General features: G+C 44.1%; 2 protein-coding genes across 2 annotated transcripts; one reads left to right on the forward strand and one right to left on the reverse strand.

Moving 5' to 3' along the window:
• Positions 1–5,249: 5,249 nt before the first annotated feature.
• RPS6 (ribosomal protein S6) lies at positions 5,250–10,260 on the reverse strand. Its single transcript, XM_059833313.1, has 6 exons — positions 10,220–10,260; positions 9,252–9,383; positions 8,032–8,242; positions 7,495–7,641; positions 6,193–6,350; positions 5,250–5,392 (listed from the first exon to the last, which is right to left on the reverse strand). Exons 1-6 carry the CDS (start codon positions 10,223–10,225, stop codon positions 5,297–5,299), a joined length of 750 nt encoding a protein of 249 aa, XP_059689296.1. The 5' UTR covers positions 10,226–10,260; the 3' UTR covers positions 5,250–5,296.
• A 1,304-nt stretch (positions 10,261–11,564) lies between these two features.
• On the forward strand, positions 11,565–29,668 carry ACER2 (alkaline ceramidase 2). The gene is made up of 6 exons (XM_059833670.1): positions 11,565–11,672; positions 18,021–18,135; positions 19,043–19,184; positions 21,623–21,760; positions 27,867–28,004; positions 28,681–29,668. Exons 1-6 carry the CDS (start codon positions 11,565–11,567, stop codon positions 28,865–28,867), a joined length of 828 nt encoding a protein of 275 aa, XP_059689653.1. The 3' UTR covers positions 28,868–29,668.
• The last annotated feature ends 27,208 nt before the right edge of the window (positions 29,669–56,876 follow it).

Raw genomic sequence — 56,876 nt, forward strand, 5'->3', positions numbered from 1 at the left:
GGCCAGGATGCTGTTGGCCTTCTTGGCCACCTGAGCACACTGCTGGCTCATCTTCAGCCGGCTGTCAACCAACACCCCCAGGTCCTTTTCTGCAGGGCAGCTTTCCAGCCACTCGTCCCCGAGCCTGTAGCGTTACATGGAGTTGTTGTGACCAAAGTGCAGGACCCGGCACTTGGCCTTGTTGAACCTGCAGTTTTGTGTGTGGTTTCCAGATTATTTTTATTTTTTTTCAAATGGGGCAGGGGTAGGGAGGAGAGGAGTGAGGCTGGGATGAAATTTAAGCAGTAGAAACTGCCAGTTACTCTGAAGTGCTTCAGGCCTTCACAACTATGTCTTTCAAACACCCTCACATACGGCAGTCAGTTCATTAATCTGTTAGTAAAAATAGGAATACCAGACCTTTCTTTCTGAAGAAATTGATACACATAGCACAAACTGGTAGCTTGTGGAGAAGATTCATAATAAACTCATCTTTTCTGGCCTGTTTTTAGGTAGGGAGCTCAGGAACAGTCTTTTGGACTTTGCTTTTATAATCTTGTCAGCATCACAATGACTTTGCTTGTTTTGCTCTGACTGCTTTTGTCACTGCTGTCTGTTTAATAATGCTGCCTGCTAAAAATACTACACTGGCTTCCTAGTGTGCTGCCTTGAATGTGGCCTATTGAGAGACGAGGCTGAAGGAGGAAGGCAGGAACAGGAAAAAAAAATGTGTTTGAGGAATCCCCAAACAAGCATGAACACAGCATTTGAGTTTGAAGCTGTAGGGAGGAGGGAACTGCTGTCTCCTGTGCCAAAATCATGTGGGAAACTTGAGCCAATGTGATAGCAGAAGGAGCTGGCATAACGAAGCTCTGATCCTTCAAGTGTTCAGAGCTACCATCAGAATACTCATTAGTGGTGGTGCTCCCCAGCTCTGTAGAGACAAACTTCTACTGTCTACAAAGAGGAGTAAAGGAAGAGTCACTAACATGCCAAGCTGGAGAAAATGTGATGGGGTCCGGAAGAAAACGCGAAGGTCCTGCCTCTGAGTAGGAATGCAAGCTTGGGGCAGACCAGCTGGAGAGCAGGGTTCCTGGTGGACACCAGCCTGACCATCAGCCAGCAGAGAGCCCTCACAGCAAAGCAAGCCAACAGTGTCCTGGGGTGAAATAGGCAGAGCGTTGCCAGTAGGTGGAGGGAGGTGATCTTTTCCCTCTACGCAGTGCTGGTGAGACATGTCTGGGTGCTGTATCCATGTCTGTGCTGACCAGTACATCCTGGAACGACTCCAGAGAAGGGCCACAAAGGTGATGAAGGGCTTGGAGCATCTGTCACACAAAGGGAGGCTGACAGAGCTGGCACTGTTCAGCCTGGAGAAAGCTTGGGGCAGGGGGGAGGGAGAATCTCATCCACTTGTCTAAATACCTGATGGGGTGGGTGGGGAGTAGAGAAGACAAAGCCAGACTTTTCTCAGTGGTGCCCTGTTGCTGGAAGAGGCAATGGGCACAAACTTGAACTACAAGAAAATCCACTTAAATGTTTTAACTGTGAAGGTGGTGAAACACTGGAGCAGGTTGCCTGGGAGGTTGTGGAGTCTCCATCCTTTAAAAAAATGCTCACACCTGACTGGACACTGCCCTACTTCAGCAGGGGTTTGCACTACAGACTTCCAGGGTTGCCTGCAAATCTCAGTGGCTCTGTGGGGAGTGGCAGCTGGAAACTGCTGGGAGGAGCAGAGGCTGGCTTTGCCTTGTTACCAGAGTAGTTCAGAGGGGTGTTCGACCATTTTTGTTTAGGTTTCCTCAAGATGTTTACGTTTGGCATTTTTTTCCCCCATTTTTTTTCTGTAGTATCATACTCTGTGAATTCAGACCTTGTCAGTTAAAATTGATTACATGTCAATGTTATGTGTGTTCTGTTCCCTTGGGTTGTGGAGAGATGAAACAGCAACCTATCAGGTTGTGATCAGAGTCCCTGTTATTTGCTATGAACTTAAGGTGTCTCTGAATTTACAGCTGAGCTTCAGGCTTGCTGAAAAACTTTGCCCTGGGAAGAGCAGAAATTCTGCTGAAACTGCTGTTAAATTCAAGGAGAAGCTGCTGCTCCTGGACAGCACTTCTTGTTTGTCATCACCTTTTTTTATCACACATTTTGAACTGCTGTTAAGGTTTTAAGAGACTTCTGTGGCTGCTGGCCTTGCAGAGTTTTATTGCAGATCCTACTGTAGTAAAGTCGGGAAGTGCACCAGGGCAGAGATAAAGCATTAACCTCTTCCAAGTTGGGGATTTGATTCACCCATGACCTTAAGCCATGGTGAAAGCAGGTGACTGGGAAAATCCAGCACGGATTTACCAAAGGCAAATCATACCAGACTAACCTGATCACCTACTACAACAAAATAACATCTGTCGAGCTGGAATTCAGCGAAGCATTTGACACAATTTCCCACAGCCTCCTCCTGGACAAACTGTGAAGATAGATAGACTGGATGGGTGGTCTGCAAGATGGGCAGGAAATTGTCTCACAGACTGCACTCAAGAGAGTGGTGATCAACATTTTTTACTCAGGCTGAGAGCCTGTCAAAAGTGGGGTCCCCCAAGGATCAGTACTGTGCCCCATGTTGTTCAACATCTCCATAAATGATCTGGATGATGGGACTGAAAGCGCCCTCATGAAGTTTGCTGATGACACTAAACCAGGTGGCAAGGTGGACACATCAGTAGGGAGAGCCATCTTACAGAGAGACCTGGACAGGCTGGAAGAGTGTGCTAGCAAGAACTGTATGAACTTCAGGAAAGACAAATGCAAAGTCTGCATCTGGAACAATAGAACCAGAGCCCAGCAGAGGCTATGATGTGCATGGCTGGGGAGCTGCCTTGCTGGGAGGGATCTGGGGGCGTCCTGGTGTACAGCAAGCTGAACATGAGTCAGAGGGGTGCTGCTGCAGCAACCAAGGCAAATTGGATCCTGAGCTGCATCTGCAGGGGCATTACTAGCAGAGATAAAGACATCATCCCACTTAACTCAGTGCTCATCACCCCAAGTACTGGGTCCAGTTCTGGGTGCCACAGTTCAGGGAAGATGCAGACTGGAGAGGGTCCAAAGGAAGGCCACAAAGGTTATCAAAGGGCTGGACAAACTGCCCCATGAGGAGAGACTGAAGAAGTTAGGTCTTCTCACCCTGGAGAAGGCTCAGGGAAGACCTTGTCACATACTTGAAGGTCAGATACAAAGAGGACACAGGCTTTCTCTTCACATGGAGAGGAAAAGGGGCAACAGGTACACGTTGTTAACCAGGAGAGGTTTCATTTCAGTATAAGACATATTTTTACAGTGAAAACAATCAATCACCAGAACAACCTCCTCATGGACAGGGTAGATTCCCCATCACTGAAGCTTTTCAAGACATGACTGGACAGACTGCTAGACGATCTCATCTAGGCTCTCTTTCTCATGAAAGGTTGGACCAGATCTTATGAGGTCCCTTCAACCTGGGCTGTCCTGTGATTCTATGATTCTAAGTCATGGTATGCCTGATTTGCACTTACAAACCCACAATTGGAGAAGGAAGCAGCAGAGGAACCACAAAGGAAGAATTCAAGGAAACAAGTGATGGAAAACAGTGCAGGGAGTTTTTTGTTATTAGGGACAAGGCCATTCTCATTGACAGCTTGACAAAAATAACCAGCACCCCACCTTTTCCACTCATTAATACAAGTGGGTATTCATTGCACTGCTTCAGAGACAGACTTATTAAGCAACCTATACAGTAGGACATCCTTCTAAGAACATAGGTCTCCTCAGGATACACTCATCTCGATGCTCGGTGATCTTGACCACAGCAAGCGCCTCTTAATCGCATGCAAGTACCTGCTACTAGGGTCCAAAAGAGAAGGCTAGACAGTGTTACAAAATTAGTCATGTATTTCTCTTCTGCAGATTATTGTAAAATTCTCAGCATTGTGAATGTCTTAAGTGCTAATCTCACACTTAGAAGATGAGACCCCCTTTTGCTTGACAGTGCCTGTTGATACTTCTTTACAGTAAACATTTGGTAAGCAGGTTAAGGATGCCCTATGAAGCATATTTGACTGTCGGACGATACACAGATTCATCTGTATTATTTTCTCCGTATCAATTTTTCCAGCTGACAGACTAACATTAAATTGTAAGTGGATTTGTGAAAGGTACACTTTATTTTAGTGAAGCTGAGGCTTAACAGGGCCTATATGGCTATCGTCAGTACTAAGAGAAAACAACTGCTTGTTTAAAGTGAAACTAAATCTTGAACATGGTCTCCATAAAAAAAATAATACACCAATGTATCTAGTTCATCTTACATAAAATGGTAACGTCTTAAAATTTTATGAAACTAGCCAGCATTCTTACGTAACTCATGCTTAACTACCATTGCTATTTGCCTTTCCTCATTATCTAGTTGATTTGTCATTCAAAAATAGTCTATCATTCTTCTACCTGAACAGTTATGCTGTGAAAGACAGCTTAAATGGAAGCCTGCAGAAATTGCTTTGGCCAATTCTCTAGGTCTGAGGCTTCTGCACACACATGCTTCATAGCAAATTCTGCCCTTGTTGGAAATCACTATCCCTCCACCCTAATACAAACCAAAAGTTCAAGAATCGCAATTTCATCCTTCTGTGCCCACAATCTACTGCCACCAAGCCATGTGTTCTACAACTGTAATTTTCTGGAGTCCAGATTCCACATTCTGTGTATTAAAAAAATGCTTCTAGACAGTCAGGTGGGGCCATGACTTAAAGAGCCTTCCCATGCACACAGGAAGGAAAAAAGTTTTGTAACTTCTTAGGTTGTGATAAAGCTTAATGTAGTGAAGTTTTTATACTGGAAATAGAAGCACCGATCTCAACAAAAACTGAGGTGGATCCTGATACACTATCCTGTACTTAAGATTAGAAAAACCAAACTAACCACTGAAGAGTACCAAGTAAGTTCTACCCACAGCTCCTAAAGATTAGCTTAAGTTTAGTTCCTGTGGACACTGCTGAACGATCACACAGGATTTTGCCGTTACAGCTAAATCCTGCTTGTAGACAGATCAACATGCATGCACAAGGTTATTATAAATTGGAACTTCTCACTAAAGACATTAATATGTATAAGTTCTCAAAAGAGAACTGAATCAAGACCAAGGTTTGTGGTTCCCATTTGACCTGCATGATGCAGTTAGTCTAGACTACTATTTATTTTAAGAGATGGCCAGTAACAATATGCACTGGAAAGTCTCATACTGAAAGTTAACCACAAAAAGGGTTTATTTTTAGTATCATGTACATCTTTACTTCTGACTTGATTCAGACTTAGATGTAGAAGCTCTCAATGAAGAAAGCCGGCGCCTCTTCGCAATCTGCTCCTGGCGTTTCTCCTTGGCTTCCTGGAAAGTAAAGCAGCATGAATGAGTACTGAGGTGTTACATATCATCAAGCACTTCAAAACATCTACAAAGAACAAACTAGGGAAAATGCAACTTGAAGGAAACTACTAGAAAGAATGAATTTGTTAAGTCAATAAAACAAAATAGAGTTTTCCTTCTTCACAGATCAGAAGAATTCTACAAGTATCCAAACCTGTATGGACCCATGTCTTTGAACAATATGGACTAGTGTTGAAAATTACAGTAAAAATACTAATGCAGAGTTCACAACATACTGGAGGTCTACCTATTCTCAGTTTCAGTCTGGGAGTCACGAAACACTCAAGTATTGTGCCAAATATTCTAACAGTATTGCTTCGGCAGTCACTGCTGTTTTAGGTGCAACAGCAAACTTACCCAAACAAATAGCTTTTTGCCAAGTTATGTTCCATTCAGGTCAACTGCTAGACCCTGTTTCTCCATGCACTCATTCAAATGCATTGAGTTAAACTAGAATTCACTTGAACTAAAATTGCTACTTCAAAACTTATCTTCACAGGCTATAACTGTTCATTGTTTCCTTCAAAATCAGCTCTCAGTTAAACTGGTCTGGTTAATTTCTACTGTTCTAGGACTGGCAAAAATGGACAGAAATGCTCACAAAAACATCTGACCAGCAATGTTTATACCCACATTCAGACATTCCTATTCAAAATGAGCTAGGCACAGAGCACCTCTAAGTGTACAGTCAAGTTTACCAAATCCCTTGATTCTGGGCTATGAGGTATTCCATTATAGCTGAGTTGTAAGGGCAAACGCACCTTCATTCTCTTGGCCAAGAGCTTCGCATATTCTGCTGCTTCCTCCTTATTCTTTTGAGTGCGCTGCTTCTTCAGAGCAATACGTCTGCGCTTATGTTGCAGAACTCGAGGAGTCACTAATCGCTGGATCTTAGGAGCCTTGGTTCTGGGTTTCTTGCCTAAAAAAGCATTATGAATCAGTAGAAGTGGCAGATTCTCTTCCAAAGAGGCCTGAGGCCTCATCTAGCAAACTTATTCGTAAGTTCCATTTACCATTATGGTAACATTAGTGTACTACATATTTTAGCAATACGGAGTTCAACCTTTTGACAGCTTTTGCAGGAAAAATGATCAATTACTGTCAGATGTAGCGTTAACAACATAGTCTTAACACGCATGATTTGTTACCAGCAATGAAGTATAAGAAATGCATCTCTAACTCCCTGCACTTCTGTGAAAATTCCTAGCTTTTCCACAGGACTGTCTTAATTCCCCTTAGACTTAAAATGTTTACAGGCACTCACCTTTCAGAACAAGTGATTATGTTTTCAGCATTAAAAAAAACCAGACCTACATATCCCGTAATGAGCAAAAAAACCACACCACCACCCACATCTGTAAAATTTCACTACTCAATCCTGCCTGACTTCAGCAGTCAGAAGCCACAGTCTGATGTCCACCAGAATCACATTCTTTAATGGACAGAACAGTTCCTATGATATAGAAAATAGCAGTCTTTTACCCAACAAACTTTCACGGTGCCCAAGCTTTATTGTGTCTTTTTTGCTAAAAATCATCACCCTTTCTGTTCCCTGATCAAATGCAAAAGAACCCGAAGTTAAAATCTTACACTGAAGAGACGGGTGATAAGCAAAAACAGAGCCCTCCCAATAAAAGCTCATTTTGGAGACTGCCATAAGCCATGGGGAAAAAAAAAATATTATTATCTTCTCTAGATGCTGCTTTTTCCCTCCACCTCTTAAAAATGTTTCAAAAACATTTCACCTCATATTTAACCTTCTTTTATTAACAATTATTTTTGGATTGTTCTTAGAACCACTAGTAAATATCACTCCAGATTCTATCAAAAATTTAAAAATAAATTGTGCCGAAGTAGATGTAAAAGGAAGAGGGGCAAAAGAAATGGGGCAACGAAGAAACTCCACTTCTTACCTATAAGTTTCAGCTGACAAAGCTTAAATACCATGACACTCAAGTCGTGGATCTGCCTCTATATAGTGTGCTTCATTCACTACAGTAGGCTGGACACCTCTTTGGTTTCATGTAATTATTAGCAAAGAGTTGTAAAATCTGATTTCTTACCCTCCTTGTTCAGAGGCTTCCTCACAACATACTGGCGAACATCATCCTCCTTAGACAGGTTAAACAGCTTGCGGATTCTGCTAGCCCTCTTGGGACCAAGACGACGGGGCACAGTTGTGTCTGTCAGCCCAGGAATATCCTTTTCACCTTTAAGAATGTAAGTTTAAACATGCCAATTAATCCTGCATCTACTGAACACCTGCTGCATTAGTGAATTTCAAATGCAAGTTTAAAATGCATAAAGTTTCCAAGTAATACTAGATAATCCTTGGGATCCACCTGCCAATAGTGCCACCCCTAGCGACACTTTGTTGATTTAATGTGATCAGATTGCTGTCAGCAATAAAAGCATTTCAGTGACCAGTTTTAAAATGACAAGAATGTAATGCTCAGAGGGAACTCCAAGAAACATTCACGCTCTAAAGTTGGGACTGCATTTGCATTCTACAGAACTTCTCAGCCACTAGCAAGCAGGCTCCTTTCTGGTACCTACTTCCACCTATTTCTACCTATTGCTTGCTTCATCCAGACTCTTACCCTTTTTCACTATGACCAAGTTCAGAACACTCAAGTTAGCATCAACGATGCAACCGCGAACGGATTTGCGTTTTCTCTCTCCAGTTCTTCTGGGGCGATAGCAGGAGTGGCCCTTGCTGAGCAGAAGGCGGACACGTCCATGAGTCAGGACACCTTGCTTCATGGGGAAGCCTTGTTTGTCATTGCCACCACTGATCCGGACGACATAGCCCTATGAAAACAAGAAACACACTTCTTAGTTGCTCAGGCGTGTCTATTACTTCAAGGAGAAGTGGTGGGTATCACAACATACTGTTCAAAACAATGGAGCACTGTGGCAATGATTCAGGGAAAGTCACTGTTACTGCTGATGCAAACAAATTCCTGAACCAACACCACTCCCAACGGTTCAGGAATTTTCCTTAACAGGTGCGAAAAATACATCCGCATTCAAGAATTTACATTGATTCTCCTCATCTTCAACTATATATTCAAGAATTAAATTCCTATCCATTCAAAGTTTTGTTTAAGCTACACCAGACTAAATTTTGTCCATTATTTGTCTAGCTTTTCTTTTAATCCTAAACCCAACCAGAGGCCGTTATCATCATAAACTGGAAATCTGCATCCAACACAAGAACATCTGGAGTAGCGATACATGGGTAAAAAGGAAAAGAAAAGTAAAGCTTTTATTGCTTTCCTTGTGGAGGTGGCAGCAGAAAAGATCTGGTTACCCAAATTCTGCTGGACTGTCCATATTAACACCTAACTATTCCAAGCCCACCCACCAAGCCCAAATTGCTTGTTCCCATGCACTTGCAGCAGTTTTAAACACAATGAAGGATTTTGAAGTTGTTCAGTAAAGAAGGTATCAGCAGTTTGACGGTACAGATTTCATTTGTCCTGAATACCAAGATGACATTCCATTAAAGGAAGGAAAAAAAACCCTACCGCAAAGAGCAGCAAGAAACTCTAAACGCAAGGCTTAAAAAAAAAGGCACGCAGATCAATCAAAGTAGCAGAACAGGCTAGCCTAATCACCAAATTCAGTATATACAGTATATTCAGTGTGTATATATATATATATATTTTTTTTTTCTTCTTTTCAGAAGAAAAACCTTCAACATACCTGCCAAATGCTACACCATACAAGCACTCTAGCCTGACAATTACATACCAGAGAAATTTTGTCATTTAAGCTCCTCGAATACAGTTCTGACACGTCTTTCTACACTTCTTACCTTCCACTCCTCACCAAGAGAATCAGCTGCGACCTCCGTGGCCATCCGCTTCTCGTAGAACGTTCTCAGCTTGCGCTCATCATCCACTTCAATGAGTTTCTGGCAGCCAGTGGCTGGGAAAGAGATGTTCAGCTAACAGAAAAAAACCCACCACATTAGATACGGATGAAACTTCTCATAAGACATTTTAAGAGAAAATTAGCATTTATCTGCTGGTTTCACTTTAGCATTTCAAAGCTAAATTCCTCATCTGCTTACATAAATGCTTACTAGCCATTACTCGTCACTACCATGGTCAGAGAGCCAGGCAGGTCTGTCCTTAGCCACACTGGGCTGTATTACTCGTTCAGTTACACAGAAAACTGGCTTTAGCACAACTAGAGCTTGATCACCTTCAAACAGACTGCAAACAAACACGTCAAGGTGAGGGCAACAGAAACCTGTTCCCTCTTCTTTTGCAAGCCCATCACAGCACACGTTGTATTACAAAAATCGCATAAGCAACCAAAGCGGAGTGACACTTACTGTTGCTGATTACCTGTGTTTCTTGGGGGCCAGTGCAAAGACCAGAGGCTCGGGGACGCCTCCCGTCACTTCCCCCTCGAGCACGGCCTAGTATCAGCACAAGCCCAGCTCTAGCGCACACGGTGCCTCCCTGCTAGGCCCCGCTACCGGGAGCGCAGGCCTCGCACTCGCCAAAGTTCTTCTAAGCGGAGGAACGACCGCTACCGGAACCCGGAGTTCCACAGCCCGGTGGCAGGAGAGGCTCCACTAAGGGACCGCGGCCCGCGCGGCCGCCATGTCGCCCCGCCAACAATCCGCTCCCATCCGCCCGACAGTGGCGCTCCAGCCCCGCCACCAGGGACCATCGCCCCCAGCCAGCGGCCCCGCAAGCAGCGCCAGAGCCATTTGTGGCAAGGGAACCCGAACCCTCCCAGGCGCGATCTCGGCCTCCCGCGCGGCCTCACCTTCATCTTCTCCGAGCCGCGCCGCCGCAAGAAAAGGCCGCACTTCCCCCCGCAGCCCGCACATACACCCCCCAACTCTCGCGAGAACGGCACCGCCCGTGCCCCACGTGACCAGGGCTACCCAATGACGAGCGAGGCCGCTCTAGCTGAGGGGCGCGGCGAGGAGGAGCTGGTTCTGTGTGTTGGCGGCGGAGCGGTTCGCCGTGTGGAGGGTACTAGGGGCCCGCGGCGGCCCCCGCCGCCTGTGCTGCGCCCGAAGAAAAGCTCCTGCGTGTCGCTTACTGCCGCGGTCGGCAGCCGCGACCAGCTCCGGGCACCTTTCTTACTCGTACGAGCCAGCCTGGGCGGGCGTCGCGACAGGCCGGGGGGCGGCCTCTGGCGGGAAAACTGTTCCTTCCGATTTCGCTCGCGATAAGAAAGTGCTCTTTGGTTTAAGGACGAGCCGTAGAGTCGTGGGGACTGACTGGGCTGATGCAGCCGTCCTAGAACTGAAAGTATCAGCAGTTGCAACAGCAAACGCCATCAACACGTGCAGTGCTAGCACTGGCTTTTGGGGGAAGACGCGGTGCTTGTGCAGCCTGCGCGGCTCCCGCCTGGGTGTGCTTCCCGAGACGGGGCCGGGCCGGGGCGCGCACCCCCCCGGCCACCGCCGGCCGTGGGTGTCGGGCGCTGGGCCGGCCGGTGAGGAGCGCGGGTGGCGGGGAAGCGCCTTTTCTCAGGCGAGAAAGCCGCCGGTACTTAGAAAAGTAAAAATACAGCCTGCGTTAACCTCTTGCATTTCACGCACCACGAAACGCGCACCCGGCTGCCTTCTTCGCCGGTGCACCCGCCATCAGCCTGCATAAAAACACCTTCGGCGCACAGGCGCAGTGGCGGTGATGGCGGCGCTCCCTCTCCCGTGTCGCCCGCCATCGGGAGAATGCGAGAAGCAGCCGCTTGTTTCCACAAAACTGTTTGAGCAGATATTTTCATGGCGTACAAAGGAGGAAGGGAGGCGCGCAGGCCGCCTGTGTGGGGAAGCTGGCTCCTCAAAGGCGCCGGGGGAACAGGGGAGACGCGCTTCAGTCCGCCCGGCTTGCAGGGGCCCCTCCAGGCGGACAGCCCGGCCCCTTCGGAAACCCAGCCACTGCCATCTGCCGCCCCAACTGCCGGGCCGGCAGCGGGGCGGGCTCCGCCGAGCCCTGCTCCGGCAAGGGGCTGCTCGGCCGCGCCTCAGGAGCGGGGAGGCCGCCCCGCCCCTCACGGAGGCTCCAGGCGCGGCGGGACGCGGGCAGCAGAGGGAGGGAGGGAGGGAGAGGGCGCAGCGCCGCTGCGGACGGGTCGGAGCGCCGGCCGGGCGGGCGCCATGGGCGCGCTGCTGTGGTGGGACCAGCTGCGGGCCGGCAGCTCGGAGGTGGACTGGTGCGAGGACAACTACACCATCGTGCCCGCCATCGCCGAGTTCTACAACACGGTGCGTGGCGGCGGCTGCCGGGTGCTGCGGGGGCGGCGGCGGCCTCGGCGCCGGGGGGCCGAGAAGAGGCGCGAGCTCGGCGGGGGGCTCAGCGGCGGGGCGGCCCGGCTGGGCGCTCTCGGTGCGGGGGGACCGGCGCCGGCGGCTGCGCCGGTTGAGGGGCGGCGGGTGGTCGAGCGTGGGGTGGCGGGCTGGCAGGCGGGTGGTCCCGCTGGAGCCCTGGGGGCTCCTGCTACCTACCAAGTCCGTCTCGTACAGGGTTGGTTTTCCTGGGATTGTAGAATGCCCCTCTGTCGCTGCCTACTTCCTTCTCCAGTCCCTAATACGCCTAAATTTAAAGCGGTTTGGTGTTGTAGGTATAAAATCGGGATGTTCAGAGAGGGCTCATGACAAGCTGTTCGGCAAATAGCGTGCAGCAGGCCCCCCTCCTTGTCTGCGCCGAGCCCTGTGGCGGCTGAGCGCAGAACTTTTGATGCTGGATTGCCTGCGTCCCGGTACCCGTTTGCACAGGTGTCAGCCGCTGACGGCGTGCAAGGCGGTGATGGATAAAGGAAAACCATGCCTTAGTGTTTGGAGGCAAAACTGGGTTTCATCCAGGTAGGTTTGGCCAAAGAAGGCAAAGCTTTCAAGAACAATGTGCCTTGAGGTTGCAGGACGAAGTCAGCAATGTACTTTCGGGAGTAGAGATGTCTGGTTAAGGAGGTAGCTGAAAAAAGAAAGGAGAGGGGAAGAGGACTAATGTAATTATTGCTTCCTTCCAGTAAGCCGTGGTTTGCTCTTGAGTCCTCTCACACCATCCCAATACCTTTCCGGTGCTGGAGGGAACTTGTGAAAACATAGCCCCAGCAATAGAGTCAGACTGCCCAGTACCACACATCTTGGAAGGAGAGAAATGCTCCATACATCCTGTTGATGTAAAGAATGCAGTGACAGCCAGATCCCCCAGAGTGAGATAATGCATCGGGCTTTCTGGTGGTTTGCTTTTCCGTGAAAAATACACGCCCGGGAGCGAACCCTGCAAATGCCCTGTTTTCTGTTCTATAGTGAGTGTTGTGTACGATAATGAGGAGCTGGGGCTTCTGCTTTGCCTCTTTCGTATGTTAAAATGGTCGTTTAGGTTTTTTCTCCCAAATTCCATCCTTGTCTGAGCTGTCTTTCCCTTTCAAGCCGTGTTTCTTTGACTGCTAACATCCGGTGGAAGAAAGAAGTAGGTGTCTGGCTTGACTCCCTGGAGTGTGTATTGTGGGGGTGCTGCACATGTAGAGCAAGTAATCCCAGGGCGCACGTTGCTAACCTGTTGTTTTTTCTTGTAGTTTGCTGCCAAAGTCGTCTGGGTTGTGGCTGGTCTGTGCTGTTGGAGAACTTTGAGGGTGTGTGGGGGAAACTGCTTGCTTTGTGTCTGATGTCACTGTGCAAGAACCAAAAACAAAGGGAGGAAAAGGTCAGGATAAATAAGTTTCTTAAAGACACCACGTGTGTTTTGGAGCAAGCTGTGCAGGGGGATGGGTATCCTTCTGACTGTTCTGAGCTGATCAGCTGTGGTGTAGAAGCTTGCAAAATGCTAGGAGCTGCAGTTATGTCCGTATGAGTAACTGAGGTTCCAGACAAGTTAACAGACACAGCCAAAAGTTTGACCCGAAGCCCGCTGTACGTTGTACATTGCAGCACCTGTGTACAAATCAGCGAGCTGTACACCGAAAGGGGAGGAAAAAAGAGGCTGCGTTGAGGGTAGTTGTGTTTAGCCTCTCTTCAGTAGTAACAAGTCATTGTAAGGGTTTGACTTCTGTGTTAGCAACTTCTGAAAATTAGGACAGTGACTCACAGTGGATTGGTAGGGTTGTGTGACCATGTCCCCAAAAAGTGAGATGCTCACAGGACAGTTGGGAAATTTTGGCCCTACTCTAACAGGCACCTTAAGTGGAATCTAAATTTTATTCCTTCTAAGGTGGTTCCATTCTGACTCTGACTCAAAGCCTCTTGAAGTTTCAGGAAGGACTGTTCAGCAGACCTGAATCTGGCATCTGGGTCTTTAAGCTGTAGATTAAAACCTTGCTAATCCACGTTTTAAATTGTGGCGGCTGAGGTCAGAGTTGTAGTTGAAGTCTTACGCAATATTCATGTAAGCACAAAACTGGAACAGCTTATCTGAAATGTATTTTTAAAAAATCATTTGTTTATTCTGGTGGGACTCAATCTTCATCTGTTATGCATAAATTTAACTTGATTTAGTTCAAAAGCAAACCAAAGCGCTCAACAGGATTAAATCAATAGGGGAATATCAGTTCAGAGGTTTTGTACAAATTGATCAGGCTAATTTTTTAAAACATACACGAGCTAGAGTGCTGGGATTTTGTTCAGGTCTTACACTCTTCCAGTAAAGAGGCCACAAAACACTTTGTAACTCAAATTGAAAGAATAGTTATAGAAAAACTAGCTTTTTCTTTAGTTTTGAGTTTGTGGGGTTTTTTTCTGAAATGAATAAAGTAGTGTGTCCTGATGCAGTGTAACCCTACTCCGAAACGTAAACAAATGCCTCCACATGATCAAAAGAATTTACCCTGTGCAGAGGTATTTACAAAAAAAACCTGTTGTTAATGTTTTAAACACCTGAAAACAAACTTTATTTCTCTGTTGCTAGTAAAGTTAGTACTTTGCAGTTCCGTATGTTGCATTGAGTTGTGCATGTAATACATATTTCTTGCCAAATTTTCATTTAAAGAGGGAATTGCTAGTGTTTTTATTCTTTTTCTTTTGTTCCCTACTGGCATGGAGATAAAAGTTTTTAAAAGTTCTCAAATAGTCTTAAGAGTGTGAGAGAATGCTCGTACTCTCTCTACATCATCTTTTTTACTACAAAAGTCTTTTAGTGTGAGTGGCATGCTCACTGATCAGGATATAGAAGATACAAACCTTCTGAACTCACTGAGACCTACTTAGTCCATTTTTGCTTTCTGCTCACAAAGAGGTAGTGCAATAAGTGTTGCCGTGGCGATTGAATGATACAGCTGCTGTCTGGGAGACGTACTAGATAGTAAAGAATACTTGAGCATTGGTAGGACTGCAGGAAACATCCTGTGTCAGGACTGTGGCCCGATGTGAGTGAAGTTATGTGGTCATGATCTGAGCAAGCCTCTGGCATTCCCCCTGTGGCCCATGTCCTATATTTCTTCCATACAATTGAGTAATTGGAAATTAGAACTAAAGATCGAGAATTGTATGAAGCCAGAAGGTGGACTGTTAATTGATGGGCTGCTTACCTTTTTTCCAGATATGTAACCTTTAATCATTGCCTGTTGCAGATCCCAAAGGAAATTATCTGTACTCCTGTTATTAATTTCTGCACTAATCTTAACTGTACCAGGATTTGAATTGTACATTATCAAACCATGCACAACTGTGTATTATGTAAAAAATTGCATGTGCAACATTGTTTCTGAAAGCAGAGCCAAATGGATAGGTGTCTCACTTGCTTGGGAAGGGTGGTGTTAATAGTGGTCTTCATAGGGAGCCAGGCTGATACCAGAGAGTGAAAACCAGCAGGTCAGTTCTGGTGTTGATCTAGTTGTCACCGAACTTGAAACTAAGAGAACTTAAGCAACGTGTTTCAGAAAATGTTCCAGAGTCCCGATTTGAATATAACTTGAATATTATTTGTGGAATATGAGAAACAGAACTAAGCTATTGCGTGGAAGACATACATGATTATCCCATTTTTTATAAACTTAAAAGGATTTCAGTACTAAAATTATTTTAACTTTCACGAAGTTAGGAAATCCTCCTGGTGGCCATCGCAAAGAGTACAAGTCATGGCCCAGCTCCAGGTTGCAAGGGTTTTCTTGCATTTGCAGGCAGGACCTTAGTATGAACGGGAATTCAATGTGAGAAGAGCACTGCTGTAGGGCAGAACCGCTCCCTTGTTGTCTAATCACTAGTATAAACCTGCATAACTACAGGTATGGTAAGTAGGTGTGTTTCATTTGTCATCTTGTTTCTAGGCAGAATAAGGACTTTCCAACCAAATTTTTCTAGACTGTGATTACCTGGTCTCATTTTCTTCATTGGTCAGTTCTAGCTGTAGAGCTGGAAAGGTTTTCTTCCACACCACTTTGTTTATAACAATCTATTTTTTCCCCTTGACACCTCTCTTTGGCCTAACTATGGCTAAAATGCTAAAATGTGTAGAGAACTTCTAGGTCCCCAGAGGACTTGTTCATATTCCATCATCTGTGCTACCGGTCACTGTGTATGCTTCATACCTGTTCTGGGGTGAGGGGAGCCCTCCCGCTCTGTGCTTGTATCAGCGCGTTGCACACTGGGATTCTGTCCATGGCTGTATTCCCAGTGTTGCTAACGGTCTCTGATGCATGGAGCTGGTCATTTTTTTCTGAATGGAAGATGCTCGAGTGAGCCTGTTTGGTTGAATATGTAGGTTGTTTTACATGGATTCAGCAAATTGATATGCCTCTTAAAATCTGCTAAAATAGGATATTACTTTATAAATAACTCTTTGGTCTTTACCTTGCCTCCCCAGGGTTGTGCAGTATCCTGCACTCTGACATTGCCAGGTGCCCCTGTTGCCAACCTTCCACCATCTTAATTTGTGAACGACAAAGGCAAAATTTGCCACCTTGGTGGGGTGAAGGATTTCCTTAGGAAGAGTCCTTTATACCTGCTGAAGAGGTGCTTGGTCCATGGCACTGTTCATCAGTGGGTGGCCCAGAGATTTTTCACATCTGGTTTATAAGGTTGGCTTCCTACATGGCAAAACAAACCATAGGAGCTGCTAATGGGCAAAACCTTGCATCGGTTCAGAAAGGGCAGTCCAATGGGAGGTGGCTCTGACTGCAAGGAGCCCTCTGCATTAGCAATTCTTTGCTCGAGCTGTGTGCTGTTACCAGGGTGCTGTTAGCAGAGATTTGCTTAGTATTTGTAGCTATAAACTCCGTGGGTCATGGCTCTTTCTAAGTATTTTAATGACATCTAAAAACCAAGACTTTGGAAGGAAATGCAGCTTGTCTGTGGGGATGTACCTTTAGTGTGAGGGAAGGTGTCAGGCATGAAGTAGATGGTGCTGAGAAACTGCTTCTGTAATTAGTGTAATTTTGAATGCCAACCGAGGAGTATGTTTTGATGAGCCTTGCAAATGTTAAATGGGATGTGTCCATTTTAATCATCGTAAGCTCTGTTCTCAGACTGTGTTAAGTTGTGGACAACAGTAGCTGAATGAACAAATGCCTTCTTCATACGTCATTCTTGAATCCTTTCTCCACTAGATTTTCATTAATGTCAGTAAAAGTTTGTAAGTCTCTGCGAAGAGGGGATCTGTCCCAAAGGAGTGCAATTGTCCCAGAGTTTTCTATGTCCGCTTTAGGGGGATGTTACTGGGGATGATTTTCTCTTGTGCTTGGGCTGGGCAGGGGAACTCATCCTGTCCCCTGTCCTGTTGTGAAGCAGCTGTAGAGTCTTTCCATAACTGCTCAGTTATAGTGGCATGGCTGGCCCTCAGCACTGGCAGCTCCTTCCAGGGAGAACCAAGTGATGACTACAGTGACAGCTCCTGCTAATTGCCAGTAAAGTGTTCTCAGCCTTTAACCAGAGAATCATGCTTTGGATTGTTGGTAAGCAAGAGAAAATATGTCTTTGTGCAACTCTTACATATTAAGTTAAAAAAAGCTAGCAATGGTCTGAATTATCAGCATTTTCACCTTCCTATAACTAGTTTTCAATCATATTTAGTTGTTTCTATAATGGAGAACAGAGAGAAAAAATGAAGTGTAAAAGGATTTACAGCTTTAGGCTCTCTTTACCCTACACAAAAAGGGTTCTAACTCTTTTTGCTTAGCTTTATATTTCAGACCTTCCAGACAATAGCTATTGCTCAGTGACTTGACTTCCACAAAACTTGACTAGCCCTGTCCAGTGCCAGTACTTCTAGTGCTTTTTCCATGCTAAGCTTGACAGCCATTGAGAGGACAGGTCACTTGCCAGGACGTCCTGTTCCTCAGCTGCTTGCTCTTTAGGCTTCCTGAATTGCAACAGTCTTGAGTATTTGAAGACTCTCAATAAAATTCCTCCGGGAATAGACTTGAAAGGTAATTTAAAGATGTGACTAGCCACATTTTACTTTGCTTGAAGTTTTTATGTTGTTATTAGTCTAAAGATGTTAAATAAAACAAGTTGATGCTGTGCAGAAACAGCTCGGTTTTGGCAGAAACTGAGGGCCATAATTTGTTGAGCTGGGGCTTCACTGGATGACACAATGTTTTTATAGATGTTTTAGGCAGCCTATGGATATTTAAGGTTTGTTTACTTTCTGTCCTTGTAATACTGTTTTTTTTTCCCCCCTAGATAAGCAACGTCTTGTTTTTTGTTTTACCACCCATATGTATGTGCTTGTTCCGTCAATACGCAACCTGCTTCAACAGTGGAATATATTTGATATGGACTCTATTAGTTGTGGTTGGTAAGTTGCTTAGTCTCTGTTTGCCTGCTCCCGCATGAACTGAGAGGGGAAGTCAGTTTTTCCCCCTTGCCACTTGATCGTTTTGCAAAACAAAGCAATCCTGATGTCTATGGAGGAGTTTGCTTGTACTTGCTTGAAGCTGAAGCAGCCGTAGTTTCTGAAAGGAAAATGCCTTTTGCAATTTGAGGTTGGTGGGAACTTTGGCTTTAGTTCTGTTCCCTTCCTATCCTTCCTTTGCGTAACTTGTTTTGTTTATGTCTGGCTTACTCTACAGCAGTGCTGACCCTGCTTCCTCTGCTACTGTTGCTTAAATGAGAGCTGAAAGTGCCCAGCATAGCTAAAGAGGATAACAGGTTTTGCATTGTAGTGAGATGGCCCAAGGCTTAGCTGTTTTGTATATGTGAGATTCTTAAGCTTTTTTTATTCCCGGAGGCACTGGGAACTTTTAAAGGGATAATCAGAGCCCTGCGGGGCAGTGTGACACTTTCCACCTGTAAACGTATATCATGGAGCAGTCATCAGATGCTGCTTTTCATCTTTGTCTTACCCATTCTTGTGCTACTGAGAAAATTCAGAAGCAGCATTTGGCTTTTATTTCTTAATTGGTGTTGCATTTAACTTTATCACCTGATGTTTTTTCACATACATTTACTTTCTAGTAGGAGCTGGCATCTTTAGCTGCTGCTTTTGTAATGTATTTGCTTCATAATAGGTGAGGTGCTGATGAGGTGCCGATGATTTGGATTGCCTTCTTAGGAAAGTTGGCCTTTTCCGGTTTTCTTTTTTCTTAACCTTTTCTAGACCAAATGGTATCCACTATTTGCTATGAGGTTCTGAACACGAGGAGTGTGTTTCAGTCTATACAGTACTGCAACTATTCATATGGTCTTTCGATTGATTGTTCCAGGAATTGGATCTGTTTACTTTCATGCCACCCTCAGTTTCCTGGGCCAGATGCTGGATGAGCTGGCTATTCTCTGGGTCCTGATGTGTGCTCTTGCCATGTGGTTCCCTAGGAGATACCTGCCCAGAGTTTTTCGGAATGATAGGTAATCATACAATCATACATGTACGCTTCCATGTTTCTTGAAACTTCCTATGCTAACACCTAAACCTGCATGTAATGGCACTGAGTTATCATCCAACCTTGCCACTGCCACCACTATATTTTCTCACTCCATTCTCTTCCTGTTGCTTGTGTCTCAGCCTGTTTTGTTCAAAATTCCTGAGTCTGCAGTTGCTGATGGTGGGGTTTATGCCCTGTAACTTCAGATTTTGGGATGAGGTGACTTGCCTCTTGAAGTGCCTGTTCTTGTTGATTCTAGGGAGACCTCTACTGAGCAGTTTATATAAGTTGTGGCTGAAGTCAAGTAAGAGAAACCCTCTTTCCCTCTTCCTTTTGTTTATCCTAAAGTGTGCAAACAAGTGGACCTATGGATGTCAGCTGAATTTTCATCTGAGTATTTAAGGCAGTGGTTAAGGATGGTGTTTAAGTATTCAAAGGCTAGGTGTTTGTTTAGAAGCCTATTGTTGTTGTAAAAGGAATTTTTTTCTTTTTCTTGCAGGATTAAAAAAAGTGCGTTGTGGCCAGCTTAAAGAATCTAGTTGTGGTTTGTCCCCCCCAAAAAAAATTGTGCTATAATTTTTGTACATATTGCTCTTTCATGTAGTAAAGAAGTTGAGGTAATGGAGAGGTTTGAATTGCAGCAGCAGTGTTCTCTCTGAAAATTGCTAAGGCTGATGCCTCTTGCCTTCTTACCTGTTACTGGGGTTTTTTTGTGTGGTTTTTTCCTCAACACGTGCTCGATTAGAAGGTGATGTGGGGGGAGGGGAGAGAAGGTTGGTGCCTAGCTTGACCATTCCTCAAAATAGCTTGCACTGAGAAAAGTGTATCTTGAATTACAATGTACAGTCTATGCAGTCTAATGGCTTTGTCATGTTGGTGTGAATTTAGGACTTACACATATTGCAACACAGTGCTATTACAGGACACCATCAATTTAACAAGCAAACAGGTTTTACTGGGCTGTTTTGGTCGATGAGATGACTTCTAGGCATTTAGTTCAAGTGAAGAAGAGTTCAGAGTCTTGAAGAATTTCTGTGACTGCATGTAAATTATTCCTCAGAAGCTTAAGGGGTCGTTATGTGTCGTCTATCACTATCTTTTCATAGTGTGCTGGGTGGGTTCATAATATGGGCCAAGAGGTTAAACTGTATCCTTTTTAAAAGGAGTAGTAACACTTTTTGAGCGAAATCCTGGTTTCTCTTGAACTTGGTGTTAAAACTATAAATAATAATCTCCCAGGTTATAACTGAGTCATAAAAATACTGAGATGAGGTGAAGGATGTCCCCTATCTTAAATTTCTCAGAACTCTTCTTCCTGAGAATCTGTCAAGGCAGTTACATGTTAAGGTCTTGATTCCCTTCTGAAGTGTACAGAAGAAAGACGTCCTGGGCAACAAACCCTAACCCAGAACAGGTTTGGTTTATGTGTTTGGTTTTTTGCTTTGCCTAGCTAATCCTCTAATAATATATCTATCCTGTGCTCACTGCTGTGGTCTTCATTTTCTTCATCCTCATCATACCCTGGTTTTTCAATGCTGCAAATGTTATTATCTACCATGACCAATTTGTGGTGTCGTTGGTCATTAAGGCATTCATGTCCCAGATCAGAACTTCCTGCTTAAGTAACTTGTTGCCTTCCATCAGAAAGAAAAGCAAAAGGCAGATGGAATGAGCTAGGTGAAGGTGGAGACACTTGTGGCCAGGGAATGGTGCTGCACAAGTATACTGAGACCCTACTTCAGACATAGAATTAAGGACAGAAGAGCCATCCTTGGACAGCTACTAGTTTTATAAAGCTATGGGCCAGTAGTTGAAGGGCAGCATGATGATCCTTTGTCTGCCATAGTCCTGCCACAGACTGGAAATGGGTTGCTTAAATTGCAAACTTGAAATCTAAACAACAGTTAACTTATATTTAATTTAAAAGTTATCAGGCTGTCTTTACAGGGCCCAATTGTGATTTCATGTGTGCTAAGAACATACCAAACTGTAGTCTTTAAAAAGTGTGGGAATCCTTCACCTACTGTTGAATTTGGTTAAAAGAAATACTCTTACTTACGTTGTAGTTTTCAGTATCTTTAAGGCTTAAAAGAGATAGAGGAAAATAAAACAGACTGTAACATGACTTTAGAAGTTGGAGCATACATAGAGAAGTTGGAGGAAGTACAGTGTCGCAAGCAGAGATGGACTTATTCCTCACTTATTGTGGCAGGAGGAAGATCGGAGTGTTGGCCTTTGGATTTTGAAACCAGTGATTAGTGTGCGCACGCACACGTATGTATACATACACTGAACACACCTAGAGAAACCTAAATTTTGTTACATTATTGAAGTAATTTTAAGATTTTGAGATCTCTGGTTTTAGTAATTAAAAATTTTGAACTGAAAGCAGTTTTTCTCCCCCAAAAAAACCCTATTCAGGAGCCGATTTAAAGCTGCTGTGGGTGTCCTGTCTGGAGTTACTACCTGCCTTGCCTTCATTAAGCCTGCCATCAACAACATCTCGCTAATGACTCTGGGTGTTCCCTGCACAGCTTTGCTCATTGCTGAGTTGAAGAGGTGAGTACATTTCTCCTGAATGCAGCATTGCCTTCTGAGATCCTTAGGCCACCGTGTGATGATACATTGGCTTCAGTGTTTGTGATAGCAGATCAGGAATGCTTCTCCCACATGCAAGTGGAGGTCTGGTATAAACTTGCTCTGCCAGTTCAGACATTTTTGGCAAGGATTTTTTTTTTTTCCTAGGCCTTTATACTAGGTCAGATATCGTCCATCTTCTTGCAACATATCTCTTGCTGCAACCTGATCTAACTCATATTTGTTTGTTTATTGTGGAATCAGGGCAAGGGTTTCACTTTACTGACAGCGTTTCTGCTGTATAGTCTGCATAAAGGTGAGGTGATTGCATGATTGCAGTCTGGGTACTAGAGGGAATGTGGAGCAAGGCCCAAGCGTGCGTGGAAGATGATCCAGCTCTTAAAGTTGTACTGTGTGTCTTACACCACTTTGTGTTCTGACATGGATAATATGATGGAGTCAGACTGACAAAGATTAATCACTAGGTTGTAGAGGAGAGCTATCAGTCAGGCCCTTAGAAACTATAAAAATGCAAATAGAGAAGAACCTGAGACTGATCTTAACATACTGAAGACTCCTCTTTAAAGTCCGGAGCCTTTTTTATTTAGCATCTCTTCACCCGCTGCAAAAAGGACCAGGCAAGTACCAGCATACGAACTTGTCCTTTCCCCATCTTCTCTGGTGTATGCAAATGTCCATCAAAAGAAACAAGAGTAGGACCAAATGTCTACATTCTGACTGCTCCTGTTATAACAGAGATTCTCCTGTTTGCTACCTTACCATATTCTGCCGCTTCTTCTCATAGTGGAAGCCTCTGCTAACAATGTTTTATAAAGGTGTTCCTGAGTCTTGTCTCATTCGACATCCTGCTGAGCAGCATTTATTTCTGTGGTCAAAGAAACTCTGGAAACAGCACACAAGTTAGTTGTAGACAAGAAGGTCGGTAGTTGAACATTGCTGAAGGTGTCTTATTTTGGTGAAAGCACCAAGGAACTACTGACAGAGCAAATGCAGATCTGGTTGTGGCACTGAATAATTTATGTTAACTCTCTACATATCAGTTTTCCAGGCATGAGCTCCTGAGAAACTTGAAAGGATGAATAGTTAGTGTCTCATAAGTTTGAATACTTTTGCGTCAAATCTAGGAATTGGCATGCCTCCAGATATTTGCTTTTTAAAACTCCTTCTGAAAGGTCATATCTTACTAAAATGTGTGGAGTTTCCCTGTCTGTTTTTTGAGAGAGAATTAAGGACACAGATAAACCTTCTTTTGAATTGGTGATTAAAAAGGGACCAAAAGTGACGCATGGTTCTCTTAATTGTGCATTGGGATGTTATAAAACCTATGACATTTTTTGATGAATTCCTAAGTGTAAAAGGCAAATAATTCAAGGTTTTATTTTAAGCTATGCTGATCCCTAGGAGATTTAGATGAGATATAGTCTTGTAAACCCAGAGAAGAGGAGTCATCTCACCCCTTTCTGCAGGAGAGAAAATAATCTAAGCATTATTTAAAATGCCTGTGATTCTCCTATTCTCTACTACCACAGTCAGTAGGGGCCTACACATCCGAGTCCTGGCAGCCTGCAGTGGAAATTTGTCTGTGAAACAAAAATATTTGGGGAAGGAAGGAGAAGAGCCTTCAGAGTAGTTTCTTCTGTTTTGTGGTGAAGTTTGTGATGTATTGGACCAAAACTCCCTGTTGTTATTCCTGTTCTAGGCTGGTGTCAATCTTGTACAGAATTCTGGAGAATCAGAACCACCGTGTTTTCAAATGAGAATTTTCTGCCTCTCATTTGTCTTTGATGAAGAGATAACATTGTCACAAAAGAGCATTATGTTCTTAAATGCAGAGCTAGTAGGGTAGAGTGTATGCTAGGAAGTATTGTGGGTGAGAGGTCATCAAAAGGGCAAAAGGTAGTTAAGTACGTACTTGTCCTTGAAAGACAAATAAATTGTAAAAACTAAAATAAATAAATTGTAAAACTCTATTCCTATTTCTTTCAAAACAAATCCCTTCATGTGTTTCATTAAAAAAAAAAGTTATCCTAGGGGATGGTATCAGGGACAAAGTGGATGTGGATCCTTTGGTTTGCTGGTCCAAGCCAAATAACCATTGAGATTATAACGTCATCAAATTAGTATCATCGTCAGGCATGTAACTATCTCCATGTGCAGATAGATGCTAGAATATTGTTGCTCAGCTGGCATCTGAGCCTTGAGCAGTGAAGGTTTACCCTAGCTTTAGGTCTGTCTGTTCATATTTGATTCTCCTACTAGAAATCTGGCTGGGGGGGAGCCCTGCTTCATTGTCATAGGAAGCTCACAGTTCCCTTATCCCCTTGACTAAAAGCTTAAGCTAGTTTCAAATATTCCTTAGGGTATAAAGGGAGATACCTCTGTGAAATGAATCAAGCAGTTAATCGACATCTAGCAACTTGCACTGGTTTGAAGAAAAGCTGGCATGTTTTGTAGGGGGTGCCATGACATTGGAAGATAAAGCTTCTGAAAGCGTGTACCAGCCCAGTCACTCAGATAACAAATGGCTGGAGCACACCAGTGTTTGCAGAAACAATGTGTTTGTTTATGTCCTTCAGACATGTCCAGGAAAGCCTCTGTGTTCTCAATACACACACCCTTTCCTCTGTCAGAATGCACAAGTACCCATCACACCAGTCTAGTTTTATCTGTCAAACGTACAGAATTGATCCATGTGTGTATCTGCTTAGGTGCATGGTTTAGCATCTTGCTTTTATGAACAGTTGTGTGTCTCACTGAAGACTGTAAGTCTGCCCTAGCATTAATGGGAGAGAATTAAGCCCAGTATGCTTAACAAAACAGTGTTTTTTGACCAGTAATGATTTTCCCTCTTCTTTTATGAAGGGGTCCATGCTGTCTAGCTGTTTGGTAGAAGCATGAGTCCTCAAAAATGAGGAGGATTTACCAGTATAGTTGTACTGATAAAACTGTGCCAAATCTTGGATGTATTTCTTACTGGGGCGTCTCGTAAAAGAGTGTGAGGAAGAATTCGTTTAGCTGCACTCTGGAACTTGACAGGCAACTCAAAAAATCTCCTTACCCTTTCCTTTCTTCATGTTCCCTGTAGCCTTTTTGAACATAAAGACACTATTTCAGACAAAACAAGCCTTTTTTACAGTATGGATCAAAGACAATCTTGAAGCCATCTTGGGCAAGCCCTGTTTCCTCTGACTGTGTCTTGGTGCTTTGCCAGATGGATTGGAGGATTCAGGCCTAAGAAAAAAGCCATTTTGGTTTATATGCTATGTGGAATATTAATTTTTGTGGCAGTCATGTGAATGTTTTTGTTATGAAAACAACTATTGTGATATCTTTCTTGTGGAGGAGATTACAATTTACCCAGTAGTTGAAGCGCTTTTTTGAATTGTAAAGGTAGGTGTGATGACTTTGAATGCGACATTATTTATAGATGGCTTAAAAAAGAAATGCCAGATCCTAAACCCAACTTTTGCAAAGGACACTGCAGAAAATCCTCTGTCAACAAGATTAAGCAGTTGGTAGCTTTTCTGTCATTAATCCAGTAGCTATAAAGGTGCCTTCTGCTTAGCCTTAGGAGTTTCTTAATCCCAAATGCCTGTTAAAATGTAAACTGAAATAGCATTTCAGGAGTGAAAAAATATCCTACAGGGAAAACTGTACTAAAACTTTAGCTTGCAATGCACCAGAGCCAGGTATGCTGCTGCTCCTGCAATACATTCAGAAAAGTGTTCCTGGACAGAGCACTCTGTGTGTGTTTTTAATTTTTCTGAATGCTTAGCAAGGCTCCCTTAGCAAAGCTCCAGTACCAGTGGCAGATCTGCTTTTACACCACAAAGAGGCAGGAGTCATTCTCTGCCCCTGTCCTCCTTCAGCTGAGTAGTTGGAGATCATCTCACATGTGCGGGAGGGTGTAGTGACAAATTTTAGCTTGGGGACAGAGCTGACTTACTGCTTCCCTGACAGTGAATGTAGCCTGTGCAGCCTTGTAGGCTGTGCATGGTCATGGAGACAATTAGCAGTGAATGTTGGAAAAATGAGAACTCTGTAAATGTATCAAATGAGGACAACAGGTTTCAGCCTGACAAATATTTGTGTGGAAGACAGAAGGACCAAAGAGCTTTTTGGTCTGTGCTGCACTGTGTTAATCGCTTGTCAAGGACAGTCATGTATAAAGAAGATAAATACTACTGCACTGCACACAGTAAAGACGTGTTTGCCTATTCTAGGTCCATCCTCCAGGGATATGCATTTTAATTGCTTGTCAGTGTCACAGGGTGAAGTGTCCCTTTAAAGGACCTGTTTGCCAGGCATTGCTCACCTTCCAGGTGCAGTGAATGAGCCCAAGAATTGTGTGGAAGAAGACTGGTGATTCAGTGTCAAGTCCACTGGGGTGACTAGATTGGAGCAGAGAGAAAAGTTGGCTGGTGATCTGTTGGAGCGGAAGAGGCATGGAGACATTCCCAATAACTTTTTGGCAGAGGTGTAAGACATAGAATCACAGAATCCCAAAGGTTGGAAAAGACCTGTAAGATCATCGAGTCCAACCATGAATGAGTGAAGATGAGTGTGGATTAGAGGAGCCCCTCTTGAAGACCTTGGGACAGAGGAGGTGACTGTGGGGTGCTTGGCATTGACTTGTTTTCCTTCTAGGGTGTAGAAGGAGAAGACAGGGGCCTGTAACCGTGATGAAGGCTGAGTATTCTTTGTTATACTGGCTAGAGATTTGTCTTATTGGTTTACTGTTGAGAGGTAGCTCAAACAAGTCACTTTAAACAAATTATTCTGTCATCTGATTAGTAGGTTTGGGAGTGCTTTGAGAGGTCATATCAGTGACCTGAGAAGAGCAGTTCATTGAAGCAAGAGTTGTTCAAGAGCACTGAACGGTTCTCGGATCCCTGGGAAATTCATCAAGAGTTTAACAACAACAAGAACAAAAAAAGGCAGGGAGGAGAATCCCAAATCACAGCTTTGTTTTCTTGCAGAAGGTAGAGGGCTGAACCATGCATTCCCTTGGCCACACAGGACTGGTCACGTCCCAGTCTAGCTTTGCTTTATAGATACCAGTAACAGGAGAGCTGCATCTACTGGCACCAAGAGGCCTAACCCCAAAATAGCAAGTGTAGTTAGACAGCAAATTACTGACTTCAATAGCATTTTGGGACCTGAAGACTATATTGATGACTCCTTTTTCACAATTTCACTCTTTTGAGCAAAGCTGCACAGTTCTTGGGATAGTTCCAAGATGTGGAAAAGTGCAAGGCATCATATAGGGAAATAAAATTGTGAGCTTTTGAGTAGACCTACAACACAGGTAATGCTATGCAAGTACCCTGGCATCTGCTGTTGTATTCAGTGATGGTCAACTGCAGACCACACTACATGTGACCACAGCAAATGTTTTGAGCTCTCTTTCTCTCTCTGTATGAACAAGTCAGGTTTCTTGTGGAGGGAGAGAACTGCAGCTTAGTCAACATGAGGAATTCTGTCTGAGATTTGGATGCTTGTGCCATCTACTAAAGCATGCTTCTTTGGGCCCTTTGGGTAGAGGCTCCTACTTTAGAAGTTCTCTGGAACTGTTACATTGTACAATACTAACTTGTAGGGGTAAAAAAATCAACTAACCAATTAAAAAAACCTCATCCAGTTCCTTTTTTTGCCTATCTTTATATAGTGACAAATATGACTAAATCTGAGGACTTGCTGCATGGCTGGCCATTACCAGACAGCGTGTGTAACTAATTGCTAGTTGTCCTAGATACCCATCCCTAGATATGGGAATGTTCTGATGTTTGCCCACCATTTGCACATTAGTATTTAAGACAATACCCAAAACACAGCTGCTGATTAAAAGGTTTGGCTTGTTACCTCACCACTGCCTTGCATCAGAGACATATTTACTGTAAATACAGTTCCTCTGTTAAGGACATTTATGGTGGAGCCATTTTAAAGATGTGTACTTGGCACTATGAATCCTACCCTAAAATACATACAGCCAAAAAGCATCAAGCTGCCATTACAAAGCAAATTTTGTTCTGTTTTATAACAACTTTATTTGTGTTTTTCTTCTCAGGTGTGAAAACCTGCGTGTGTACAAACTGGGTCTCTTTTCAGGTCTTTGGTGGATGCTAGCACTTTTCTGCTGGATCAGCGATAAAGCATTTTGTGAGATTTGGTCCTCATTTAACTTCCCCTATTTGCACTGTGTATGGTAAGTGTTGTGTATAAACTCCACAGTTTGATTCAAATGTGATACATGCTCACCCCATTGCCCTTCTGTGCTGCCTGGTGGTTATTTCTGGTTAGTGCTAGATAGAATTACTGGTAAGATTATAAGCACAGAGCAAGTCTCACACTATCCAAGGTGGCAGATTTATGAGTCTCTTCGGCCTGATCAGATTCATCAGGCACTAAGTTCATTAATTATAACTGAATTCCTTGCCCTACTGGTTACTAAAAATCCCACAGCACTGTTCAGCTGAAACAGTGACTGTGAAAACTTAAACTTCCACTGTTGGCAACTGAGAGCGAAGTTGGGGTGCAGTGAAGGGCTTTGCCTTTTCTCTTTTATCACCCAGCAAATTGTGCCCTCTAATTCAAGGTACCATATCTCAGCATTTTTACACAAATCTATCAGGTGCAGAGAGGCCAAAGAGCTGCAGCCAGTTTAGACCAAGGTTAAGCTACGGTTTTGTAGTTTTCCTTATTCTCTGTATTCTTTGCCTGCGTGCAAAAAGCAGACATCAACCCTGTGGGCAACTCGGGGGAAGAAGGTGAAGGACAGACTGTTTTTACAGCATGGTGATATATTTGATTACTTTACTGAAGTCATGTTACTGATTTTTTTCTTTTTTTTTTTTTTGGGGGGGGTGGGTATCTCTTCTCAGGCACATTTTGATTTGCCTTGCGGCGTACCTGGGCTGTGTCTGCTTTGCTTACTTCGATGCTGCCTCTGAGATCCCTGAGCAGGGCCCTGTCATAAAGTTCTGGCCCAGTGAAAGATGGGCGTTCATTGGGGTTCCCTACGTCACTCTCCTCTGTGCACACAAGAAGTCACCTGTGAAGATCACGTGAAGCTGGCCATGGAATGGGGATGGAGCTTCAACTTAACATTCCAGCACAGGCAGTAATTAAATAATGATAAATTAATAGGGTTGTATTTTATCTTCTTCCTAAGATATGCAGCACTTCAGGTGTCATAGAAAGAGGAGGCAAGTGTGTTCTTTCCTCTCTCTGGAGAGGAGATAGGAAGCAGGAGGGCGGAGACTCTTGGACACTAAAGTAGCCACTGGCTTCTCTGGTTGGCTCTGTTTTGCACTGTGTTTTCAATGTAGCATTTCTCTTGATAAAACCTCTTTCCAAATACCAGGGTCAAGGAATGATGTTTCTGCAGTAGGTCACCTCTGGTGTTTGATTCACTTCTTTTGTAACTTCTGGCTTAAGGCATTCTTTGCGAAAGAAGCCAGTCCAAGATGCTTACGTGCCATCCTGTGTCCTTCTCAGCTCTGATTTTGATGTGGTTGCACATGGCCACAAGAGTGTGCTCGAAGCTTGTGCTCCTCCCAGCCTGGCGTGTAATATAGGGAATCCGGCTGTGCATCACATTGGATCATAAGAGTATGTGTTTGCTTCCCCAAGTACAACAGGAGACCAGTGCAAAGTGTTTGCAACGGGGGTAACTGGATCAGTGAAGTTAGGCAGTGTAAAGGTGGGAATAGCTGACAGGAGATTCAGTCTCTAAAGGGTTCAAGGGTTTTGCATTTTTCTGTATTTCCACTGACCTGTGGACTTTTGTATGCTGCGTATTTTCCTCTTACAGAAATGTCACAGAAATCCCTCTCTACCTCTACAGACCCATTTGGTCATGAATTTGGCTTTGAAGCTCACACAGAAGTGTTAACGTTAACTTCAGTAAGAGCTCAGGTCAGCATGGATTGACAGCGTGATCAAACTATAAAAATTTGTAGGTGCCTAGCTGTATGTCTGATTTGAGAGTTAACTTCTCACCAACGCATTGCAAAGTGACATGAACAATAGCCCTGTGCTCTGCTAGCTCTACTTAGGAAAAAAGTAGGTAACTGCTTAAAAACCAAGCTGAAGACTTAGATTTCAGTGGGCGATGAGATGTGGCATTGAGCCTTGCATTCTTACAAAGGAATAGTAGATTCAAATTTTCTGTTTTGTAAAGATAAGGGATGTCTAGATCCATTTACTTTTATGGTTCTTGCAAGCAATTTATACTAGGTTCAAAAAATGATGCAAAGTGTAGGCATGTTTTTCAGATATTAGCAATTGTAGCTGCTAATAGCTGCAGTCTTGAAGAAAATGGGGTCTCCTTACATACCATCTAATATCAGAACTGTAAGTGGGTTAAGGCTTTGGATGTACACTTTTATATTAATAAGTGATACTTCCTTTTTCAATATTAGATCAGGAAATACCATTTCCTCTGTGCTTTGCTAAGAAGTCTCATGTTGTACTTGTACTTTTTATCAATGTGAAAATGTACTCTATACAGTATCATATTTAGGAAAGTGGCTTTTAACAAGAAATTTGGGGTGAATTAACTTTCAAGCATTGTAAAACCTTTCAGATAACTTTTGTATTCAAATTTATGTTTAGAAAACAAGAGCTAAGGTGTATGCTGTTACACTTAAAGCAAAGTTGTTAGTGGGAGATACGACTGTCTTCTTGAGAACTTCAGAGTGGGTAAGTAGCCTACTGTCAGATTGACTGACAAATCATAAAAGCAACAAAATCTGTCCAGTGGAACAATGCAGATTTAAAGCACTTGCTAGTAGATTTGTCTGAGAGAAACATGTTTTTTGGACACACTGTCATACAATTTTTGTATGAAACTTGTTTGTAAAAATTCATACAGTAATGTTTGTTGGTCTTTGAAACACAGCTGCTTTTTCCTTTTCCTTCCTCTCTTCCTAATTATGAAACGATCAGTTTCAAACACGTCTCAGGTATTAAAAGTCGTATGATTAGATCCTTATACAGGTAGGCTTGCTGGCTGGAACCCAGCTAAGGTTGCTGATGCCCAACATGGCCCTACTTTGAGTAAGATTTTTTGACACTGTTTGCTAAATTATTGTGTTTTGGTAAATAAGTTATTTTCAGAATTGCTTGGGAAATTAGTAACTGCAGACATAATGTACTATTCAAAATAACTGGAGCCTTCCTAGTTAATATTTTGCCTGAACGCAACCTCTGACTTAAAGAGCTCTAATCAGCCTGCTGTCAACTGCTGTCTTCTGCTCTGCAGAGTCTGACTGCTCACAAAGAAGTAATTTTATAATTTAAAAAATGGCAGTAGTGCATTCAGCTATTGCAGGGGTGAATGAATGCAGGTACAGGCCAAGAATTATCTTGTGTATTTTTATTAACTAACTTCTAGCCTTCGTACTCTTCATAGGAGATTCTGTGAACAAAAATCACCATCTGATATTCAAACCTCCACTGTAGAACTGGTTGGGAGTATTCCACTGTAACAGCAGCACACCGTTTTAGATGTAGCTACTGCATTTTACATTAAATTAATATTAGCTTATGTGTTCTGACAAAAGCTACATTTATTTCAAAAAAGAAAAAAACATGGAGTTTTTACCAGATTCACAGCTTTACAGATTGCACTTTGGACTAAGGCTCCAGTTCACGATAACATTAGTACCCAAAGTAGTATGGGATTGACCTACAGAGGGGTTTGTGCACTGCCCTGATCATACAGATGAATAGACATGGGCACAAGTAGCCATATTATGTTGGAATATAAAGTGATGTATATGCACCCTCAGGTTTTAAAGCCCCAGAACGCTTTCTTCCCTTCCTGGCAGGAAGTGAGTGGGTTCCTAGTCCTTAGGTTCACTTAGTATTTTAGTTTAATTAGTGCAATGCGATAGTGTGTTGAGCCTAATGTAAATTCTGTATATTAGCGTGTAATATCCATCATTCCTTGAATGTTAAACTTTAGGTTATTTAAGAAAGGGTGGTTAGCTCTCAGTGATAGCAAACACTTGCCTAATTCATGGTCACTAAAAAGTCAATAAATAGTATGTAAGGAGTGGTGTTGGGGTTTTTTTTTTCGATCTCTGTTGAAGTCTGTATACTGAATGTTTGTGGAAAGCATGTCATGCTTTGCAACATTAAATTGCATTCGGAATAAATGTTGTTTGCCTTTTCATACATCATGTTTGTGGAGAAGAATGCAGTTGCCAGTATAATATCTCACACAGATAACAGCAGTTCTGACTCTTACAGGTGGAGGGAGACTGCATTAGATAGCAGACCATTAATGAGATAGAGATTACCTTGCTGAGCAATGTGATTTTTTGCAAGTAGAGCAAATACTTGGAAAACTGCAAGCCCGTGAATCAACAGGGACAAGTAGCAAGAAATGCCTAAAAATGAGTGGGCTGTATTTCCACAAATAGAGAAAACTGGGTCAGAGTGAGTACGTCTGGGAGAACAAAGTGTGAATCTTCAGTATTCGTTACCCAAGACTGTGCTCCCAACTTAGAGAGGGAGACAATGGCTGTATAGTAGCCTTGCACCTGCCCTCCTACTTCCCTTTTACCACAGTTCCTCTTGCTTCACGTAAAAGACCTTCTTTGAGACATTTGCGGATCCCCATAAGCCAATGTGAGTGGGCTTGAAGTAACTGTTTTGTGAAAGTGTAGTTATAATTCAAGAATGTTACTCACTCAGAGTTAACGTCTGTAGTTGGCAAGATGTCAAAAACAGCTGATGGAGTGGCTCATATATCATCCTGTCACTCAGCCTGCTCTATCTGGAGATTATTGACATGGTTTCCTGTGGAAACAGGAAACATTATCATACCATTGCATTTCTCTGATAACTTCAGAGCTCCTGGCTTATTTTGACCAAATCTGATAGAGGCAAGAACCTTAGAGATAATTTCCTACAAGCTGTGCAAGACAGAGGGTCAGTAGAGAAGCCAGGCCTCTGAGACAAGCTGTCTCAAGAACCATGTTGTTAAAATAACAGAGAACTTGGCCAGGAGGGAAACCACAGCAATGCTCAAGTTCTGGAAGGGCTTTGCAGCTCGTACCAGCTGCAGCATCAGGAGCCAGTTGCACACGGAAGGAGTTTCACAGGCTTCTGTTCCAGAGGTGGAGGAATTACTTCGCTGTAACACACACAAAGCTGCCTTCTTCTCCAAACTTACGAGGCAGAAACTTCCCCAAGAGGGGCAGTTAGAAGTCTCATATCACCATACACCTGGCTGTCAGTTAAACACAGTGCAAGCTGAGAAAGACTGAAGTTTGAAGGCGGTGACTTCCATGCCCACAGACTCGGGAACCATAAAAAACTGTTTGTAAACTCCCAGCATACAATGAGGAGGTGAGTAGGCGTTTGTCAGGAGCAAGTTGTGTCTAGCTAATTTAGTTTTCTTCTACAATAGGGTATTTGCTGTCCTGTTGCTATGGAAGAAACGGTATACTGTTAGATTTTGACACTGATAATATTTCTAGCACTGTCTGACAGGATATTATTATAAAAGTGCTAGAAAACCTGGATTTGATAAAAATTCTGTGGATTAGTGTGAAATTGTTCAGATAGCTGTTCTAGACAGTCCGTTATAAAACCAGAAGAAGGTGTCAAGTGGAGTTTAGCAGGGAGTCTCTCCTGGGTTGCTTTCTTTTTAATTGCTTAGCAGTGCCCACGTGGAAGGTATTGATAAAGTCAAATCTGGAAAGGTTCACAAATACCTTGAAAAACAGGTCTAAAATCCAAAGGTAGCTTGCTGAATTGTAGAAAATAGGACAAAATTGAGTAACAGCAAAGTATTACACATATCTAAGCATCATTGACAACACTGTCAGCAGAATAACTAGGAAAAGAGCAGTTCTTCGTACAAGAAACTGAAGGGGTAGTGTGGATCAGGAGCCAAATATAATAACAGTAAGGCATCACCACATTAAAAAAAAAAAGACACCATCATACTGAAAAAAAATGATCTGTAAGACAGGAAGAAATCCTTTCCCTCAGAGAAGGATAGCAATCAGGATTACCAGCAGTTGGAAAAAAAAATGGCCTGTGTGGAGAAATAGGTTTAATCAGCCTTAAAAAGCAGTGTGAGGTGGGCATTAACAGGATGTAAGAATGTAGATGGAACTGTGCAAAGATTCAGACGGCATTAGGCGAAGTGAGGTGCAGGAGGCACAGGAGTAGTCTGACTGTGGAGGCTCAGAACCTCTACCTCTTAATGGAGATAGATATTTAAGGAGCAGTTGGAGAAGCTATAGGCATTTATATAGGTCATGGGCATTGCTGATCCTGCCTTGGGACAGGGATGTGGGGTAGTTGCTGGCAGTCTGGTGTCTCAGACACTGGATTTTTTCTTCTCATTTCTATGCTTACGCACATGGGCTGGACACAGAATGGATTGTGAACAGAGCTGGAGATGAGGACTTGGCCTGACTGCCCTGGCAGGAAAATACCAACTGTAAAAAAGAGCATCTGTGTTCTCCATAGAGACTGGGCTTTGTAAACTGTCAGTGTGCGAGCTTGTTTCCCATAAGCATAATCATGGCTAGACCTTCGTGTTCCTGGACTCTCCTAACTTAAGAGCCCATGCAAATCACAATGAAAATTAGTTTCCAGTAATGCCCACAATGCTCACCACTGGGAGGGGAGAAAGGTGGAACCCAGAGAAAATTCAGTGGTGTGTATGCTGTGGAGCACACATACTAAATCACCTTCCCAAGCCATATTCTGACTGGCTCACTCTCCTTGCTGCTTTTATTACCCTCAGCATGCACGAAGTTGCCTAGAGAGACACTGCCTGCTCTGTGTCCAGCTTTCTCAAACATAAGTACCTTTTAAAGCGTCTGTCTTCCTTGTCTTCTGGGAAGTTTACCATTTCATTCCTGATGCAAAAATTAGTTCAAACAAAGCAAAGGCCTGCATAGAGGCAGCCCAAAACTTGGCTTTCTCAAAGCACAGGCAGAAAAAAACATGGGTCTTCTTGCCTATGCTAACCCTCAAGCACAATGTGTCTTTTAAGCTTTCAGTAGCTGATTTGCCAGATGTAGGGCTAACAAAGGATGTATTTCTCCTAAGAAGCCCAAGAGGGCATAGTATCAGACCCTGTAGTATCTGGATGCTGTATGAACCTTAGCTTTGGCAAGGAGTTAGTCCCTGGTCACCATTTTTATTAGCTGCCAGGACGTGCTCATATTGAGGGGCTTTTCCCTACTGAGGAGACCTGACAGTCCTTCGTTCAATATTCTAATAATTTCAGGGGTCTCAAAGGTTCCCAGGCCCCTGGGTCACAATTTAATTTGTGAGAATTTACCCCAAGAGACTCAGCAGTAAGAGGAAGCATGCTATATGACATGGCTTGTCATTGACCACAATGTACTTGACTGCCGATTTAGAAGCTGTATTGCATGTGTCATCGCATACATTAATTGGTTCAATCTGTGACTTACCAGAGTTACAGGATTTATCTTTCTGAAGCACTCCATGTCAGCTTTTAAAGTGCCAAAATGCAGACTGCTTTTTAGAGCATCTAGCTTGCTTCTCTGCATTGTTTTTAGAGTTTGAAAAGAAGCTCTGAAATTTGCAATTTCTCTACATCACTGTTAACTATTTGTATTTCTTCTTCATATGCTTGACCAGAAAAAAAAACAGATAACCAGTGAGTAGAGAGTCCACACAGCATCTTTCAGTTCACTGGTTTTTACACCTACTTCTGCCAGAGTCTGAAATGGTCTCCTGAAATAGTCCCAATTATCTTTGAAAAGTTACCAGAGGAGTTACTCTACTTCTCCTCCATAGCTTCTTATAAAACATTGAGGAGTACTGTGGTTCTGTCTCTAGTCCCATTACCCCAAATATCTTTGTTTATATCAGGGTTCCTACCTCAATACTGAAGTAAGTATAGCACCTTTATTTTGTTTCATGCATTCTGTTAAGTCAGTTAATCCTGTAAAATCTATTTTTAATTTATCTCGTAGACTATATGAAACATTCTTACAATTTCAAAGTGGTCAGCTTATTAAATACTAAAGAGGAAGGAAAATACCTGCAACTCAGAAAAGCAAGAACAAAATTCTAAGCAGGTTGTTTTGATTCTCATGTTCTGTGTAACCTTGGTATCGGTGGGGAACATGGAGAGTTCAAGGAATCTAAAGTGTCTGGAAGTTCTTTTTGAATGCCTTTCATGGGACTGGATAAAATGTAAAACAAATTTTGGCCAAGAAAGAACAGTGCAACACAGTCAGGGCATGGAAAATTCAAGTGTTAGAAGACACATCATCAGTAACTAAGTACAAAATGAAAGCAAAAGCAAATGGATAAAAAGAGTAGACATTTAATATAAAAAGATAAAGGTTATTCTAAAGCACAAGATACACTCACTATTTACATTGTTGGCTGTAGGACCTCACTATGTTTGAAACGTATCATTTGTATCCACGTTGTATCGGGTGCTCTTTCTCCACAAAAGGAAAGCTACAAGCCCTTGCAGATGCTAGTTTACAGTGACGAGGGAGTGACATGGCCTGGAAGAAACTGTTTTCTGAGAGAAAAAAAAGAAGCGCATATTTAAACTATGAACAAGAGGGCAAAATCTGTGCAAGGCTGGATATTGCGCACAGAATTGATGCCCATTATTGACATTAATGACTACTTGGAGAAATGAGTTAAAAGCTGGGATGCAAAACAGGTGCCTTGCTAGACATCTGTGGGGAAAAAAGGGCTGTGGAGGAGGTGACTGTCAGTTCAGGGAAGATGTTCTGCTGACAAGAGGGAACTGCTAAGTTGCCCATGAGAGAAGTAGGAAGCAGGCTGTGAATGATAGCCTTACTGGTAGGTAAGAGGGAAAAAATCCTAAGCAGACAGCTGCTTAGGACAGACTGAAGGGAAAACCCTCAAAGGAAAAGTGGGAATTCTAAAAGGACTGCAGAGAAGGGAAGATGACCTATTTTGTTGTAGAAACCCATCCAGTACTGCAATCTGATTCTCCACATGAACATTTTGGAGTGATGCACTCCTTGTACTTCAGTCTGCAGAGATGTGGTCTGCTTCTTAGGTGACGGTGCACAGTGCAATGATCACAGTGTCCTAGGCAAACACATAACTCTATGTTTCAATATTGTACCATCACAGCTGCACACAGTATCTCCACAGAGGTGTGATGTGATGTGATCTTGCTGACCACAGTGCCTGGACTACCTTTGTTAATTGCTAATCTCCTTTGCTAAAAGGAGAGAAGTTGATAAAGACAGCAAAAAGCAATGTGTAAAGTCTGCTCTCATAGCAAAATAGGGTTGGAAAGGTTCTCAGGAAGTCATCTAAACCACCAGCAGCTCAAAAGCAGGCTCAGTCCTTCAAAAATATTGCAGGAAGATTTTTGTCTAGCCTGTTCTTCAAAACTTCCAGTGCTCCAGTAACCACATTTTCCCTTGGTTCCAGTCACACAAGCAGAAAGGACGAGCAGACAAACAGGCTGCAAGCCTTTTAATATCAGGACACTTGTATGGTATGAGGAAGAAAGACACAGTATGGGAAAGCCTCTCTGCTGGTTCTGCGCTCACATATCTGGCTGGGCCAGAGCTTTAACAGCACAGAAGCACCCTGAGTAATATGCCAACTAATCTGCCATATCTGCAAACTGCAGTGAAAGGGATGGGTCAGGCAAAGGATGGGCAGATTCTAACTTAGCCTTACCTTCTGAATTAAGCCGTCAAAAAAACCCCAACCAAAACACAAAATAACACAAAAAACATGGCAGAAGGGACTCGCTAAATTAGTGGTGCCTGTTACATCTTCCTGTAAAAACAGATAGGTGCAATCACAACATGACTTCTACTAATCCACTTTTGTAATTTGAATAAGCCCTGATCAAGAAAAAGGGAGGACATAATGGCAGCTATCTTTGAAGTCCCATTATGGCATTTGCAATAAATCAAGAGGTCGTGATGTAAAGAGTAGATTAATTCAAAACTTAGACTGAAGCAATCTGTTTCCAGAACCTGCCCTTGCCAGTTACATAGAATGGGATGGTTTATCCTGGTTTCTGTAAACTCTTGGCAGTTATTAGGGCCACTGGAAGAACGAAATGTTAAACCCATGAGGAGAATCATAACTCACTCTGACCTGCTCTTTGCCCCTCAGTATATGCTCTGGATTTAATACTTCTGAATTTTTTCAGAAATCTTTAGGATTGCTAGTCCACTGTGTCCCAAGCTGTCTATCTCCGAATGACCTAACTTGTGGTTTTCCTGGTAATCATGAGGCTGCAGTCTTACGAAGAGCTGCTGAATTGATTTTTGTGGCTGTGTTAAAGTACTGTCCCACCTTTGAAAGTCATTGTAAATCCTGCCTCTGGTGGCATGTAATTAGGCAGAGGGCTCCAATGTCTTTAAAAGCATACCACCAATGGGACTGCTCTGGCACATTCATGTATGTATCTGTGTGAATCCCCTGAAATGCCACTGTAACCATATCCCATACTTGCAGAGTCTTGCTGATACACTACTCTCAAGTAAGGCTCTGGCTCACTGCTCACAGGTGATTAGGGAAATCCCCATCAAATTCAGTGATACTCTCCTGTACGTTAGAAATCTGAGGACCAGGTATGAAGGCAAGACGGGCAGGCTCTAGGTATGTTATTGTGAGTCTTTCTAACGGTTCGAGAAAAAGTTTGTGTCAAAATGTTACACTATTTTAAACTGCTGGAGCGTGTCCAGAGAAGGGTGATGAAGCTGGTGAGGGGTCTGGAGCACAAGCCTTATGAGGAGCGGCTGAGGGAACTGGGGTTGTTCAGTGTGGAGAAGAGGAGGCTGAGGGGAGACCTTATCACTCTCTACAACTACCAGAAAGGAGGTTGTAGACAGGTGGGTGCAGGTTTCTTCTCCCAAGTGACAAGTGATAGGACAAGAGGAAATGGCTGCAAGTTGCACCAGGAGAGGTTTAGATTGGATGTTAGGAAAAACTTCTTCACTGAAAGGTTTGTCAGACACTGGAACAGGCTGCCCAGGGAGGTGGTTGAGTCACCATGCCTGGAGGTATTTAAATGACTTATGGATGAGGCACTTAGGGACATGGTTTAATGGTGGACTTAGCAAGGTTAGGTTTACAGTTGGACTTGATGATCTTAAAGGTCTTTTCCAACCTAAATGATTCTATGATTCTATTATTCTATGATTCTATGAAAGTAAGACTTCATTCTGGTGTTAGCTCCCACACACATGCAATGTCTCCATTCCTGCCTTTGAACCAGAAGCCAACAGTCCATGTTATTTCTATAGAACCAGATATCACAATCCATACACAGAACTGAGGCAGGCCATCAAGAAGTTTGAGTGACCTGTCCTTCATCCATTCAGGAGAATGAAGTCCTCTCTGGCTTGGGTCTCCTCGTCTCTCAACTGCAGCATTATGTCAATTCCCAGAGTGCATGTTTCTTTTCACGCTGTAGGGTTGTGCCCTTGTCAAAATAAGGTGCATTTATAAAAGATTTAAAAATAAATAAAGATCTTCGCTCCAGGTTTCCACCACAGCAAGTCTTTGCTCAGCTGAGATTATGAGGTGCAGACTGGGTAAGTGGTACGTGTCTTTACCACAGGGAGAAGGGAGAGGAAGAGGGTTAATGACACAGAGCAATGCCTCATAGAGCACAATGTGAGGCACCCAGCAAAGGGGAGACTATGTCTGTTGTCTGTCTAACAAATGCTCACTTCTTACTTCATGCTCTGTGTTCATTTTGTGTCATTTCCTGAGCTGTGATGGACAGCACTATGTATTTCCACTGAGGGAAAGGGATAATTAGCCTGGGGAGGGAAGAAGCCTAGTGTGCCAGAGGAGAGCTGTGATGTGTGTTGCCAATACCAGTTTTAGCTCGTCTGCAGAAAGGGAGAAGTGCTGCAAGGAAAGAAATACATAGGAAAGGAAAAGCCCCATGGTATCATAACCGATGTTGGTGACAGTGCTCGTGGTGTTTTGCAATCGGAGACCATGTGGCCCAACAGCCTTGTCCTTTGGCCTTGTCGCGTTAAAGGGCAAGGCAATTTGGCAGAAAATAAACCCCCTTGCGTTCCAGCTTGTCCTCAGATATCAGAGGGGCTGGGGGCGGCTAGGCTTAGATTCTGAGTAATGCCCAATTTTTCTGTGTTACAAGTCCGGGCGTGTTCAATGTATTGAACTCTCACGATTACAGATACACTCGTAACACCATCAGGATGTTACAAGTCCGGTCGCGTTCAATGTATTGAACTCTCACGATTACGGATACACTCGTAACACCGTACACTTTCAGTCTAGTCGCCTTCCACGAACTAGCACGGCCACACTTAAGGGATTTGGTGGTGTTCAATGAGAACTCTCAAGGCTAGATTAGTGAATAGTGTAGTTTATTGAAGCAACAGATACACAAGTTCTTTTGGATTGCCGGTGATACAATTACTGCTTGCAAAGCATGTGCAAATACCAAGAATATGAGTAATTAAGCCTGCTACAAACGCGTTAAGTTATAAAGCAGTTCTAAGTTTCCCGGGGAAGCACTCGGTATAACCAAGTGTTCGAATCTTACCCAAAGGCGTCCCTGTGGGGGGGAAGAGAGGCTCAGCCCGTCAACTGATCCCAGGTGTCAAGAGTTGGTCTGCGATGGTATCTTCCCTAGCATCCTTCCTCTCTTAAGCCATTTTTGTATTATTTGTTCTTACAGGTGGAGCTTGAGTGACTCTAGTCATACATACGTCTATTATAATTGGTGTACAAGTTTCTCGTTTACTTTTAAAGGTATAGACTAAGAAAAATCCAGAGCGCAAGCTCACTGAGGGGTGGTTGCACCTTGGAGGTGGGTAGCTTTGGGATGGAGGTGTGTTTTCTGGTATTATAATGAGATTATAATGAGCAAAGTTCACCCAAAGGAGAGTATTTTGTCAAAAAATGACAGACTGTTGGCTCAGGGTGGTAAATATGCAGCTCAGGGCAGTAAATATGCAGCTTGTCAGTTCCATAGGACCTTCCAGTTCCCATCTTATTACAGCTCCTGGTCGCGGTGTCTTCACTCTGCTCCACCCTCCGTGTAGTTTCTCTTTGAGTCAGCACAGTAAGCTCCCCTGGTGTTGCCAACATCTAAGGTTGCCTAGGGAACTTCTGTGGGATGTATTCCTTGCATATTCGCCACACTCCACCCTGAAGATTTCTTCAATGCTGTACCTTTAATATAAATTTAATTCCTAAATTACCTCCAGCAATTATTCCACAGGCCTCGCTGCTCTTTCCTCAAATCTTCCCATGTTGGTCATCTATTTTTCTTGTTACTCTGATGTGTAGTTGTCCAATTTGACATTTCTTTGAATTTCTCCTCTTTTCCTTTCTCTCTTGCTCCCTGCAGCAAATAAAACTGCTGTGTCCTTGTGGCTTTCAAGCTAGTACCTGTGCTAGCAGTTGTTCAATCTTTAATTCTCTTCCTGTGAAACCATTGCCAGTGACTGTGGCACTGAAAACTAATACAGACAGGAGGGCTACATGATACCTTCTAACCTGCTAATACTGGTGGCAGTTCGTAGCCGCAGTGTTCAGCAACATAGAAATGCCTATATACACTAACATACATTGGACCCGAGTATACAAAGCAGAAGAAATATCACTGTAAGCCCTAGCATAAAGACCTATCCTCAAGAAGTGCTCTGCTTGTGCCTAAAGTGAAAGGTGTTCTATCTCTTGCAAGAGGAATGAGCTTCTGCTTAAGGAATATGTTATCTTAATGCTGCATATTGCTGTCATTTATACAAAGGGCCAGTCCTCCACTGAACCATGATGAATGTCTGGCTTCGCATACACCTTGTAGCTATGAGCATCAGAGTTTAATTGTGAAGTGTGAGGGTTTGTTCCTTTTTACAAGTGCTAAATCTTTTGACTCATTATTTTTATACTGGGGAAAAATGAGGAATACAACTCGAGATCTGTCTATCCTCAGAGTGTAACATGCTGGTTTATAGCTGATAATTATCTACAATAATGAAGAATAATTAAGATAACTTAAAAATGTATGTTTTCTCCTGGTCAGTAATTAGATGCAAGGATTAGGTTTTGCTGTAAGGCTCTATGGCTTTTTTCTAATAAAGCAGAGCATTTAGATAAGCAAGTAATTCTTACAATTTTAATTAACCACAGCTTATTTATTGCTTATTTACCATTAGAGAAGTGTATTATCTGTTAATATTACCACTTCCTTTTGAGAAGCTTAGATATGGCATTTGTAATACAATTCATTTTCTGTGTATCTTGCTGGTCACTGCAGCAATCAAAGCATAGCACAGGCAGGACAATGACAAATGTAACATAGAGTGGAAGACAGACTGGAGAAAATCACAATAGTCTTTCAACCTGCCAGCTCTGACTGGCATTTGTGGCAGATTAAAGTATTATATCATAGAAGAGGCCCCATATGCTGCATTAGTGATATTATTTATTGGACCTCAACAGCCTTTAAGAAGTACTTGCAACCTTGGGAATTTCAGCCAGTGTAGTACCTCAGGTGGATTCAGAAATGGAAGAGACAGAAATGCAGTAAGAACTGCCATTTTTTGTTACCATTTGACTTGAATGGGTGGGTGATAGCATCTTGATAGTGTGAAAAAAATACATAGAAAAAATCCCTAGACTGTGGAAACAGCTTTGAAATCACTGACAGAGGTTTGCAGCTGAATGCTAGCTTAGGTGTTCCATGACAGCTTACACCAGGGTCTCTCTGTGAGGAACCATCTCTTTGTTCCTTTTTTATGCAGAACTGGCATAATGGAACATGTGATTGACTCTTAAACTGTACCTAGCAATAACCACACTGGCAGGAAAGAATGGACATCCTGATGGAAAAAAACTTTGAAATATTCCACAGTGATCTCATGTTTTACTCTGTTGCCATTGCTCCTTCCTTCTCTGACCCCAAATGTTTGTTCTAGGAAAAGGATGACTCACACAACAGAAAACTGTCTGAGGTGAATGCAGGCATGTATGGCATTATTTGTGACTGTATAAATGTGCATCTTAAAAGGTTGTACAGCCCTGGACCTTGCCTTAAAAGCAGAAAGGTCTTACAAGGTCAAAGCATTCAGAAAAATGGGTGAGACTTTGCTTTCACAGAATCACTAAGGTTGGAAAAGACCTGTAAGATCATCAAGTCCAACCATCAACTAACAACACCATTCCCATTAAACCATGTCCCACAATGCCTCGTCCACACAGTCCTTAAACACCTCCAGTGATGGTGACTCCACCACCTCCCTGGGCAGCTTATTCCAGTGTCTCACCACTCTCTCAGTAATGAATCCCTAATATCCAGTCTGAACCTCCCCTGGCGCAACTTGAGGCCATTTCCTCTTGTCCTGTCACTCATCACTTGGTAGAAGAGACCAACACCCACCTCTCTGCAACACCCTTTCAAGTAATTGTAGAGAGCGATGAGGTCTCCCCTCAGCCTCCTCTTCTCCAGACTGAACAAACCCAGCTCCCTCAGCCGCTCCTCATAAGACTTGTGCTCCAGACACCTCACCAGCTTTGTTGCCCTTCTCTGGACACGCTCCAGCACCTCAATGTCCTTCTTGTAGTGAGGGGCCCAAAACTGAACACAGTATTTGAGATGTAGCCTCATTAGCACTGAGTACAGGGGCACGATCACCTCCCTGCTCCTGCTGGCCACACTATTTCTGATACAGGCCAGGATGCTGTTGGCCTTCTTGGCCACCTGGGCACACTGCTGGCTCATATTCAGCCGGCTGTCGACCAACACCCCCAGACCCTTTTCTGCAGGGCAGCTTTCCAGCCACTCGTACCCAACCCTGTAGCGTTGCATGGGGTTGTTGTGACCAAAGTGCAGGACCCGGCACTTGGCCTTGTTGAACCCCATACAATTGCCCTGGGCCCATCGATCCAGCCTGTCCAGATCCCTCTGCAGAGCCTTCCTACCCTCAAGCAGATCAACACTCCCACCCAACTTGGTGTCATTTGCAAACTTGCTGAGGGAGCACTCAATCCCCTCATCTAGATCATTGATAAAGATATTGAACAAGACCAGCCCCAAAACTGAGTCCTGGGAGACTCCGCTTGTGATCGGCCGCCAACTGGATTTCACTCCGTTCACCATGACTCTCTGGGCTTCGCCGTCCGTCCAGTTTTTTACCCAGCGAAGAGTGCACCTGTCTAAGCCACGAGTCGCAAGCTTCTCCAGGAGAATACTGTGGGAGACAGTGTCGAAGGCTTTACTAAAGTCCAGGTAGACAACGTCGACAGCTTTTCCCTCATCCACTAGGTGGGTCACCTGGTCATAGAAGGAGATCAGGTTGGTCAAGCAGGACCTGCCCTTCATGAACCCGTGCTGGCTGGGCCTGATCCCTTGGTTGTCCTGCACGTGCCCTGTGAGTGCCCTCAAGATGAACCTCTCCATAATCTTCACCAGCACCGAGGTCAGGCTAACAGGCCTGTAGTTCCCTGGATCCTCCTTCTGGCCCTTCTTGTAGATGGGCGTCACGTTGGCAAGCCTCCAGTCATCCGGGACCTCCCCCGTTAACCAGGACTGTTGATAAATGGTGGAGAGCAGCTTGGCAAGCTCCTCCGCCAGCTCCCTCAGTACCCTTGGGTGGATGCCATCAGGCCCCATAGACTTGTGAGTGTCCAGGTGGCATAGCAGGTCGTTAACTGCTTCCTCCTGGATCATGGGGAGTTTATTTTGCTCTCCATCCTTGTCTTCCAGCTCAGGGAGTTGAATACCCTGAGGACACCTGGTCTGGCTATTAAAGACTGAGGCAAAGAAGGCATTAAGTTCCTCAGCCTTTTCCTCATCCTTCATGACGATGTTCCCCCCCGCATCCAGTAAAGGATGGAGATTGTCCTTGGCTCTTTTTTTGTTGTTAATGTATTTATAGAAGCATTTTTTGTTATCCCTTACAACCGTGGCCAGATTGAGCTCTAGCTGGGCTTTTGCCTTTCTAATTCCCTCTCTGCATGACCTAACGAGATTCTTGATCCTTCTTCAGTTGCCTGCCCCTTCTTCCAAAGGTGATAAACTCTCCTGTTTTTTTCCTGAATCCCAGCAGAAGCTCCCCATTCAGCCAGGCTGGTCGTCTTCCCCACCAGCTATTCTTATGGCACATGGGGACTGCCTGCTCCTGCGCCTTCAGGATTTCCTTCTTGAAGAAGGCCCAGCCTTCCTGGGCCCCTTTGCCCTTCAGGACCTTCTCCCAAGGGACCCTCTCAACCAGTGTCCTGAACAGGCCAAAGTCTGCCCTTCAGAAGTCCATGGTAGTGGTTTTGCTGACCCCCCTCCTTACTTCGCCGAGAATTGAGAACTCTATCATTTCATGGTCGCTAAGCCCAAGACGGCCTCCGACCTTCACTTCTCCCAGCAGACCCTCTTTGTTTGTAAACAGTAGGTCAAGCAGGGCACCTCCCCTGGTGGGCTCCCTTACCAGCTGCGTCAGGAAGTTATCTTCCACACACTCCAGGAACCTCCGGGACTGTTTCCTCTCTGCTGTGTTATATTTCCACCAGATGTCCGGTAAGTTGATGTCCCCCACAAGAACAAGAACTTGTGACTGTGAGACTTCTGCCAGTCGCTTGTAGAATGCTTCATCAGCTTCTTTGTCCTGGTTGGGTGGTCTATAACAGACCCCCAGCAGGATATCCACCTTGTTAGCCTTCCCCCTCATCCTTACCCATAAGCACTCAACCTTGTCATCACAATCGTTGAGCTCTATACAATCAAAACACTCCCTAACATACAGAGCCACCCCACCGCCTCTCCTTCCTTGCCTATCTCTTATGAGGAGCTTATAGCCATCCATTGCAGCACTCCAGTCATGCAAGTTGTCCCACCATGTTTCTGTGATGGCGACTATGTCATAGCTGTCCTGCTGCACAACGGCTTCCAGCTCCTCCTGTTTGCTGCCCATGCCGCTTGCACTGGAGTAGATGCACTTGAGCTGGGCTATCAATTTTGTCCCCAACATCGGCGTGCCGGCCCTAGGCTCATCTCTAGGTAGCGTGGTTTCATCCCCTTCCCCCTTCAAAGTTTAAAGCCCTCTTTATGAGGCTCGCCAACTCATGAGTGAGAATCCTTTTCCCCCTTGAGGACAGTTGAACTCTGCCTGCAGTCAGCAGGCCCAGTGCTGTGTAGACCGTCCCATGGTCAAAAAAACCAAAATTCCTCCGACAGCACCAGCCTCTGAGCCACATGTTAACCAGGTTCGCTTTCCTGTTCCTTTCAGTGTTCCTTTCTGCCACTGAAGGGATTGAGGAAAACACCACCTGAGCTCCCAATCCCTCAACCAGTCTCCCCAGCGCTCTGAAGTCCCTCTTGATCACTTTTAGGCTTCTTTGCTCAACCTCGTCACTGCCAACCTGCAAAACCAATAGCGGATCTCTGCACATACCACAGTGTCTGAGTACCAACATGCATGCTAGCTGGTAGAGAAGATGTAAGTTTCATGGTCAGCTTGGTAGAGCCTGCAAATGACTCAGCTGTATTGTGTGATCCAGGACAGTAATATTTGACAGTAGTATTTCCTAAAAACCATAAATAGACCTAGAGGTATGATTATCTCTAACTGGCTGAATGGGATGCTTAAGAAAGATTTCACTGGGCTTGCTTTCAGAAAAAGAGTGGTGAACTACGAAGATGCAGTTTGTGATGTTAGCGGGGTCTAGCAATAATTTCCTGAGCACCACTGAGACTATTTTGTTCTTTTAGATGGTGGTAATCTGTACCTTAAAGGGTTGAGGATGTCTGGTTTTAAGTGTTACTGGTGTTCTTACCTTTCTGCTGTTGCCAGGAGGTACCCAAACATCAAATTTACAATTAGCAGAATCATGGGGAAGAACCTGAAAATTCTGTTAGGCTCTGTCAGAGAAAGTTAGGAAATAGAAAGTCTGTTTATTTGGACTATATTTGGCATGTTGCCACTGTTGTCAAAATCAGTCTTGTTGACGGCATGCAGGATAGCTTCTCTGTGAGCTATGTTACTCATTCCTTGCTGCAGGAGGTGCTGGGCTTTAAAAGAAAATAAAAACTCAGTGGGTGAGGATTTATGATGCAAACTCATCAGGCCATTGCTCAGTGGATGATAGGGGGAAGACCTGTGGCAAGGATTCTCCTGCTTTCAGTCAGTGCTGGGGTGGGGCCTCAGGCTGTGATAAATGTCTTTTGAGTCTAATTCTTTTGCTGCTAGAGATCCATGAGAACACCAAGGGTACTCATAGGTTACCACACATTTCTGTTGATCACTAGAGAGATAAAATTAATCTTTTTTCTCCCTCAAAACATGCTTAGTTGTACTTTAATAAGAAGGCTAGGAGTTAATCCAATAGGCAACCTTCCAAGAAAGAAGACTTTACAAAAATGTCATCATCCATCAGTATTAGGCCTGCAATTCAGATGCAAAGGTCATCTTTCTTTCTGCATGTGCCCTTTCAGATATCCTCAACAGAAGAAATCTGATGTCAAATTTCCTTCCTCATATAATCCCTAGAGCCTTTTTAATAAAGAGTGTGGAAGTACTTTCTAAAATGTAAGAAGTTGCTCAGTCCACTCAGATTAAAAAACTTGTCATGTTAAGCAAATAAAGGTCTCTGACAAATGTTAGCCTTTGATGGTGTTTAAAAACCCTCACAACATGTTCAGCCAGGATACACATCAGAGATGTATGTGGTGTAATACACATAGAGGAATGGCCCAAATGTTACCTCATTGCAATGGAGCATGATATGCAGGTTGGATTTTTCTTGTCGTTCAGAAGTTCTTACATTTCTTCCTTTCAGGAGACTGATTTTATACTCAGCACTGCCAGACTGTCAGCCCTGCTGGGGAACGATCAGCTGGGATAACTAGCAGTCCTCCTCTCTGTGCTGCCTGCCTATGGCTGGCACTGCTGCCAGGGTGGCACCTGCCTCAGCCCCAGCTAGGGAGCTCTGGGCAGGAGCTTGTAGCAGGCAACCTGTGTCTTCAGACCCATACGCTCCAATGCTCCACAGTTTTCCTAACCCCACACACTACTTGCAGGACTGCTGCTACAGAAGAGGCTTTGGTCACAACAAAAGCCAGCCAGCCAGCCAAGGAAAGCAAAGGACGCGTGGAGCCCCACAAACTGATGAAGCTGGACTGACTACAGTTCTCTGCCTTACACACAAATTGAGACACTTCATGTCATATAGGATCTCTGGCTCTCCCTCCCATGAGTTCTCTATATCTAATAGTGCAGAAGGTCATTCACTTCTTTTTAAGCAAAGACACTTGATTGATAGCAACTATTTCCTCTGCACTAAGGTGGCTGCTTCCATGAAGCTCGTGGGAACTGAATTGCCTTTGAGATCTTTGCCTTTCTGTCAAATATGAGTGAAACTAGCCAATGAGTAAAATACAAGGAGAAGTCCTGACCGGGAGAGGCACAGGGGCAAGCATCCTGCTCTGTTTCCTAGATTTTTAAAGGAAACGGACAACCGAGATATTTGGGTAATGTGTTTGCTATTGATCCCTATTATTTTGACTGCAGTAGACTTCATACTTTCAGGATATTTCTTCAGTAGACCTTGAAAGACTGAGGTAATTGTCTAAAATCAGCAATTACTGTTCCACAGGATGCATTTTATCTTTTTTTTTGCCTGGAACAATATAATGAATTTGGACTCAATGTACTGTCTCCCCAGCCCTTTGGTTCATGAAGAAGTACTGCACAAATTGTACTCATCTGTGTGTGTTTTTAATCTTTCATCTTCACTAATGGATTTATCTTGCTTTCAGTTCTCTTGATAAAATCTCTGAAAGCTGCAGTCCGACAACCAAGACACAAAGTCACTCCTTTAGACTCACTCTGTGCATATACTGTATCTCCCGCTGTGAAGCCAATGGAGATTTTGCTACCACTGAGGGCTAGACCAGGCCTGTAGAGGCTGTTTAGACTGTGAAACAAGCTACCTTGATAGTTAACTCGGGCTGCACTACAAAATTAAAGAGAATTAAAGAGTAATGCAGACGAGTTAAAGGGGATAAAGAACTATAGACCTGACAGAAACAAGACAAGGGACTGTGTCATGCAGAAGTGGAAATATCCCCGGTCTCTCCTTCCTTTCCTTTCATACATCTGTCTCCCTTTTGTGTTCTTTCCCTGACCTCTTCTGTCTGTAACTACAGGACGATCAGGGCGATCATCACCCAAGCAGAAGAGCTGTGCTATCTGTGGCTTTGATCTGCGGGCTTTAGAGAACCCCATCATTGAGGTCTCCTGCCTGAACTTCTCCCCATTGTCCTCCAGACAAAGGCACTGAAGGTAAAGTGAATAGATTGTTCTTCAGAGCTACTCAAAAGGCCTTTTTTCCCTCCTGCTGTGAATCCTATGGTTCCCAGTATTGCCCTTGACCCAGATAACATCCCACAGTTAGGGGAACTCTCAGCCTTTTTTCAGCCTCAAGGTCTGAACATTGTTTATCCACGACAGAAATACCTTCCTTCAGACACAGTCATGTAAGAAGACTGGCAATTATGGAAATGCACAATGTACTGCTTTGGGTAGGTGTCTCAGGGATGAGATCATCATTGCTCATGTTTTCTCATGCATGCCGCTGTGAATAGAAAGCTGAAATGCATCCTAGAATGTGTGGTATCAGATTAAAGAGAAGTCAGTAGCAAGAATGCTATAGTCAAGACATATCACCTACCTCAAACCTCTTCTAGCAGAGGGAGCTCTGTTATTTAGCATATGTTGCACTGAAAAATGAAATATGCACTGGTTTCCAGCAGCATTTGATTTTTAAGGTGTAAAAACTATCTCAGCCTAACAATGCACATCAAAACCACATGTGCTTGTTCTACTAGATTTTCACCCTGTGTTAGCTGCTACACCTCGGTTAGTATGGTGTAAGGGCAGAAAGATGTTAACAGAGCCTGCCAATGCAAGGGAACCAAATTTTTCTTTCCCATAGGTTTCTGTTTCTCTTCTTGTCATAGTCCAGGGAGAGCAGACACCTTATGCCAGAGGAGGGGTTTTGACCTAAAGGAAATGCTCACAACTCATAAAGATGAGCATCTCTGCAGGTTGACTTTCAGCAGAACAAAACAAGCGATTAACCATTTCATAGGCTGTAGGACAGAGGAGCTGTAACCTCAGGAACTCACTGTGCTACTACTCACAGGTTAAAAAAAACAGGTAAGCAAGACAGTTACAACAGGAAAACATCTAGGTCTACAGCAGTCTGATGAAAGGAATTCATGGGAAGCAATGCATAAACACTGAATGCCTGAAAATTGCAGCATAAGCTATATTACAGCAGTGTATGTGAAACAAGTTGTCAGACATCCTGTAACTACAGCATGTTCTATTTCATTTATATTACAGAAGACAGGGGTAAGGGAGGGGGTAAACTAAAGGGACACTGTTACATGAGGGCAAGGCTTACTCCAAGTGAAGGACACTAAATACAATAAAGCACAGAAATATTTTTAATACCTGTTTTGTAATTCTGGTGGAAACAAACATACAGTTTCACTATTTAAAATATTCCAAATAGCTGAGATCCTTGGCACTGGTTTTGTTTGCAATTTGGATATCACAAAATGGATTGTATTTACCTTATCCCACAGCAAATACCGCCACGTTAGCATGCAAAGCGTACCTTCCTAGCAATGAACTCACATGCCCAGATGGTGTCTCCCAACTCCACAGAAATTCCAGTTCAAATACACTCACTTGATTTCTCCTACTTCTGGTTAGTCAGCCTTTTCTGGAGCCAAATAAAGGTATTGTCTTCTCAGACTAACTCTGCCCAGAGTAAACGAGAAGTCCAGGAAGAAGTGAAGTTTTGGCTAGAAAAATGAACTGTCCTATATGACTTTGACTTTCCTGGTTGCTAGTTCATTTAAATTAGATGCATATTAACTGAGATTAAAATAAGACTCCAACCTAGGGGAAAAAGAGAGGTTCACTGAGCCTTCTCCCTTTGCTATTTCTAGTTCTGTGTAGGCTGACATAATCCCCTTCCCAGCTTCTCAAAGACATCAAAGCTTTTTTCACTCTGCTGCTGACTCATTGGTGGTCCACAGAGAAAAATCAGCATGGCCTATGCCTTCAGATGCAACCAACTTGGACATATGACTCCCTGCAGCCTGCTGGCAGGTTGTGGGTTGCATGGTGAGTTTGTGTAGCTCTGGATGCTGAGCAGATGTGTGCTTTCATCCAGAGCCCTCCTGCAGGTGCATAGAGACCTTCACTATCCCTTCCTCAGGAAATGATGGGATATGCTCTGCTACCTGACATGCAAGCGGGCCACATAGTGAACAGGAGAAGGAAATCTGTTGAATTCTCAGTGTAGAAGGAAAACACCATCCACAGTTCTTCACAGGTGTGTGGTGGGGCTGAAGAAGTTCATCCTGCCTGAGTCAAAGTGGGAAGCCACTCTCTACGTGGTTGATAAATAAAGGCAGTGATCCATGTAAGCCCAGCTGCTGTCTGACTTACCTGGGACTGGTGCAGGAGCCTAGAGAAACCTAGAGCTTTGTTTAGGCACCTACCCTGTATTGGCAGATGTAGTCAGTATTTCCTGCACTCTCTCTGTTATGTCCGTCACTGCCCTTATTCTGCAACATTCAGAATTGAAATCAGCCCAGAAGATGATGTTTTTGTTGCAAGGAAGGCCAGCAGGGATTTTGACTGGGGAGAACAGCTGCCGTAACGCTAAGTATATATTTGGAACAAGGGCATGAGGAGGTGTACCACCCTGCTTACTGTGCTTGCCTTGGCTGCACGTTGCTCTCACCTGCATTAGGGCTTTTATTATTACTTCCTTGTTGTCAGCAGGCATGATTGCCTGCAAATGTCTGCAAACACACCTGCTGCTGGACACTTTGGTATCGATATAATTCCAAGAAAATGAGAGCTTCAGCAACCACGCTGGCACCACTTATTAATCCAAATAAGCCACCTTCTGTGCACTGAGGACATGACCTGTTTGTGTTGCAGCCCACCTACCTCCCTTGGCACTTCCCAAGACTAGTGCCTCTCTGGGAGATCACTGTGCCCACCTTTTCCTGATGCAGTTTGTGGCAGAGCTGGTGGCTGGCAGATTCTAATTGGTTTGCCCCTTCCCAGGAGCAAGTCCTGCAAAGCACCATTATGGAAATAAATTGTTTCTGTTTCCCTTCTGTAAGCCAGGAGCGGTAGAGCTCACCAGGGCAGGTGAAGCAGCGGGTGCATGTACATAGCGTCACCTTTCTGTTGGTGTTCAGACTTTGGCACAAACCCATTGTGAAACGACTGAGGACACTCTGTGTATGCCAGTTGCTCTCTGCTGCTTCCATGATGCCTGGTGGTGCCTGCAGAGCTGACCCTCATAGCTGTACTTTCAGCTGCCAAGTGATACCAAAGACAGCTAAAAGTAGCATCACTTGTGCTGCCAGCTGGGGCAACCTGGCCTCACCTGGAGCATGGCAGTACCTGAAAGAGCATTGCATTGGCATCAGTCCCTTACGTTGCTCTTTTCTGTAAGCAAAACCCACACTCCTCTCAGGGGTGTGATAGATTACAAAAGCACAAGTGGCCTATTGAGATACTAATTAAAAGGGTGAAATTCCCAGGTGTAAATAAAACAAAACTTCAAGCAGAGGACCTGAGTTACACCAAGACTGTTTCATGACCATTTAGCCAGGGCTGTGGATTTTCTTCTAGATTGGGGTCCTTTCCATTGCCCTAGCCTTATGAGGGGTAAAAAAAAGCCTGAGCCCTTCACACTCTGAGCATCACCTGCCTCCACTTGCTGGGGCACCCCTTGTGACAGCATTTATTTTGGATGCTGGGCAGTGTGGGGAGCAGAGAGGACAGCAGTGTGGAGTGGCCCTGGGCACTAAAAACTGGGCTGAGGACAGGGCAGGTTTGCTCCACCATGCTTGCCCCTACACTTTTCAGGACAACACCCTGGCAGGTTGTAAACAGGTTTTTAGCAGGACAGGTGGTGGTGGGGAGAGGTTATCCAGGAAACTTCTTTCTTGGGGAAAAATTGTTTATTAACAATAATGAACATTAAGGAATTTCTGCTTTTCATAGAATCATAGAATCATTTAGGTTGGAAAAGACCATTAAGATCATTGAGTCCAACAACTAACCTAACACTGCCAAGTCCACCACTAAACCATGTCCCTAAGTGCCTCATCCAGATGTCTTTTAAATACCTCCAGGGATGGTGACTCAACCACCTCCCTGGGCAGCCTCTTCCAATGTCTGACAACCCCTTCAGTGAAGAAACTTTTCCTAATATCCAGCCTGAACGTCCCCTGGCGCAACTTGAGGCCATTTCCTCTTGTCCTGTCACTAGTCACTTGAGAGAAAAGACCAACACCCACCTCTCTGCAACCTCCTTTCAGGTAGTTGTACAGAGCAGTAAGGTCTCCCCTCAGCCTCCCCCAGGCTAAACAACCCCAGTTGCCTCAGCCACTCCTCAAAGGACTTGTGTTCTAGACCCCTCACCAGCTTCGTTGCTCTTCTCTAGACACGCTCCAGCACCTCAATGTCTTTCTTGTAGTGAGGGGACCAAAACTGAACACAGTATTTGAGGTGCGGCCTCACCAGTGCTGACTACAAAGGTACAATCACTTCCCTAGTCCTGCTGGCCACACTGTTTCTGATACAGGCCAGGATGCTGTTGGCCATCTTGGCCACCTGGGCACACTGCTGGCTCATATTCAGCCGGGTGTTGATCAACACCCCCAGGTCCTTTTCTGCGGGGCAGCTTTCCAGCCACTCGTCCCCAGCCGTGTAGCATTGCATGGGGTTGTTGTGACCCAAGTGTAGGACTTGGCACTTGGCCTTGTTGAACCTCATACAATTGGCCTTGGCCCATCGATCCAGCCTGTCCAGATCCCTCTGCAGAGCCTTCCTACCCTCAAGCAGATCAACACTCCCACCCAACTTGGTGTCGTCTGCAAACTTACTGAGGGAGCACTCAATCCCCTCATCCAGATCACTGAGAAAGTTATTAAACAAAACTGGCCACAACACTGAGCCCCAGAGAACACCACTTGTGACCGGCCACTAACTGGATTTAACTCCATTCACCACAACTCTTTGGGCCAGACCACTCAGCCAGTTTTTTACCCAGCAAAGAGTGCACCTGTCCAAGCCATGAGCAGCCAGTTTCTCCAGGAGAATGCTGTGGGAAATGGTGTCAAAGGCTTTACTAAAGTCTAGGTAGAGTACATCCACAGCCTTTCTCTTGTCCACTAAGCACGTCACCTTGTCATAGAAGGAGATCAGGTTAGTCATGCAGGACCTGCCTTTTATACACCGATGCTGACTGGGCCCAATCGCCTGGTTATCCTGTATGCACCATGTGATGGCACTCAAGACAATCTGGTCTATAACCTTCCCTGGCACCAAGGTCAGGCTGACAGGCTTGTAGTTCCCCAGATCCTCCTTCTGGCCCTTCTTGTAGATGGGTGTCACAGTGGATAATGTCCAGTCTGCTGGGACCTCCCTGATTAGCCAGGACTCCTGATAAATGATGGAAAATGGCTTGATGAGCACTTCTGCCAGCTCCCTCAATACCCTTGGGTGGATCCCATCCCACCCATAGACCTGTGGGTGTCTGCGTGGTATAGCAAGTCGCTAACTGTTTCTCCTTGTATTATGGGAGCTTCATTCTTCTCTCCACTGCTATCTACCAGCTCAGGGGGCTGGGTACATGGGGAGCAACTGGTCTGACTATTAAAGAAGGAGGCAAAGAAAGGATTAAGTACCTCAGCCTTTTCCTCATCCTTTGTCACTATGTTTCCCCCCACATCCCACAAAGGATGAAGATTCTTCTTAGCCCTCCTTTTGTTGCTAATGTATTTATAGAAACATTTTTATTGTCTTTTATGGCAGTCACCAGGTTAAGTTCTAGCTGGGCTGTGGCCCTTCTAATTTTCTCCCTGCAAAACCTCACAACATCTTTGTAGTCTTCCTCAGTGGTCTGCCCCTTCTTCCAAAGGCCATAAACTCTCTTTTTCCCTGAGTTCCATCCAAACCTCTCTGTTCAGCCATTCCTCCCTACCGTCTCATCTTCCGGCACATGGGAACAGCCTGCTCCTGTGCCTTTTCAGTCAGTTTCTGGTAGGAGCTTTGCTGAAAATCATTGTTCTGAGTGGGGAGTAAATTAGATTTTAGGAAATAGGCTATAAAATATAACAGAAAATGGGTTTACTGACGCTTTTGACAGAGGCACAAATGCTGAACAAGACAGCACATTAGTCTGGAAGGAGCTAATGTTTCCAGTACCCAAACTAATTTTTCTTGAATAGTCATGCATGTTGTGAGATACTTAAGTAAAGCTCTTTAGAGCTAGTTTTGGCTAGCGGTATTTCATAGCTACAGGCTACAATCCCTTAGTCAAGGAAATGCAGTTAGGAAATTAGCCAGAGTTGGTCACTGCCGTGGGAGGCAACGTCTGACCAGCAATATGGCGTGGTATCAAGGCAGGCAAGCAGTACATGATGATAAAAGTGGGTCCAGATCTTCACAGGGTCTTAGAAAATTCTGGGAGTAGTTTCCCTTTTCCTTGATCCTAGTTAGCAACAAAGAATAGGAAATAAGCTGGGGGGCGAGGGGGAACGGGGGTGGGGGGTGGGGGGAGGACACCTGTGGTTTTTTCACTGTCACCAAGTTGAAACAATGCACAAACCCATTCCTTCATTTTGCCACACAATTACACTGGGCTGCAGAGAGACAGGAAGGAAAGCAGTCTATTAAGCATCCTTTTAGACATAACTGACAATTTTCTTATCAGTTTTCCTCCTAGTCTTCCCCTCCTGCCCTGCTCTCTGGAATACAGCATCAAACTCAAGGTCCAGTGAAGTGGCCTATTTTCCCTAGCAAGACAGTACACACAGACACACCCTCACACCCACCTCCTCCTCTGCCTCAGATAGCAATCGAGACCTCCTCTTTGGCCCTGGCCTAGCCGTGACGAAGGCAATCCTCCATTACAGAGGAACCAGCATGCGCAGTTTCACACATTTATGGCAGCAGTTAGGGGAAGGTTGTAGTGGAGGGCTGGTACTTACTCGGCATTGCTGGTGGACAGGTGAAGAGTGCTTGCAGGTAACTCAAAGCTTTGCGGGACACCTTTTGTTAGTTCAAAGATCCTTGCCAATCTGTTGCTTAAACATCCAATTTGGTGCTCTTTAACTTAGGGGATGCTAGTGACTTCTCTGCCTATGATGACCCTCATATTTAGCATGTGAGAAATGGTTCCATTTGGGTTTGAGGCCTCAGAGGCAATACTGTAGATTTGCAGACTAATCACTGGTACCTCATCATCCTGCCCAAAAAGCCCTTGCCCACAGCAAATGTATGTTATCCAAACTGTGATGAGGAAATTTGCATAAATAGGAGATGAAGGGATGATTAAAACATCTCTTTAGGGCTATAATCTGTAGTCCATCTCTCTGTATTCTTTGCAAGTATCTGGCACAAATACTTATTTCTCTGAGAGACATGTTGACAGGAAGGGAATTCCCTGTTTTAAAGGGAAACTCTGAACTCTTTCCAGGGGAGGGATCAAATACTTAGTTTTAACACATATCGCTTTTCTCCTTGTCAATAAACATCCCAAATATAACTACTTGTAAATGAAAAAGTAACAGTGAATGAACAGAATTTTGTTTTTTCAGGCAGTACAGATAAGGCAGTGAAGTACTTGCTCGTGGAAAGGGAAACACGGGGCAAGGGAACTTGCCATCATTCCCCCAGGCAGGACTGAGGAGGATATTTAATGTATTTTCTCCTTCCCCTGCTCACACCAGTCATATACCATCAAGGTCTGCTGTGGTAATGAAGAATTTTAAATCCTCTACTTCCTTTCAAAAGTGGCTGAAGTTGAGGCAGGGATCACATGTTACCAAGCAGTGGGGTAAGACAACACACACCCACAGAGCACAGCTATGAATGCCTGTGTATGTGTGTGTATGTGTGTGTGTATGCGTGTTCACTTCTCAGATAAAGCTTAACACAGTCTTTCTTTCAAACTCTCCATCTCCAACCGGAATGTCAAAGCATCCCACATGTGCTTCTGTGACTTGCAGCATACA

The sequence above is a fragment of the Gavia stellata genome, chromosome Z (assembly GCF_030936135.1).
Source record: "Gavia stellata isolate bGavSte3 chromosome Z, bGavSte3.hap2, whole genome shotgun sequence".
NCBI lineage: Eukaryota > Metazoa > Chordata > Aves > Gaviiformes > Gaviidae > Gavia > Gavia stellata.

What these genes read in the sequence shown, in the direction of transcription:
- ACER2 (XM_059833670.1), top strand. Translation starts at nt 11,565, where the DNA reads ATGGGCGCGCTGCTGTGGTGGGACCAGCTGCGGGCCGGCAGCTCGGAG. An exon ending in TCGCCGAGTTCTACAACACG is followed by an intron (nt 11,673 to 18,020) that starts GTGCGTGGCGGC and finishes TTTCCCCCCTAG; the next exon opens with ATAAGCAACGTCTTGTTTTT. An exon ending in GACTCTATTAGTTGTGGTTG is followed by an intron (nt 18,136 to 19,042) that starts GTAAGTTGCTTA and finishes TGATTGTTCCAG; the next exon opens with GAATTGGATCTGTTTACTTT.
- RPS6 (XM_059833313.1), bottom strand. An exon ending in CTCTTGGTGAGGAGTGGAAG is followed by an intron (nt 8,243 to 9,251) that starts GTAAGAAGTGTA and finishes TTGTTTTCATAG; the next exon opens with GGCTATGTCGTCCGGATCAG. An exon ending in CTTGGTCATAGTGAAAAAGG is followed by an intron (nt 7,642 to 8,031) that starts GTAAGAGTCTGG and finishes ACATTCTTAAAG; the next exon opens with GTGAAAAGGATATTCCTGGG.